General features: G+C 37.0%; 5 protein-coding genes across 5 annotated transcripts in view; 1 reads left to right on the top strand and 4 right to left on the bottom strand.

The window, feature by feature from the left end:
- The first annotated feature begins 2510 nt into the window (after window positions 1-2510).
- Window positions 2511-15893, top strand: LOC306844272 (beta-1,4-galactosyltransferase 6-like). Its single transcript, XM_079376273.1, has 9 exons — window positions 2511-3228; window positions 5978-6094; window positions 6984-7097; window positions 8512-8633; window positions 8727-8843; window positions 9003-9190; window positions 10757-10879; window positions 11070-11171; window positions 12410-15893. The coding sequence occupies exons 1-9, from the start codon at window positions 3114-3116 to the stop codon at window positions 12555-12557; spliced, it is 1146 nt and encodes a 381-aa protein (XP_079232399.1). The 5' UTR covers window positions 2511-3113; the 3' UTR covers window positions 12558-15893.
- Window positions 15894-16508: 615 nt separating this feature from the next.
- On the bottom strand, window positions 16509-20430 carry LOC306844273 (transthyretin-like). Its single transcript, XM_079376274.1, has 4 exons — window positions 20342-20430; window positions 19215-19354; window positions 17373-17508; window positions 16509-16902 (listed from the first exon to the last, which is right to left on the bottom strand). Exons 1-4 carry the CDS (start codon window positions 20423-20425, stop codon window positions 16795-16797), a joined length of 468 nt encoding a protein of 155 aa, XP_079232400.1. The 5' UTR covers window positions 20426-20430; the 3' UTR covers window positions 16509-16794.
- A 14620-nt stretch (window positions 20431-35050) lies between these two features.
- Window positions 35051-44574, bottom strand: LOC306844204 (desmoglein-2.1-like; the record flags this gene model as incomplete). Its single annotated transcript, XM_079376164.1, has 14 exons — window positions 35051-35881; window positions 37565-37891; window positions 37995-38107; window positions 38193-38432; window positions 38529-38750; window positions 39174-39316; window positions 39534-40156; window positions 40947-41132; window positions 41245-41379; window positions 41473-41642; window positions 41873-42011; window positions 42113-42271; window positions 43109-43216; window positions 44518-44574. The coding sequence occupies 14 exons, from the start codon at window positions 44572-44574 to the stop codon at window positions 35051-35053; spliced, it is 3453 nt and encodes a 1150-aa protein (XP_079232290.1).
- A 1862-nt stretch (window positions 44575-46436) lies between these two features.
- On the bottom strand, window positions 46437-51753 carry dsg2.2 (desmoglein 2, tandem duplicate 2). The gene is made up of 7 exons (XM_079376214.1): window positions 51383-51753; window positions 50983-51125; window positions 50495-50716; window positions 50034-50273; window positions 49794-49918; window positions 49392-49679; window positions 46437-48263 (listed from the first exon to the last, which is right to left on the bottom strand). The coding sequence occupies exons 1-7, from the start codon at window positions 51736-51738 to the stop codon at window positions 46896-46898; spliced, it is 2742 nt and encodes a 913-aa protein (XP_079232340.1). The 5' UTR covers window positions 51739-51753; the 3' UTR covers window positions 46437-46895.
- Window positions 51754-66812: 15059 nt separating this feature from the next.
- LOC306843875 (desmoglein-2.1-like) overlaps window positions 66813-72089 on the bottom strand; it is an 11463-nt gene continuing 6186 nt past the window's right edge. The window contains exons 10-14 of the mRNA XM_079375572.1: window positions 71459-71680; window positions 70634-70885; window positions 69727-69854; window positions 69320-69616; window positions 66813-68804 (exon numbers count right to left, since the gene is read on the bottom strand). Coding sequence (XP_079231698.1) covers window positions 67800-68804; window positions 69320-69616; window positions 69727-69854; window positions 70634-70885; window positions 71459-71680 — 1904 coding nt within the window. The 3' untranslated portion in view covers window positions 66813-67799. The remainder of the gene's footprint in view (window positions 68805-69319; window positions 69617-69726; window positions 69855-70633; window positions 70886-71458; window positions 71681-72089) is intronic.

Genomic DNA, 72089 nt, shown 5'->3' on the forward strand with positions numbered 1-72089 from the left:
GAAATAAGTGACTATTATTAATTAGAGATCGTACTAGGATCTAATAAGTGATCTCTGATGGCAAACCTGTGACTGACACTTTAATATATATTATTATACATCATCTTGATTGCTGCTTTTTTCAGAGCTCATCTTTCAGAGTGTGAATTTAATTATGCACCTGTGGAATCACAGTTCTTGAGGAGTTATTAAGCTAATGACTTTATTGTGTGCGGTAGCCTATAATATGAAGTTGTTATTTGAAATTCAAAGCAGGCTGTGGACAAACAGCTTAATTTGATGAAAGTTAGACCATTGTGTCTTCAGTTTCAAAAGGCTTAGAAGAGCTGGTCCAAAAGGAACCATATCAAAAGATAACAGACAATCAATATTGTTTATTGCATATCAGTACTGATTTACCCTTTAGAGATTTGCTAGTTAAATGCACATTTATCTGTATGTTTACTCACTTTTTCTCCTGTGAGATTTATAAAGGAAATGACAGCATTGAATATTTGATTGAAGTTGTGACTGTGCAGCAAAAGATGACTTCATGGAGGTTAATACAGCATTAGTGTGCAGTGTCTCCATCTAAAGGTAAGAAATAGGCTTTGCAGTGTTCAGTTTACCAAAAGCAACTAAATTTCCTACAGATTTTTTGCAAACAAAGAACGTTTAGCTTATCGCTATATGTAAAGACTTTTAGTTACAAGTGATTGTGTTCACTGTGTTTTTAGAGACTATAGGCTAATCAAAATTTGTTTTCAAAAAAAAAATTGCATAGACTAAAATGGTATAGACCAGATTATATAGTAAAATAGTACACATTTATAATAATAAAACACCTGGAGAAAAAAGTACACCTGTGTTTTATAGTTGAGGTGAACTTGCAACATTTATTAATCAGTTGTTTTTATCTATTTACTGCATACATACCAATATGAAGTTATTATGCAGTCCAATTCTGTTCATTTTAGAAACAATCTTTTCTGAAACTGCAGAAAATAGTAAATCACTAGTGATATCTTGACTGTGTTGTGACCTGACTAATGCTGTAGTGAACTAGGACCATTTCAGAGGCTGATAGCAGTCCTATCATGTTCTCCCCGGTAACATAAACCTCAATTACTCTGGAGGGACAGTTTGGTTAGTCTGTAAATAGATTTAGATAAAAGCTTCCAACACATTGTTATAACCACAGTTCAGTTATTTGTTTCTTTTCTATCTGTCCTGGGCAATTCATACATTAAAAGTCATATCCCCCCCCCAAAAAAAGAGAGAAAAAAAGCTAATTTCCCAGGTGTCCTTTGGTTTCCATTTTCACCTTGATCTCCAGTGGTGTATCAGCTGTTAAAGGCACTTTGCCAGCTGGCATTCATCCAGCAGCCCTAAAAGCCTGGTTTCAGAAATATGAAATCTAGAACATTTTGTTTGTAGGACCTTGGAATGACCTTGGATGAAAATGGGATGACAATTTCCTTGAGCTGAGGTCTTGCGCCTAATGATTAGCCGGAAGAAAGTCAGAATTTACTGTTGGAAAGTCTAATTTTACCTTAATTTTGCTAATTTTATTTGATCATTGTAGCTTTCTCAAGCTCATATTATTCAGTCAGAATGTGTTCCACAGAAATATTATCTGGAAGCCTGGTGTTAGTTTAATAATATGTAGATGATGGTTGATGTGTGATTCTATTTTATGTGTGAAGGGTGTTGAGATTGAAGAACAAAGAGCTGTCTAATAAGGTATTTAAAAAGTACTGAATGTGAACTCAAAGTGAATATTTTAAATGATCATAATAGTAAAATTAAAAAGAAAATAAATTCCTGAAGCGTCAGATACAGTTTATTGTGCCGTTCAATAGTAATATGCTTTGCAAAATAGTTTATGTTTTGCTAAATTTGTTTTGTAGCTATAGGTTTATAGCAGGTGTGAACAGTGATTAACAGTAATGAATCTGAAGGGCGGGGTCGGGTGGGGTTGCTATAAACCCTGTAGCTCATTTGATGAGAGGGACTAATATTTATGACATTAATAATTTAATGTCAGAAATAATCACAAACAGTTTTCACAAATGTCCTGTTACTTCACTTTGTTATTCTTCTAGTTATTTTGCACTGTGGCTAATGAATCAGAAGGCTGGCACATTAAAGTACTACTTACTTCCACATTGCAAAATAAGGAGGATGGATTAAAAAAAGAAAACATAAATATTCTAATCATAATGATGCCCCCCCCCCCAGGGTTATGGTAGGTGGATGCTGTTCAGTGGGTGTGGTGTGTTGTGTGTGGTGGGGGGTGTGACACAGTGATTAACAAATCATTAATCTCAGTCTCAACAATCAAATTAGCTTTACTGGTATATAGCAACCCCGTCCTTCACATTACTGTTAATCACTGTTTTGGATTGTAAATCAGTTAGGATATATATGCATGTATTTCTATCAACTTTTGCACAACTTCAGTGGCTCGTCGAGACTTTTATTTTGAAAACCTTCCTTTAGCTTGGACCATCATGACGCCACTCACCGGCAGTCATTTTGTAGGTCACGCCTACCGGAAACGGTGTCTGCACCTGCACCGATAACAGACCCGAAATCGAAGGAATCCCGGTCGAGCCCCGTCAGTTTCGCTCGTCTCTCCCACTCCCATCCCAGTCTCCGCGGCTCGAGCGCTTTTTCACGCCGCTGTGTCGGAGGACTGACCGCTGGAGCGTGGATTTTCCAGACAGACAGAGAGAGAGAGAGAGAGCGGTCCCTCATCACCATCACCACTTTCACTCCCTTCATCATTTCCAATCATCATCATCAACAACGCGAGGCGTGTCTGCGCTTACTAGAAACACACCGGTACACTGAACCAGCAGCAGCACCGAACAAAATGCATCGCGTTGACCGCGCGCCGAGCCCGGACGCCGTTTAATGTAGCACGTTTAATTTTTTATTTATTTTTTGATCTGGAAATTTCTTGACTTTGTTGAGAGCACTGCGGCCTTGCATCGAGCTGAATGAACGATGCGGACTTTACCAGCATCCTGATTTAACACGGATGACCGTTTCACCGCGCCAAACTGCGTCTCTTTTCTCCGATCTGCGTGTTTTTATGGGAGTGACGGATAGCTAGTTGACGAGATAAAATGTGGAAGTGGAGGCGGCTGATGCGGTTGTCCAACCGCTCCTTAATGGCCTTCATTTTTTTCTTCTCCATGTCCACGACCTGCCTCTACTTCATCTATGTGGCTCCCGGAATAGGTAAGTGCGTCTGATAACTAGCGTCGCTCATTTAGAGTGATGCGATTAAACGTGTTTCATTCATCACTGACTCCAGATACTGATCATCACCTCCCATACAGGCACCAGTGACAGGCTGTGTTTAAAAGCCCAGTGAGCTGCCAAACTAAACAGCCATTATACTGTGATGCTGTAATAACAAACAATGCTGTGTGGTTAGGCGGCTCACTAGGTTTTGGGACGCAGCCAATGTGTTTGGAGCCCACAATTAAATCAGATTTGGCCTCTGAATCCACCATTAAATGGTTTATTGGTAGGTTTACGCCCTCCTTAGCAACAACTGTTCTGTCAAAGTTTGTGTATTTGAGGTATATTGAATTATGGGCCGTTATTGTGTTCATGTAAAGCTGTTGTTGGATCTGGGCCTATCATACACTTCATTACTAAGGTACGCTTATTTCCCTCTCAGCCTATTTTACCATAGTTTTAAAAATAACAGAAATTTACCAGTGAAGTATACAGTTTAAACAGCTATAACCGTGTTCCACCCTAAATGCATTTATATATCGTAACTGGTGTCCTAATTCTAATAAAAATTAAGTACAACAACTGCAATATTTTCATTACAAATACTGTGTTTACTGTAGTAGTATAATAGCTGTGTGTATATATATATATATATATATATATATATATATATATCCTTCTGAAAAAAGCTTTCTACTTAAGAACTGAATGTTATGTTCTGGGGCACATAAGTCCATGCTATTTACAATTAACTAAATATGATTACAGTTCAACTTTATATTAAATGCAGTTAGTTTAACTTTGGTTGGACTTAAGTAGCCTACAGCTTTGTATGTAGTTTCATATTTACATTTGTTTTTGCTTTTCATATCTGTCTTAAATATACTTAAATTGTTCTACTTAATACACCAAGGATTTATGGTAAAGTAAAATATACTTAAGTGTCATTTAAAACTTTTGTCATGTATTCAGATATACTCATAATTACACATTTGTAAGAATGAAGTTGCTATTTAGTTAATTTAAAATATATTAACTTAATGTAATATCAAATAACACAGTACAGGCGAAATTAAACCCTATGTCTTGTTGACTAACATGCTAAAGCACAAATGTTGACAAAAAACGAAGACGTGATGTTAAATGTACTTTAAAGTAATATGTTTATTTTGGCATTAGTACAAAGTGTTGAACAGTCATGAAAGTGTTCTCTCTTGTATTGGATGCTCTCAGAACTGAAGTGTATCTTGAAGTTTGTCTTGATTTACTTAACTGAATGTCTGCACAAATGTTAAGTTGCTTGTAACAAGCCGTAATTAGTAACTTTCAACCTGACTGTTGTTGTCCCTATAGACGTTTGAAAAAAAAAAAATGAGGCGGCTTGACAATCACAGTTTTGTGTTGATTTGTGGACATGAAACGGATCTCTCTTTCGGTGTCTGTGTTAAAATCTTTATCTAGAAATCCAGGCAACCTTCCAACACACAGCCAAATCATGTTTAATAGCTCTTACTGTGTTTGTGTAATCAGTGCCCAAGAAAGGAAATGTTTTTTCCTCACTGTTGTTTGACCGGCCTTCACTGGACTGTGTCTAATGTATGAACAGCTCTTGGCGGTTAGGAAGAGCCAACGTGTTTGTTTTTTTTTGTCCCTAGGCTTGGAGTTAATATTTTCTACCATTTAATGGCTGCTGTTTATATTCTGGCTTTAAGATTTGTATCCGCATTGGGAATCTACTTGCTGTGGTGCAGTTTCCACACAGCAAAGCTAATGTTTTTTATAGAAATGACCGCCAAATAAACCTTTTTTCTTCATTTCTAGATTGCATTACAATTATTTTTGTTTTAGAATTGCTGTTATTGCAGCAAAAAGGGGTTAAACTACTTATTAATGCTCATGGGTTTGAAATGAAATGGTAAATAATCAAAAATGTCCATATACTTTTGGCCGCTTTTGACACATACATCTGTTTAATTTTATTTAAAACCAAAATACAATTTATGAGATGGATGTAGAACATTGATACGAATGTTTTAATTTTACACTATTTCTGAAAAATTCACTGCAAAATATTAGAGGGCAGGACATTTACACTTGCATTGGTTATTGGCCACTGCTGATAATGTTAAAATATATCAGTGTCACCTAATTTATGGCCTATCACTAGAATTTACAGGCAAGAACAACTGATTATTGCTGTTATACCCTGTAAACCATGTATATTATATATGTGCAAAACTTGTCCTTTATATGCAGTAACCAACAGATTTTCTCATTTAAATTGGTCTACACAAATGCCATGAGTTTACACTTATGTGCGTATAGTTTTCCCATCAGAGGATGTGAAACTCTGTACAGACTTCCCTCCATACCTATAGTTGAAATTCAGCAGTAGACATTTTGCTGATCTCTGTTCATTTCTCCTCATATATGGATTCAGAAATGTTGGTCTCAGGAATGCTGACATAACCTTTGTGTAGTGGTTAAAACCGCATTACACAGACATCCATTGATGCTTACAATTATAGGAGCTTGTAGTTTCAACATTTACCATTTTCTCCCAATGCTGCTCTTGAGAGCTTTTCTTTGAGAGGACAACAAAAGCCTTCAATTTGGCTGTCGCATACAGTTGTTTTAAAGTGTGGACATTTGCATATTTCTGTTATGGTTACATATTTGATACTCTTTTGTTTCCTCTTTTGGGAAATTCATTACACCTCCTCTCTCTATCTTTCTCTTTCAGTCAACACGTATTTCTTCATGGTACAGGCTCAGGGTATCATGTTACGAGACAATGTGCGGACCATTGGTCACATGATCAGACTATACACCAATAAGAACAGTACTCTCAATGGCACAGGTAAGAGTGAACATCCTTTCATAGTAACATCAGCCAGACTGATCCTTAAACTGAACACTTTTGTGTTCAGTTTGGTATACTTAATTGTTTTATGTAGTGCACAGTTGAGTGTGTAAGTCTTTCAATGTGTACACTATATGTGTGGATGAACACGCTTACCTAGTGGACTTTTGTTTTTGAGTGCTCAAATTACTAGCACATGCACTGCTGTCCTCATGAATACATAAATCAATGAAAATCATGACAGAAATGACACCGCAGACTGTCCACGAGTCGGGAAGGGAAGTATTTCGACTTAATAGATCCTGTTTCTTGGCTTCAAAGGCAACATGAAGTCAATTTGACCTTATTTTCCTCACTTAATGAATGTCCCTGGTCTCACAATATTCATCAGTGTTGTTCCACAGCACAAAAAAAACAATAATAATAAAATAAATGTGATAACTTTTCTGAAACACAAATGATCTGGTGTCTAGACTCTACAGGCTGTTAATGATCTTAACCAATATTGACACTCTCATTCAAATTCTTCACTGTCCAGTCAATTCCCAGTGGATAAAATCAAGTGCCATCCCACCTTCTATCTCATCGAATATCATTTTACTGATAAGTCATGTTTTATCAGATTGTGCTGGTTTTAACCCTGTGAGAGAACTTTATTAATTTAACTCTTAAAGAGATTTTCAATAGCGTTAAGCCAAGTTGGAGTTTTTAGCAAAAAAAAACCTTGTGTAATTCAGCCAAAAAAAATTCTCACCATGAAAATAGCCATAGAAGCTGGCATGGCATTGGACAAACAAACTGATAAATAAGTCACACTATGGAAATAAACTGGGAATAGCAAGTCACATTGAATCTAATGTGCATCTATCTGTCTTAATTTTAACAGATTATCCAGATGGAAGTAACTCGAGCGAGTATATTGCTCAGCCAACCACATACCTCCCTGAGAACTTCACATATGCTCAGAACCTGCCCTGTCCCGAACGGTTACCTTCTATGAGTAAGTGTCTTGAGTTAAACAATGACTTTGTTTATTTGACTCAGAAATGATTTGAATATTGTTTAGTTTTGCTATGCTAATGATGCAATATTTAAATAAGCATGCAAATGCACAAAAGGGAACAAATATTGGGTAAATTAGTTTGCTTAAACTGGCTTTGTTTGGCCCTGAAATTGCATGCTTTCATACTATATAGTAGATACAAACAATATGTGAAAAGACTACTCTGTATGAATTCACAGTATTCATAAAATAGTTTGTAAAAAGTGCTTAAATGATTATTACTTCTGGTTCAGCAGAGAAGTTGTGAATGGCAGTGAAACAAAGCAACTGACATTAGTAGGACATGTTTCCATCCTCCTATTTTTATGCACATTTGTAATATCGCATAAAAAAAAGGCTGGATGGAAACGCCAAGATGTGCATAAATTCTAAAAATGCACACATTTGAGTAGTATAAACTTTTTATCCAATAAGATAAAATGCGCACAAACTACGATGGAAACACATTTACAGAATAAATTCCTCCATGCTTACCAAAAAAGACGTGACTTTGCGTTATGAGACAGCGGACCGATCTCATTCACAGCGTCTGAAATGTTGTTTTGGTCGTTCTGAAATGCCTGAGCAAAATCTGTCATCAAAGTATCTCTCTTTAATGGTTTTACACGAACAGCAGGCATCCACCTCCAAAAGCAATGATCATTTATTTTGTTTCGTCTGTTCGCTCTGAGGCACAAGTAATTTATGATATATTAAAATTATTATATTCAGTGGGTTCTCCTAGTTTTCTTCGTGATATTTACTACCAGTTTACTAGGAAGTGATGATTTTGTTCTCTTTGATTCGAAACGCTGCTTTATTCGCAAATGTTTTATGCAATGTTACAGTTTTGCGTACAAGTTTAATTCGAATCTTTGGATGGAAACATAGCTAATGACAGCACGATGAATTTAGTATGTCTAGATTACATTCATACTATATAGAACATACTTTTAAAAAACAGTTTTAAATTAATTATTTAAAAGTAGTACCTATTCAGAGGCATTTTTCCTATATAACTCGCCATTAGTTTTTTGCTAAACTTGGTGCAGTTCATTATGGTATTGCCTTTCATGTGAAGGATAAATCTGTTAGCTGTTGGTCAAAAGAAGGCATTATAAACCGTCTTAGAAGGCAGCATAAAACAGCCTTTGTTTGGGGAGTGTGCCTGTGGTGCCTTTTTAAAATCTCTCTGTCCACTTAGCTTTTTAATCTAGACTTCTCAAGTTTAATATGCTTTATTTTTTATCTCGTTCGTCTCTGTGTGAGGCACACCCATCACATTGGGTGTGAATTTTTTTGGCTAGTCCTCACACACTTTTTCAGGTTTGCAGGTTTGCATTTCTTAGTTTCTTGCTGTTTTTCCTTGCAGAGGGTCAGATGGAAGTGAACATGACCGAGGTTCCTATGGAGGAGATTGAACTGAAGCTCAAACATCTGGACATTCAATTTGGAGGCCACTGGAAGCCCAAAGATTGCAAACCACGCTGGAAGGTGTGACATTGTTATAGTTACATTATCAAAAAAGGTCATTCAGCACATCAGCATGACTGGCTTTGTGGTTTTCTCTCTTACTCTCTCTCTCAGGTGGCCATTTTAATCCCCTTTAGAAATCGCCATGAGCATCTTCCCATTCTCTTTCAGCACCTCGCCCCTATGTTCCAACGCCAACGCTTGCAGTTTGCCTTTTATGTCATTGAACAGGTGCGCACATTCACTGTTTTGATGCTGTACCGCCATCCACCGATGGTCTACTTTAGTAGTTTGTATTTGACCTCAGCGTGCCAGTGTCATGTACCAATGATTTAGAAAAATCAATCAACAATCATATACATATTTTTTTTTTCAATCCTTTGCTTTTAGACGGGTACTCAGCCGTTTAACCGTGCCATGCTGTTTAACGTGGGCTTTAAAGAGGCCATGAAAGATCTGGACTGGGACTGTGTGGTGTTTCACGATGTTGATCATATCCCAGAAAACAACCGTAATTATTATGGCTGTGGTCAGATGCCTCGACACTTCGCTGCCAAGCTTGACAAGTACATGTACATGTAAGTTAGTCATCACTGATGCAGTTTTACTTTATTCTCTTTTAATTTCATTACTTTTACCCTTCTTTTTGTCACTTTTCTGATTTCTTAACATTTATTTTCCTTATTGCCCAGCTCTTGATGTTCCAGGTTTTGAATGCAGCTAAGTTGAGTTCAGTTTGTTTTCAAAGTGTGTATTTCAAAGAATTCGAGGCTTGTGTTTTCAACAATTCTAGTGGTGCTATAGAGGGTTTTTTAGGTCGTGTTTGTGAGTGTGTAAACTCATATGATGTTATCCATCACCTGTAGATCCTTGCAGATCCTAATGCATATAGCCAGTGTTCGTTTAGTTGGTTGGAGTGTTTGTGAGATTTTATCTTCCTAATTAATGTAAAATTAGCCTATTCACTGAACCAAAGATGAGAACAATCTGTAATGTTCAAATTCATTCAACCAAAAACTGATACATTTCAAAAACCTGTTGAAAATGTAGTCAATAATGTTTAAGGCTTAACAAAATGTGTTAAGTTTCACACTACAGTATGACATCTACAGTGTTTTTCCTCTTAGTGCTCTTTAGATTTGCTCTTATGTTGCTGTCACTTCCTTTATCACAAGATGTGAACTTGCAAAAACAAATTGACAGTTAAGACAAAACTAACAACATGCTACACTTGTGCTGTTGAATATTCAGGGTATTTTCGCATTGATTTGAATGTGCTTTTTTATTGAACTGTTATGGTTCCTAAAGAAAATAATGTGGCATTAAGCTTGTTTGGTCATCATTGTCTCCATACGTTCATGCTATAGTTCAAACTCTTTTTCTACTTTACATTTCAAAGAAATGTTGAAACATTACCCCTTTCCTCATTCATCCAATCCATAATGTCTGTCCAAAACATTTTGATGGGCCTCAGGAAACCTAATTTGTCTTTTTGTAGACGTTAAGGACCTGCAGAACCCTACAGTTGCTTAAGTTCACATCCTGCTTTATTGTATCTGTAAACACTAAACAGCAAATGCAAGTGTGCGGTTCATCGTTTTTTTTTTTTTTTTTTGGTTATTCACAGCAGTTCATAGAACTTTGATGCTAGGTAGGACTGAAAAGGTTTAGGGACATGCAGATTTTAGGACTATTTGCTATGCAGATTATGTTATTTGTGTAATGGGGTGTAAACGCAGCTCCAATTGCCTCTCAAAAGTGTTTGACATAGTTGGAGAATTTACCCTTGTTTTGCATGTGACCGAGGACTGATTAAAGACCCTGTGGTGCAGCTTTGCTTTGGTTTAGATTGAAAGGATGGTTGTTCCTCTGAACATATTCTGGTTGAAACCAAAACTGCTTTGCGGAATCTGCAAGGAAGTAAATGTGTGCTGTATCACCTTATCACCTTGTGACGTAGTCTGACAGTCTGTGCTATTAAAGGACTTTTTTTGTTGCCTATTGCTTTCAAGTGATTTCTGATGGTAAGGTTTATGTTTCTTCTTTGTTATTTTTCTCTTTTCTTTGTTTCTTTTAAGAATGTTTTACAAATGATGGCATATTTGTAATTTAGTTTGCTGAGTGTTGAGTGTTTGTGTTTTCAGTCTTCCCTACAATGAGTTTTTCGGTGGAGTCAGTGGACTTACTGTTGAACAATTCCTCAAGATCAATGGTTTTCCCAATGCATTCTGGGGCTGGGGCGGAGAGGACGATGACCTCTGGAACAGGTCAGTTGGGTTTAATTAGTGGTATGTGTTTATTCGTAAGACCAGCATAAGTCTTTTTTTTTTACTTTACTTTTGTGCAACAAGCAATTGTTGCTTCTCCATGATGTTGATGCATGATGCTGTCTAAAGTAATATCATAAACAAATATGTATATGTAACACAAATCTGTGTGTGGGTTTTTTGTTCTCAGGGTACATTACGCAGGTTTCAACGTGACCAGGCCAGAAGGTGATATTGGGAAATACAAATCTATCCCTCATCACCACAGAGGAGAGGTGCAGTTTCTGGGGAGGTCAGTGCGCACACGCATACGTAAACACTAGGGGTGGGTTGTACGTGCAGAAATGTGTACTAATATATTAACTAAAACTACCATTCAAAAGGTTGATGAGTGTTATATTTTTAAGAACTTGATACTTTTAATCAGCAACGATGCATTAAATTGACCAAAAGTGACAGTAAAGGCTTTTGCGTTGATGCAAAAAACTGAATTTCAAATAAATGCTGTCCCTTTCAACTTTGTTCGTCAAAGAATACTGAAAAGTATATCATGATTTCAACAAAATAGTAAGTGTTTAGTTAACTGTTTATTGCTTGCAACATTGAAAGTAATAAGCAAATCAGCATATTAGAATGATTTCTGAAGGATTCCCAAGGACAAGTTACCTTTTTAAATTTATTTTTAATCAAATAAATGCTGCTTTTGTTAAAAATATATAAAAAAATCTTACTAACCCCAAACGTTTGAATGGTTATGTTATATAATATAATTATCCCAAACAATGTCCAAAGTAGAGGCCTAACACATTCAAATAAGTTTTTAACAGTCATGGAAATAACAAAACAGACTTATTATAAATAAGTCTTAATTAAAAAATAACTAAGCAGTATTATTACTATTTATTGTTTATTTCATTTTATTTTTGAAAATTTGTCTTTTCCATTGTTTCTGAAGCAAACCTTTCTATTATACTACTTTTATGACATACTGAAAAGGTTTCTAGATTTTATTACGAAGTCTAGCTGCATTGTTAATCTAAATGTCATTTATTAGTTCTCAAGGTAATTCACTCAGTGCGATTGCTTCTCTGTATGTGTTTGCCGGTGGCAGAACCAGCACTAGTAGGAAAGCCTGACGTGAATAAAAAAAACAGGAACTACGTGGGTCAGGGCTGGCAAAACTGAGGAAGCACATTTTTTGTTCTGACAAGCACTGTGAAGGAAAATTTCCTTCCTCATTCTCCCTTTTGTTTTTCCCTAATTTTGGAGGCGAGTACTTCAAGAACTAAGATTTGGAAGGAGGAAAATGTCTTTCTTGTCACTGTTCTGTTCAGTCTTTACCTCTGACCTGCTTACACTTGACCTGACCTTAAACAAAAGTTGTATTCATCTGTTTCTGTGCAACCCAGAGTAGATTGACCTATGTGTGACAAAAACATATTTGCTGTCATACATGCATAGATCTTTGCATATTGTAGCAGATTATCTCAAGGACACACTAACCCACGATTTATCTCGCCCTCCCCTCAGGTACAAGTTGCTGAGGTACTCTAAAGAACGACAGCATCTGGACGGCTTGAATAATCTGCAGTACTCTCCGGAGATCTCTCTGAGCAGCATGTATAAGAACATCACGGTCAATCTGAATCCCGAGCTGGCCCCCATAGCAGAGTACTGACAGGCTGTGACCCCCCGAGTCAAAAAATGTGATGTATCGATGCCAAATGCCCTTAAAAAACAGGAACGAGTAGGGCAGAGGCCTGTCTAATGCACAGTTAGTTGCGTGAAGTGAGTGTGCGTGTATGTGTGCGATTGCTGGATCATATCTGTGAACGTGTATTAGCGTGACTGCGTGCGTTTAATTGCATGTTCCTATGTCCATGCTGGCTTTAGCGAATCAGATCACAACACATTTAAAAAAAGGTGGGGAGTGCCAGTGTCAACAAATCAGATGTTTACTGCAAAGCCTTAATTGAATTTTATAGGCTATCAAACTCTGTAGATCCAGTCATCTGTGCTTACATTGTAGAAAGCTTGGTTTTACATTGCAACAGCACTCTTGACGCCAATAGACGTTTTGTCATGTTCTGTTAGTATAATTTTATACATATCTATCGTTTTTTTTAAAGAGAAAATTATTTAGAAGACGTCAATGCAGTTTAAATGGATGTATTTTAAACCTGTCCTTCACTTCAGATCGTTTTGTTCTTGTATTACGAAATACATTTCACCTTCCATTCCATGGCTATACAGAAGGCTGTGACAAGTTGCATGCATGACCCAGACTCCCCTGTAAATATCTGGCCTTTTAAATGATGCTTTAGCTTTGTCCCCCAAAAGACGCCTGTGATTCCAGTGGAAACACACTTCTTTTTTGGCAGCTATTTGTTGATTTTGATTTCTGTTAATTTTATGAATGTTTTTTTTTTTTTATATATCTATCTTCAATGGTTTGGGACACATTACAGATGGACAAAAAATATCAGCGATGACCATAGAATGCAGGAAACCGAATTAAATATGACATACAGATATCATTACTTGCTACATGCCTTAATTTATTTTTTGTTACGTGATTATTTTGTCTTAAACTTTTATTTTTAGTCATATTGAATGTTTTTTTTGTCTTCGCTTTTGTTAATAGCATAATCATTCTCACGTCTCGCTTTTGAAGTGCACTCCACAGTAGTGAAAAAGATGGGATTGAAATGATAGCGAGGTGTTTACGAGACCGGTTGTTCGCAGGAAGACCTGGTGGTCAGTCGGGTTCGCAGCTGCTAAAGCCAAGATGCCCTTCGCAGGGTTTGGCGTGTCTCAACCTGTGTGTTTTTGTCTGTTTGTGTGTGTAGCTCTCGATGTGAAGTACTGGGTGACGTTGCGCTCCGGTAGGGCCGAGATGAGAGAGCGATGTCGCCATTGCTCTTGAATGGCATTCGGAGTACACTTGGGCCATGACGACTTTATGCTGTTAAAGTTTCGAGCATTACAAGCGGTTGGAAAAATTTTGTTGGTACATGTTTGCCTTTTGTATATAATTTTAATTGGTTGGTGTTGTCGATATAACATGTTGCATTAATTTTTTGTATATATTTTAAGTTATCATATATTTGTCCTAAAATGTTTCATATCCTCTCATGCTGTATGTGTGTGTCCACTCAGAGAATTACACATCGAGGGCGAGATTTTGTCAGTGGCGTAGTTTGCGACACTAACTGGACTTACTGTCTCAAAGTTGAGCCACACTCACACCTCACAAAAATGCTTTATTACGCCTGCTTTTGAGGCTTTTTGTTGGTTCTTTCCATCTACGTGTCTCTGAGGTGTAGATGAGCCATGGCTTCTCTTTGGTCGTCTGATTGCATTGTATTTTTCTGAGTGGATGTCTTCTTAACACTGGTATGGTCTCCTTGCATTGATGGTGTCCCTGACGTGATATCCAGTGCCCAGTCTGTTGTTTACAGTCTTCTTAAACCATCAGACTTACAGTTGGGTCTAATCAGACCTGTTTACTGTGGTTACAGGTTACAAAAAACCGTTTGACCAACTCAGACAAGGATTTGGAGAATACTGTCATATAATGAATATGAAATGGAGGTTACTGGTGCCAAAGTCCGCTTTTCCTTGTCCCTTTTGCTCTCCCATTTTTTTCAGCATTGGATAGGGAAATGTAGCTCTAGGACATCAGCTCAGTCTAAACTTTTCGATCCAGTCACTGAGTGTTTTTCGACATGCGTGAGTTTGTGTATGTGTGGTGTCACATTCTTGTGCAGTCAAGTGTGAGAGGACTGCTGTAGGCTGTAGAATGACATTAAACGTGGCTGAAAAACCCCTTGCCTCGCTTTTCCACCGCATAGGGCCAACAAATTTACATAAGCAAAGTTTATGAAAGTTGGCATCAAATGTGCTATTGTTTTACGCCCTGTGTTTGTGTTGAAGCAGCCGGTGAGATATAACCACTTAATAGGTGTTGTTTAATGTAAAAAATAGGCATTTTAGACTGCGTTTTGGCTTTCGAAGAGGGAAGTGTGGCTTATGAACACTAGTTTCCAGAATGATCAAATAAACGAGTATCATTCCATCTTCACAGTGCACAGTGTTTTTTGTTTTGCAGGCACTTTAACAGAGTAATGATTAGTCTTCTGCTGCAATACGAAGTCAGATAGGCCAGTTACAATTTAATCATTAGCTTTTGCACCACCACAGCAAGATGGTTTTATTTGGATACATAGATTGGGACTGAAAATTACACATTATTCTTAAAGTAAGGTGGGTTGCAATATGAATACTGAATGTTAAGTTTATTCTTATTTTCTTTTGTGGTAGTGTAATGCCCTGTTCCCCTGATATTAAAGAGGGTTTTTTTTTTTTACCGGTGAGACTGCTCTGGTGTGTTTGGATCTGGTGGTTAGTCAGTCGTAGCTTTCGAGGAAGCTTTGTTCAGAGCTGTCTGCTAATTTAGATTCATCTCATCTCATTTTTCACCCCAAACCCACCCTTCTCATAGCTGCCCCATCCTGTTCAGCTGTCTGAAAAATATCCAGAAGAAATAATAGATAAAGAATTTTAAAAGATGATTTATTCACCATTACAGATCTGTAATGTGTAGAGTGTTACATTTTTGCAGTATTCATATTTGTGCCTTATTTTTTCTTTTTTTTTTTTCGCATTGTTTGTTGAGATGTGCAGTGGGGTGTGTGTGGATGGTGTTTAAAACTGGGTGCACATTTACGTTTTCTTTTACTCAAAAGTTTTTATTTCAATCTGGAGCTGTCTTTAGAACTGAAATGTCTGCTGGTCACTGAATGGGAACTGAAAAACACGTTGTTGAGGGTCCACTTTTAACTGTAACCCCAGTATGAGAAACAGAATGTCTTGATGCCAGCTGCTTTGACTGACATGTACAATCCTAGCTCCAGATTTCTTTCTTTTTTTTTTTTTTTTTTTTTGTTGTACCGGTCTCTTCACTGCGTTTCGCTCTGTAATGATCATTAAAAGACTTTATAGTTGAAAACTTATTCAGAGTCTGATCTCTTTCATTGGTTTGAGGGAAAGTGGGTTCAATGAAGGTCCAAAATTAACACTTGCCAATCTCCCAAATGCAAGTAAAAACTGGCTTTGGTGAATTAAGTGATTCAGTATTAGGAAACTGCAAAATAATTCATGGTTTAAATCAAAGCGAATAACTATCAGGTTCTTGATGATGTGATTGATGTGTGTGATTTAAATGTCTTATATATATATATATATATATATATATATATATATATATATATATATATATATATATATATATATATACTGTACAAATGATTTAGTAACACTTGATTTAAAGCCTTTATGTATAATGCAGGTTGTAATGCATTATATCAGTTCATAAATAAAAGCAAACTGCATTGTAATGTTTAAAGATTTGTTTGTCGTGTTTAAATCCATTATACTTTCTAAATGTGTAACAATAAATGGATAAGTGTATTTGTATACACAATTATAATGTATTTATGAGATTATACAATGCATTATATGGTGCATCACAATGCATAATTAATGCATTAATACTATTATTATAATGCATGGCATTTAAAGGCTGTAAGTAAAGTGTTACCAATTATTTTAAAACAGATTTTTAGAATACAAGAAAACTACCTTTATTAAAAAACAATGCAAAAATGTCATGGCTAGTGAGAGATATAAGATTCACAATATTAGTGTTTTTAATGTATTTTGAACACATAAATGCAGCTTTGGTGAGCAAAAGAGACTTTTTTTCAAAAAACATTTAAAAATCGTAATGTTTCCAAACTTTTGACCGGACATTGTGAATTTTATCAAGCAAACTGGCATTGCAAGGTGTGGCAAATACTTAATGTTGGACCCTGGATGTAAAGTAATTTCTCTCTGTAGGTTGTTGTGTGCTGTCACTCATGTGCTTTGATGACCACAGCTGTTGTGGTGTACGAGAAGGGGCTCAGAAGAAGAGCCAGAGTGTAATGACGGTGCCCCTCGGCATGAGCCTCAAACACCACCTGCAAAAAAAACACCAAAGAGCCACTGAGAAACACAAAGCTTATTGGGAAGATAAAAGTGTCTTTACATACATGTGTATCTGTTGCCTGTGCCTGTGTGCTCAGTATGTTTGTGCATGTATGCATGTGTTGTCCTTGAATGCTCTGTTCTCTTATCTAAAACTGTCCGTTACTGTGTGTCTATAGAAAACAAGATATAGGATCTTAAATATTTACCTCCCCACAGTTAATATAGCTCTTGGTTCACATCCAAGACAATCATTCGGGGTATTAATATACACATATTTGCTGCAAAACACCCTTATGCAAATCTAGTAGGTTGGTGTTATAAATAATATAAAAAGTAGTTCTAATAATGAGGGGGCTATGTGCATTCTTGTGATTTAGGTGCCTTGATGACAACAGTAACCCATCACTTAGCAACCATTAAATGTTCATGAATATAGAAGTGCCATCAAAGCATTACTTACATCGGCCACATGGTGAAAAGGTGTACGACCCTCCGCTTTCCAGTAGGCTTTAGTGTTAAACTCCACCCGATACATGCCAGGAGTGAACTCCTCCTCGCTGATCAAGTTATGCACCTCTCCAGTCATGTCCACTTTCCTGTGTGAGAGGAAGAGCTCATTAATGATAATGACAGTGACAGGAGAGAGGTAAAATGACAATATGTAGAGAACAGAGCTGTAAAAGAAACTGTGTGTGTGTGTATGTATATATATATATATATATATATATATATATATATATATATATATATAGAGTTGAAGTCAAAACTTTATATACCCCTTTCAGAATCTGCATGTTAATTATTTTACCAAAATAAGAGGGATCATACAAAATGCATGTTATTGTTTATTTAGTACTGACCTGAATAAGATATTTCACATAAAATATGTTTACATATAGTCCACAAGAGAAAATAATAGTTGAATTTATAAAAATGACCCTGTTCAAAAGTTTACATACACTTGATTCTTAATACTGTGTTGTTACCTGAACGATCCAAAGCGGTGTTTATTTTGTTTGTTTAGTGATAGTTGTTCATGAGTCCCTTGTTTGTCCTGAACAGTTAAACTGCCTGCTGTTCATCTGAAAAATCCCTCAGGTCCCAAAAATTCTTTGGTTTTCCAGCATTTGTGTGTATTTGAACCCTTTCCAACAATGACTGTATGATTTTGAGATTCATCTTTCCACACTAAGGACAACCGAGGGACTCATATGCAACTATTAAAGAAAGTTCAAACACTCACTGATGCTCCAGAAGGAAAAACCATGCATTAAGAGCTGGGGCGTGAAAACTTTTCGAATTTGAAGGTAAATTGAACTTAATTTGTCTTCTGGAAAACATGTATCTTCTGTAGCTTCTGAAGGGCAGTACTAAATGAAAAAAAATATTATATTTAGGCAAAACAAGAAAAATGTATTCACCTTCATTCTGTTCAAAAGTTTTCACGCTCCAACTCTTAATGCATGGCTTTTCCTTCTGGAGCATCAGTGTGAAAAGATGGATCTCAAAATCATACAGTCATTGTTGGAAAGGGTTCAAATACACAAGAAAGCTTTTTTTAACTGTTCAGGACTCATGAACAGCTATTTATAAATTCAACTATTATTTTCTCTTGTGGACTATATGTAAACATATTTTATGTGAAAAATCTTATTCAGGTCAGTACTAAATAAACAATAACATGCATTTTGAGCCGTCTTATTTTGGTAAATAATTAACATGCAGATTCTGAAAGGTGTATATAATGTTTTGACTTCAACTGTATATATATATATATATATATAAACAAAAATGGGTAATTTATTATTACTATTATTGTTATTATTTATTTATTTATTTGTAGTTTTTATGGTTTAGGATTTTGGATAACAATACTAACCCCACTATCAATTTTACTTATTTTTTATTTTTTTGGATAGAGACCATTATCCCCTTTTAACAGTTCAGTATATATTGTCATTGAAGCATCAGGTTAATATTTGACATCATTGACGTAGAATACTTATCCATACAAATGATTAACGAGTTGATTCTTTATAACATTTATTAGAAAATATTTCATGAACTGTTTTTAACAGTATTGTCCCAAAGACCCTTGGTAGCATGAATAAATAAATAAAATTGTCATTACTGAGGTCAAATTGAGCCCAAACAGAATGAACATTAATACAGAATTACTATGGATCATCCACTGGGTTCTAATTAGGTCGGATGAAAAACCTGAAATGTAATTAATGTTTTTAATATAATTATTTATTGCATCAAAAGTCTTTATAGAGCTTGACGGCTAATGTGATCTTACCCACTGGCAATCTTTTCCCATGTCCCACCTTGATCTTGGCGATAGACATCCAGAGGTATATTTCCAGCGGGAGTCCCTTTCACAGCATCCAGGATCTTTACTGTCAGAGGGCAGAGAACATCTGAACCACCATGAAAAGCCTGGAACACAGCCAATGTGCATAGAAATGCTCCTAAGTTTTGTTCAGGCCAAACATGGTGCTTAGTCTTTCTGTATCTCATTTAGGTCTGATAATAGAACCTTGTGCTTGAGATGATCTTATCTTTAGATGAATGGCTTTGTTTTATTCCTTATTAGTAAGTTTCTTTTGGAGAAAAGCATCTACTGTATCAGCTCTGAGTCGTTTGTTAGGTCAGTGACCGCCTGGACGTACAGCTGTGTATATGTGTGTTTTCCCAGTACAGAGTTTACTGCAGGACTTTGTAGTATGGCAGAACGCAGATTACATTGCGACCCATATGTTAGCCTGTCCAACAACTGAAAGTACCTTGTCTCACCCAGAAGGGGCCAATTTAGGAGACATTTTATCTTTCATATACATTTCATAGATTTTGTGTCACTGCCAAGTTAAATATAACTAAAAGGTGCTGTAAGAGAAAAAATTCACTCCTCCAAAGACCTGAACAAGCAAAATCAAACAGAAAGCAATTCTGATTGGATAATTTTCGTATTATTGAGAAACTAAACCACCTTTTTACAGCCTTTTTTTGTTGTATGCACAGCCTACGGCTGATAGGAAGACAGGTGTGATCTCGCAGATAATTCATGTTTTTGTGATTCTCAGAAGTGGAAGCCGTCATTGGTTAACTTTCATAGTGGTGAATATATACTACAACAGATATATATATTTTGTGTTCCCATTTGCTTCAGTAGCAAAACAAAAAAATACATGATAGCATTTCTATACCAATGAGGGAAGAAAAATAGTGATTGGACAAATTTGCCATACATATAATGTAATATAATACTATAATATAAATATATATATATTATTCATGACATACAGAGGATTCAAACAATTGCACTTGCTCTTAGCCTCGAATAGGTTACTTTTGTCAAATTTATTGCCCTGGCAAACACGTTCCTCTTATATAGCTCTAGTCTATACAACAAGCAATTGAACTTACCACTGGTGCAGATCTACAGCAGGCAAAGAGAGATACAAGAAGCACACAAATACCTGCTTTAGCCATGTTAGAGCACAAGTGCATGAGATAAAAACCCAAAATGCCCTTTATACAGCTGCCGACCCTGTCATCAGGTGACTCAAGGGGGTAACTGCGGTGCCCTGTTGACACAGTAAATAAACAGGGGAATCAGTAACTTCATACAATTTGGTTTATCCAGTGGAAACAATCAAGGGCATTTTCCCGTATTTATTAAATAACGCTCCTGTCCTTGGAATTTGTGCATTTCATGATTGTTCATTCCCAAAGCTCCTCCACTCTGTGAGAGATCTGATTCATTGCTTGTTTACTTTCTGAGGAACTTAGTTCAGGCTCACTGGTGAAATGTTTCTGGGCAGCACAAATTTGAGGGTCTGAGCTATTATTCACAGTTCCAAGAAAGTGTACAGTTATCCCTTGAGAGGCAGGTACACGCTTGTTTTTCACATATTTTCATATGTTAGCTGTATTGCTAAAGGCAGCAGAATTATTTTTCCTGCGAATAGATTCTTATCAAATTCATAACAGGCCCATGGTTAGGTCATACAGAAGTCATTCAGTCTCATTTTGTTTCATTCTTTTAAGCAAAACTTCCATTATTTAGGCACAGTAACATGGAAAGGAAAAGTAATTTATGAGCAGTATTGGATTTGAAGATGTTAGAAACACACGTCATTGTTGTCATGTGGTGAATTTGGCTGAGTGAGCTGGCTGCTCTCGAAACGCTCTCGCGGTACTTTGATGCCACACGTGACAGTGACGTAGTGTCGGCGCCGGTTCAAGTTGGACAAATTTTCTAACTGGGAGCTCCAAGATGGCGCCGTGGAAAGTCGTGGTTCTCTAAGCTGAGAAACAAATCGGGTATTTCTCACAAATGGGCATACTAGTTCCATAAAGTTGCTAACTACTATTGATAGATTGCTTATAGTTGCCGAGTTGGAATAAATATTGACAACAAGATACTATTGAATTACGAAATCATCATCAGTCACTGTACAATTCAGAAAAATGGCTGAGGATCTTGGCGCAGAGATGGAGGTCGATACTATAAAAGAGAAGAGAAGTTTTAACGAAACTCACTCGTATGCATGTAAAGTAAAAAAGCGGAGGAAGTTGTGATTCTTGCCCAAACACACCAAGCAAAAATCAACCTCCCAATAGACAAAAAAAATGTTGTTGACTCCTCGGCCAAACAAAGTGAACTTTCTTTGAGTGATGTGCAGGAGAATATCATTCGAATTCTCTCGGAGAAAATCAATGAGCGATCCGACCAGCATGAAAGAATGGTTAAAGAGAATTCTTCCAACATTGAAGCTTTGGGCAAATCTCTTACCTCAGTGCATGATGATGTAATGGTTCTGCAGAAAGAAAACGAAGCGCTAAAAAATGCAAATGCTCTCCTGGAAAAAAAAGTCAAGGAAATGAACACAAAAATTCATGAACAGGAACAGATGGTGCCTGCGTTTGTATGGACTGTCCGAACAAACTAATGAAAACGTGAAAATGAGTCATGGAAGTATGCAAAGCGGTGGTTTCGGACGCGAACAAACAGGTGGTAGCAGACGGTCTGGATGTGGCACACCGACTGGGCAGGCTTAAAACTTCGGATGATGGCAGAAGAGTGAAACCAAGACTGGTGATCATGAGATTTGTTTCTCGTACAGCCAGAGATTTAATCTGGAAAAACTCTAAAAACAAGGGTTTATCTGACCACCAAGGGGCTGCAGTTTAAGGAGGACTTGACTGCTTTCGACATAGAAGCAAGGAATCGTCTTTGGCCGACTGTGGAGAAAGCAAGGAAAGAAGGCAAAAATGGATACTTCAGTGGAGCGAGGGCCTTCGTCGATTAAAGAGATTCGTCCTGAAGAAGGCAACGGAACTACATAGACTTGTGATCGTCTTGTTACAATCTGCAATTGGTGGTATCTTGTAAGATAGGTTGATCTTTATTCGGGAAAGAAAAGAAGAAATGTATGCTGTTGGATTCTAAATCTGGTGGTATAGGAACAAGATGCCCTTTAATCTTTGCTTTCCTTAATGTTTGCAACTGTGGAAAAGTTTTGCCTAATATTTGTGAGAATCCCATTATGTAAAGTTTAAAGTTTAGGATTATATTTACTCTTGTGGTTCTTTACGTAATCATTGAACATTATGTCTCTTTCTTTATTTTCTATCAATGCCAGAGGTATTCATGATCTCCTGAAGAGAAAAGCTTTATTTTTGTATTGCAAAGGGAAAAGTGTAGATTTTTGTTTAATTCAGGAAACGCACGCATGTTCTTCAGATGCTGTGTTTTGGAAAATCAGTGGGGAAAAGAGATTTGGTTGTCATTTGGCAGCAAACTAAACTACGGAAAAGATGATTGTGGTAGATAGATATTGCTTGTGTTAGATAAGGATAACGAACAATTTGTAGTAGTCAATTGTTATGCCACTAATAACAAAGTAAACAACAATATACTTTTTTCATGTATTGAATCTAAGATTCAGCATTTCATTTCCCTATATCATTCAGCTAAAGTTATTTGGGGAGGAGATTTCAATACTGTGTTTAATGAAACCATTGATAGATGGCCTCCTTAAACTAGACCGGGCCCTTCTAGTGAACTGGATAATGTATGTTTAAGATTGGATCTTATTGATATGTGGTGATGTAAGAATCCAGAAAGGGAAGAATATACATGGAGTAATAAGGACTCATCTCTTCATTCTCGTATCGACTATTGGTTAGTGTCTAATGATTTAACAAATAATGTAACCTCTTAATAGAACCTTGCATAATGACAGATCATAAAGGAGTATTTATAAAAATAAATATGGTACAAGAACAATCAGTCAAAAAACATAGCAGCTATTGGAAATTAAATAATAAATTGCTTGAAAATGAATGTTTAAAGGAAAAAAAAAAAAGATATTATTGAAAAATATAGAACAATTGCAGATTTAGAAAAATGATATGGAAAGAATTGGGAATTAATTAAGTTTTATATAAGTACTGCATTTATTAATCAAGGACAATTGGAAACAAAAAATCTAAATATTAAGGAAAAATCAATTATTGAAGAGATTTTTAATTTGTGTAAAAAGAGAAAGGAATCTTTGACTAATTGTGAGTTTGACAATTGGATTTATTGCAAATTGAATTAGATAAGATTTATTAGGATAAAGCAAGAGGAGCATTTATTAGAACTAGACTTAAATGGTTAGAAAAGGGGGAAGAAAATACAAAATATTTTTTTGGCCTCAAAAAAAGAAACTGTGATTTTGCCTCAATTTCAAAATTAATGATTAACAACAAATTAGTAGATAATTCCTCAGTTATTTCGAAATATGTTGCTCAGTTTTTTTAGTAACTTGTATTCTCCCATATCAGCTACTTCCAACATTGATACTTTTTTAAATAGCCTGGTGAGTGATACCAAAAAAATAGACCAGAACTTTTAGAATAGTTGTGATAAAGAAATAGACATTGAGAGAGTGCATACATTTATTAAACAATAACAAATCCCCAGGCAACAATGGGCTAACTGGCTATTTTTATAAGACTTTTTCCAAAGAACTGTCACCGTGTCAACAGTTATTAAATTGTTTGGTTTTGGAGATATGCTTTTGAAAGCAGTTAAAACATTGTATAGTGGATGTAATAGTTCTGTCAAACTTGCTCATGGTACCTCACAAAGATTTGATATTCATTGTGGCATTAGGCAAGGATGCCCTCTCTCTCCTTTTTTATTTGTGTTAGTAACTCAGGTTTTAGCATCGCATATAAAAAAGAAATCAATTTAATGGTATCACAGCTTTAGGTTTACAATTTAAACTTAGCCAGTTCGCTGATGACACTGCAGTATTTTTGAAAAACAAATTTGAAGTACCAAAAATAATTAGATATATCGAGGAATTCACTGGTGTTTCAGGCCTAAAATTGAATCTAGATAAATCTGTATTATTTCCCCTCAAAGATTGCTCCTCTTCAGAAATAGAGAACATTCCAGTTAAACATAGATTAACATATTTAGGTGTAATAATTTGTAAAAAATTAAAAACAAAAGAGTCAGTTAAATTTTGAACCAATTATTGAGAAAACTAAAAAGAAATTTCATTTGTGGTTAATGAGGGACATCTCAATATTTGGGAGGGTATTATTGTCAAAGGCGGAAGGTCTATCTAGATCTGTCTATACGTCATTATTGTTAGAGGTGCCTCCCAAGACACTTAAAAATCTAGATCAGATTCTTTATAACTTTATTTGGAGGAAAAAAAAACACATTATTTAAAAAAGGAGGTAATTTGTAATCCTAAAGAGCAAGGGGGACTGGAGGTCTTAGATTATAATACTCTCAATGACACTTTTAAAATTAAATGGTTGATAGAGTTTATGAAGAATAGAGAAAGTCCTTGGAATGCATTTCCTAATTATATATTTAATACTCTTGGAGGCATAGACTTTTTGTTGAAATGTAATTTTTCTGTGTACAAAATTCCTGTTAAATTGGCCGGTTTTCACAGACAAGCCCTGGAAATTGGTGTATAAGCATAATTCCCTTTTGAGGGAACTTCGAACTGCGTCCTCTAGGGGTCGCTATTGGGAACGCCTCGGCGTGACCAGTGTCTTGAAGCATATATCTAATCACAACAATAACATTGGCCGGTGACAGCCTATGACGTCACTACCGGCGTGGCCACAGTATAAAAAGGCGCTGGGAAAATAAGTCATTCTCTTCTTCATCTTCACTGACTGTTTGTTTATGTTAGCAGAAGCTAAGCACGACTAGGAGTGCATGTTCTCTCTCACGGAGGCTTTGTTCTGATACCCGCAGTTTCACACGGCTCGCGGGTTGTGTGTGTGTGTGGTGAAGAGCAAGTGCTTTCAGCTCTCGAGGGAGTTGAATGCGCTCGTTGCATTCATTGCTTATTTCTTGTGAGGGATAGGCATGAATTGTGCGTGCTTGACTCACGAGGAGACTACCTGTGCTCATCGTGATGAATTCGCGGGACTACTGAGAGGGAAGGTGTGTGCTTCACTTTTTACCCAAATTGTAATAACCGTGTCTGCATGAGTGCGTTTGCCTCTCGCTGGAATAGCGACACATTCGTGGCGGAGGCTCCGTTCTCGCTTGATTCCGGAGGTAATCTAGCGTGTGGGCGGAGCATGTTTAGCTCCCATGGGAATTGAATATATGCTGCGTGTTGAGAGTGCGGTGAGAATTATCTGCCCATTGCCCATGATTCACGGTTCATGGGCAGAACAGGGAAAGGACCTGATGGGAAATCTTCCCTATCAGTAATTTCCCTATCAGTAAGGAATTATGATGTGGGTATCTGTCTGCAGTTATTGGACAGATGATTTATAACATGTTCTAACCACATTATACTGCACTGCGGGAGCCCTCTCGATCCTGTGGTATGGTCTCACCTGTCGGTACTAAATCCAGCCTGGATGACGGCCTACATCTTCTGCCTCATGCTTGCTGGATCATGCAGCCAAGTCTCTAGGCTTCTGCGGGAGCGTCCTTGGCCTTCAGGTCCCAGTATAGCGCTGCAACCCAGGACTTCTTGCGGGTTCTCCATTCAGGCTGAGCCTTTTTCTGAGATTATTGCTTCGTGATGTGCTCCCTGAGCTCCTGGCTGGGTGTTTGCTTCGAGAAGCTGCCCCGGCCAGGATGCGCCTCTCATATCGAGAAGCTTCCTGAGATTTTAGTCACACTGTCCTTACAGTCGAACCAGTGAATCGCCCCTCCGTGGAGTGGGCTTGATTACACTGCTTTCCCGGAGGTACGAGTGTTTCTGCGGAAACCCTTCCTGAGTGCTTTAGCTCTGAGGAGCGATAGCTCTTCAGACATGTATGGTTATTGGCTAACCTGTTGGTCTATGCTCTCTATCAAGATGGAGAGCGTAGGACTACGTTCACCTACTAACAGATGACTGTCTCCCTTTGGGTGCTGCTGGACTGTCCTTTTATTCTGGCACTGCCTTCTGGTCGAGCTAGGGTGTGCTCCCCTCATTGCGAGAGCTAGCTATGCACCTCCTGTACCCAGTTTGTCGTAGGGACCGCCTCAGCCCGAGGGCTGAGAGCACCGCTCTGAACATGGCAGTGCTCCAAAACCTCACTGCGGGAGGTTCTTTATGAGCTCTGTGGCAGTGACACCAGGAAGTTTGGCCGCTTGCTGCCTCCCTGATGAGTTACCCTGTTGGTCAGGCCTGGCAATGCTCTCCTCACCTAGAGGTTACTTTTGAGCTTGCCACTCCCGATGGAGCGTCTGTGGACTCCTCTGACCGGGTCGTGCTCTCCCTGGAGCTCCGTTGAGCAGCAACTTCAGGTTGTTAGGCTCCTCTCTGCCTCCCTGTTAGGTTGCTGTCCTTGTTGGTTGAGCTCAGGAGTGCTCCCCTCACCCTAGAGGGTCACCTATGAGCACGTCGCTCCCAAAACTGAGTGTCTGAGTCCCTCTCCTATTTTGAGAGTTAGGCCTCCACTCTCTAGAGCTCCGGTTAGCAGTCATGCCAGGTTGTTGGGCCACCTTCTGCCTCCCTGGTAGGCTGTTTTTTGGTCGAGCTAGCATTGCTCCCCTCACCATCATGCTGAGAGTTAGGTTCTCCGCTCCCCGGAGTTCTGTGATTCAGCGGCCCCTCCTATTCAGGTTGTTAGGCCCCTCTTTGACTCCCTGTTAGGTTGCTCTTCTTGTTGGTCGAGCTAGGATTGGTCCCCTCACTATAGTGGGTCACCTATGAGCATGCTGCTCCCTTCTGAGCGCCTGAGTTCCCTCTCATGCTGAGATTTGTGTTCTCCGCTCTCCAGAGCTCTGTCATTCAGCAGCCTCAGGTTGTTAGGCCTCTCTATGCCTCCCTGTTAGGTTGCTCTCCTTATTGGTCGAGGTAGCATTGCTCCCCTCACTATAGAGGGTCACCTATGAGCATGCCGCTCCCTTCTGAGCGTCTGAGTTCCCTCTCATGCTGAGAGTTGGGTTCTCCACTCCCCAGAGCTCTGTGAGTTAGCAACTTCAGGTTGTTAGGCCTCTCTCTGCCTCCCTGTTAAGTTGCTCGCTTTGCTCCCTAGAATGGTGTTTACAAATCCATGTTATGGTAAGTGCGCATGCTAGTCTCTGTGCACTTTCTAAAAGCCACGTTGTGGTAAGATCGCACATCAAGTGTTTTGCGTTTTTTCTAAAATCCTGTACGGTATGGGTTACGCGCTGCGGCTTCGTACCCTTTCTTTGGGTTGGTTAGGCCCCGGTTTCACCTTGGGCCCCACTCTACCTATTTCTCCCAATGTTTCTGGGCTTGAACAGTGGGTTATTACCAAGGGTCTGTTGAGACAGTTCCCTCAGCGAGTACGTGCAGAGCAAGCGGTAGCCCCTGGGTGACAGGCCAGGACCTAGCTACTATCCTAGGCACTTGGCCATATCCCCTTAAAGGAATCTTTTATTATGATTCTAAGCCTTTGAGCTCTACCCTGGGTCCGGGAGTCCTGGCTCTTAACAGGTTATTTTTTTAGGGTATGCAGCTAGGGTCTTTGGCCATAGGGGATAATGTCACTGACAGCCGTCTAACCGTCCCAGGGGCAACTCCCTTAGCCCAGTAGAGTTGGTACTTAGGGCTCGCACTTGTGCTTGGCTTGCACTCCCCTCAGCATGGTGGCATGGGTATTCCGTTCCCCATAGCGACCCCTAGAGGAGGCAGTTCGAAGTTCCCTCGAAAGGGAACGTCTCAGGTTATGCATGTAACCATGATTCCCTGAGTAGGGAACGAGACACTGTGTCCTCTAGGCTCGGTGCCATGCTTCGGATGCAAGCTTCAGACGAAGAAGTGAATGACGTATTTTCCCGGCGCCCCTTTATACTGTGGCCACACCGGTAGTGATGTCATAGGCTGTTGCCGGCCAATGTTATTTTCGTGATTAGATATATGCTTCAAGACACCGGTCACGCCAAGGCGTTCTCCATAGCGACTCCTAGAGGACGCAGTGTCTCGTTCCCTACTCAGGGAACCATGGTTACACGTTTTTTACCCTACAACTATTTCATATGGAATAACAAGGACATATTATTTAAAAACAAATCTTTATTCTATCATAAGACAGTTAGTTAATTCTAGAGATCGACCGATATATCGATTTACCGATATTTTTCCCGATATTTAAGCATTTTTCCATAATCGAATATCGGTTTTGTAATATCGGATTCCCCGATAAACACCGCCATCTTGTGGACGTTTTCAGAATTGCGCGCAGGATCGCAATTGCAGCGCATCTGAGGGGAGACGAGACAGCAACGGCGTGCAGGTACTTGATTTGCTGTAGTTAGTAAACTATTTAATATTACAGGCATTAATGCACAAATCAGATGTATTACATAAATGCCTGATATATAGTTTAAATGCAACTTGGCTCTAAGAAATATGATAAATAAGATACTCTGTCAAGCCCTGTCCCTATAAAGATAGGCTATAACTTTGCCTGAAATAACACAGCCATGAATTAGTACATGGTGGAAATAAAAGTGCTGAATTTAATTCTCTCTGTGGTCTATTAGTCTCGTGAAGTCGGAGTCACATAGATAATCCGTCAAGTCCTCTCCCAATAAAGACGTAATTTTGCATGAATTAAATAATACAGCCATGAATGATTGCATGTTGGAAAGAAAAGCATTGAATGTAATTCTCTCTCTGTTGTCTATATGCTCATCATTAGTCTCGTGAAGCCGCTTTCATATTGCAGTTCACTCAGCGTGTTGATGTTCAAGAAATGCTCAGCACGGCCACCGCATGTAACTTTTAACAAGATTCACTTTTTTGAAGCACCCTAAATTGTATTAACACTTACTATATAACCATTATTTCGTTTATAAACATCTAAATTAATACAACTCTATGGAAATAAATTATTTATTATCTCCGCGATCGATCGCAGTTTGAGTAGCCTAGTTCTGTGTAAAGGCACAGATAAACCGCGCTGTCAGCAGCATAATTTAGAGCATGCCAGTTGAGAAATGCAATAAAATACAATGCTTGTTATATTCCAATATTCCAGAGAATATTATTCTGTGAATTAACATTATCCAGTGAATTATTCTTCACTCTTTATCCTATTAAACAGCTTATAAACCTACTAAAACTGTAGTTAAAAATGAAGTTGATATGACTCCTTTCCTTTATTTTCTCCATTTGAAAACATTAGACTTTCTATGTTCATTTTGCTTACTGCTAATATTAGTGTTGCTACTAAAGCTTTTTATAAATAAAATGTTTTTTATTGTTGTAATACGAAGATTAAATTGAACATGACAGGGCTCTAGACTGCGACCAAAATGGTAATTGTTTGCGAGTTAAAATTTGACGAGGTCGCATTTGTACGAGTGCCAGGTCTGCGCTGCTCCAAAGCGTCTGCTTCATACAGCGCGCGCTGCCAGCCGCAGCACATTATAGCAGGAGTCAGATTTCACTGATCACGTGAAGAGAGGTGCTTTCAGCGCGAGCGCTTAGTGGGTAGAGCCTGGTTTATACTTGCCGCGTCAGCTCGAGCGTGAAGGTGGGCGTCGCGGATGGAGCGCAACGGATGGATTTGTTTTCAAACTAAAGTAAAAGACCGCTTCTTAAACCAGAGAAGGTGAACGTGGTGGTATTCTTGTAGAAAAAACATGCAAGTCCTGTCAGCTACAGCCAGTTTAGTTTTACTTTTCTTTTTGTTTTCGTTTTGAGAAGCTTGTTATCTTTGCTGTTTACCTCAGGTTATGCTATGGAGGCTTTCCTTAATTAAAAAAATATATATATTAATATTTATTTGCTTCCTCAGAGTTTGCTAAACATTCTGTAATATACTAGGTATATAGTACAGCATGTGGTGTGTCCTATGCCATGCCTCGTCTTATTCGTTTTTGTTGATAAATGTTATGTAAGAGTTTGTCATTGTCAACGTACTGTTTTATTGTTGTTGCGCTTTTTAATTAAGAATAACAATGAATCCATCTTTTGTTTTAGTCTTAAAAAGTTAAAGGTGTATAGATATAAGCAAAACAGACAATGATCTTTTCTTGTAAAATGTGACACCAAGATCGCAAATTTGAAAGTAAAAAGCGCACGAAAAAAGGAATTCCTGTTCACAAAATTTAAATCACAAATAATACAGATGAAAAAGAACGAGTTGAATGTTGAAAACTTTCGTTACCATATAACTATAAACTATGATAAAAGTTCATCAGCATGCATTGATTAATCAAATGTTGTAGCAAAAACAAATTGCAACCAAATTATGTGCTCGTGCGCAACTGTGAGATCAGTGGGAAGAATGAGTCTAGAGCCCTGCATGAAAGACTGCTAATTCTCAAAACATTTTTTGTTAAGATGACTGAAAGGAGGAAAAACCAAAGTGAAGTATGGACTTACTTCATTTATTTACTTTATAACAGTAAATAAATATCGGTTCTGCATATCGGTTATCGGGCACATAGACATGCAAATAATTGGTATCGGTATCGGTTATAAAAAATCAATATCGGTCGATCACTAATTCCCATGGGTACTTGTTGTCGTATACTGAATTTCTTCAGAAATGTAAATGAGCAGTTAAACCAAGACAATTTGCTATTGTTTTTGACGCAATTCCAAAGAGTGTGTTACTTAAAAAAAAAAAAAAACTGTATCTCATAAGAAATCAACATGGTTAGTCCTTGTGGAAACATTTTCATAAAAAATGTTGATGTTTTAAAACAAAAGTGTAGCAATAAGATTATAAGGAATGCTCTTTGTTCTGTGTCCTTACCGGCAGCAATATTTTTTTGGTAATATCTCTTGGGTTAAAGCATGGAAACTGCCAAATAAGTTTTGTATCAATAACAAAATTAAGGCAGTGTCTTACAAAATACTTCATAGAATTCATCCTGCTAAGCATGTTTTGGAAAGATTTAAGACTAATATTTCGTATTCCTGTGAATTTTGTGGTCAAGAAAAAGAAACTATTTTGCATCTTTTTTTTCCCCATTGTATTTACTCAAGATTATTTTGGAAGGATTTGGAATTCTATATTACCAGAAAAATGGATTGTATGATAGAAATTTGTATATTTGATGTACTTTTTTTTTTATACAGAAAAGGAAAATTTGAATTGTAAAGAACAACATATACATTTGTTTATTTTGTTAGGAAAATTCCATGTACATAAGAAGAAGTGGGCTCAATGTAAACCAAATTTTGCACATTTCATAAGTGACTTTAAATTATATGTAAATCTCTTGGAACAAACAAAAAAACAAAAAAAGCATTGAAAACATGTAATGCCCTGAAAGCACTGAAATTTATGTAATTTTCTTTCGTTTTGTCCCTCTCTCTGGCAGCTAATGTTAATTTGATTATGTGAATATGTAATACCTCTTGTTCTTGTGGCATTGAATCAATAAAGCATAAAAAAAAATTCTAACCGGCATGCACTGCTTCAAGTCAGCCGCCGATCGGTCTGCGAAGTGCTGCATGAAGTGAACGCACCTAATCAGGAGCGGCGTTTCAGTGCCTGAATTTATATTTTAAATCAGAGAGTTTTAAAAATGTTTAAACAATGATAAGCATTAAAAAGAGCTTGTCAGTAAAACGCCATTGGATCTCTCAGCGAAACCTCGTAACTTCACCCCGCCTCCATTCAGATCTCCGCGTTTTCGCAATGAAAGGGTAAATAAATAATTGATGTTTGAATATTACAGCGTTTTCTTTACTCAAACACTATGTCTGTAAAGGCTAATGTTGTGTGCTTGAAGAGCGGAGAAGTAGGAGGTCTAGCCAATACAGCCTACTTTTGTACGTTTTAAATATCCTTTGCAAATATCCTCTCTTAATTTGAGATTTTGAGCAAGTGTATTAAACAACAAGAAAAACTAATTGCCCATATAGCTACAATAAACGTTATATAACCTGTAAAAGTTGATGAATGCACTTGCTGCCTCAGATAACAGTGACAGCAGTTCAGACGAAACACTCCATCTCCAGCATTCTCTGGTCAAAAACCTTGTTCACTCCATTTGAGCTTGAATTTTGTAAAATAGAGAAAATGGTTTAGGACGAATCGATTCACTAGAATGAGATGGAGAGACAAAAGGTGAACCCAACAACTGTGTGTGACCTAATTTCTAAGATGCATAGACATATGAGAATGTGCCAATTTATAATAAGACCTTGATGCTTGTTTATAGACTCAGTCATTTCTGATAAACAGTCAGGTCTGATAAGTTTGAATATGACTAAAGGAAACGGTCAAAATAGCTCTTATTATAGTGATTCTCATCATCCATTTTGAATTGGGCAAAGCGTGGGAATTGGACTCCTGGTAATAGTTATAAATCACATTAGTGACAAAGTTTTATGTTTGCTGAAAAATTTCAGTGAAGTTGTCATTCTCATTCTTCTGCTCATACGCTGTGGCGTGAGGACTCTTGCTGAAAGCTAGTTGCAAATTTATTACTGCATTAGAAAACGGCTGGTAAGGCAGGTTTCAGCAAGTAGCGTGAAAGGAGAAAATGTGATTTTTCTTTTTGGAAACTGCTCCTCAGGGTTAACAAGAAAACAGTCAAGCTGACAGCACAACTCACAACAGTAACAAATTAAAAACAAGACTCTGCAGAAATGGAGTGTTAAAGGACTTTATTATTACTTGTCAAAAATCCCCATGATTAAAGATTTTCATTAAGGCTGAATAAATCACCACTGGATAATCCCCAAAATTATCGGTATGTAATTAAACAAGAAAACAGATTAGTCAGTTTGTACAAAAATACATTTTGGAAAAAAGAAATGGATTATTTTTTGACAAATGTTATATAGCGTTTTTTTCTTTAATTTTACAATGAGTTTAAGCCTCGTTATTTTATTGATCATTGAAATAGAGAAATAATAAGAAAGGATTGTGAGAACGGCAAGAGGGTGGGATCAAGTCAGATTTACACTCTCATATCCTGGGTGAGCACCTGGCGCACAAATTCTACTTGGATTTCTTACTTTTCCTATGCTTTGACAGTTTCATCCCACAGGCCATCTCCATCTGTAACACATAGTGTTCTTTACTGATCACTGTCCCTCAAACGATTCCTCCATCAGCTGTCAGAACATCTGGCCACATGCACGTCTGTCAATGTGAACGCAGATGAACCTCAAGGCCAAACGGTCCAGATGGTATTTGCATAGACACATACTTCTCTCTGACTGAATGAAGAGTGCAAGAAATAATTTTTTAACAAGGACATTATTGATGAAAAGTAACTTCAGCTGAAGAAAAAGCAGCTGCATTTCCAGGTTGTGCTTCACAAGCTTGTTCTTTTTCTTGACATTCTTTGAGCGAGAAGCAGCCTTTTGCTTCAGGGTTAAACGTCTTTTGATCTAAGTCTGTGATCTTATCTGTTCAGAAATTAAAAAAAAAGATTATTTGCTTTTGAGTCACTTTGTTCTTGTCACGCATTGATTTCTTTTGACTGACAGACACTGGCTGTCAGTGGCGGCTCCAGGATTTTTTTGTTGGGGGTGGGGGGGGGGGGGGGGGGGGGGGGGTTAACAGTTCAGAGGGGGAGCTAAAAAAACAAGTTTTTATATACAGCAGCTTAGAAAAAGGCACATTTTACTTTTTTTGTGGTATTAAACTTCTCACTTATTATACTAATGCCAACTGCCAAATATGACACTTACAAAGTAATATAATTTATGAACAAATATAGAAAAGTTTTTTTCCCCCAATTCAACAAAAACTATAATTAAAAAAAAAATATATATATATTTAAAAAAATTTTTTTTTTTTTTTTTTTTACAATTCATAAAACTATTTCCACACGGGCACACATTGCAGGTGATAACCTCCCCGTGCTGAAATTATTGGCCCGCGATAATTTGAGGATAATAAAATAGGCTATAGCTTACTCCTCATTGAAAACTCCTCATTGGTCCATTAATTTATACAATGAATTATAGGCCTATAATTAAAATTTTTTAACACTGCAGTCTTTAACACTGATTTTTAAAAATAACCTGTTTTATGCGAACTACGTTTATTTCTCATGTTTTTCACTGTATGAGCCAATAGAGAAATATTAAGGGAATAATTTTAGACGGTTATATACCGTTATCAGCATATGTTAGAGTAGAGTCGTCTCTCGTTGTCTCAGAGAGAATATGCGCCGTAAGCAAGTTTCTGATGGGGCTACAGCCCCGTCAACCCCGCCCTAGCACAAAATATGTACTACGTATAATAAATATTTTCATCTAAAAAATATTGGATGAAAATTAGAGGAATTATTCCATCAACTATATGATCTAATATGTTATCTATGTTCAAAAGGGTCGGTACGTTTTTTTGTAAGATTTTTTTTCTTCAACAACAATGCATTAAATTTATTAAATGTATAGTAAATACTTTTTCATTGTTTTTTTTTTGTTTTTTTAATCTCTCTCAAATAATTCTGTTCTTTTGAACTTTCTGTTCATCAAAGAATCCTGAAAAAATATCACACTCTCCACAAAAATATTAAGCAACTGCTTTCAACATTAATAATAATGGTTCTTGAGTATCAAATCTATCTGTCTCTCCGTCCTATCTATAATTTTTTTCCCTTCTCAAATGGGATTTAATTTTGTACCCTGTCTTTGGGGCTTGACTTCTTGGATCTTCTCATATCTGTTTAGATGGTGCGGTGTCTTTTGCTTTAGGATCCACTTATTTAGTGCCCAGTTGCTCAGATGGTGTCTTTTTCTTTTGTTTGCCCAGTGTTGGAACATCAGCAAGCAAGATTGGTGGTCTGCTGGTTGCCCCTTGTAATGGGTTCTCCTGAAAGTGGGTCTGCATTAGCAGTACTCCACCAGGTGATCCGATGGGAGATGAGACGGGGCTAAATCCCAGCACAGTCTCTTGTTCCTGTCCTTCCATTTGCAGCTGTATCGGCTGATTAGCAGCTACAGGGGCTCCATTAATCACATACATTGCTTGTTGTCCTTGGCTCAGAGTCGCCTGTGAAATGTTTCCGCTTTGGAGGATCAAACCTTCCGTCCCAGGGTTCCCATTTATTACATACAAACCCTGAGTGGGACTCTCAACAAAAACTGTGTTTGGTATTTGCTGCTCCATCAGGTAGAATAGAGGTTGCTGTTGCACAAAAAGCATCTCGCTTGCTTTGGCTCTTGGAAGCGTGGCTGATTTATTAACCGTCTCAACTTTGGTGACAGAGCTTTGTTGTACTTCTGGTGGAGGTTGGATGGTTTTGGTAACCTGGATGGTGCTAGTACTGATGGAGCTCTCGGTTTTGAAGCTGGTTTCAACCGATTTGTCTACTTGCTCAGTTTTGGGAGGGGGTACAGGAGGCTTTGGAGGGTGGCATAGTTCCGCTAATGTAAGGAACTTTGACCCTAGGTTGTTGAGGAACTCCAGGTCATCGTCAGACTCAAGGAGGCTGCAACGACCAACAGAGCCAGCCGGGGTGCCTTGACCCTCATACTCATACAACACAAGACCATCTGTCAGAGGAGGGTTCGCTGCAAGACATCTTGCTTTCTGCAAAAGAATCAAGTGAAAATTATGTCGTCATTTAATCAGCCTCATGCTATTCTAAACCTGTATACCCTTTTTTATTGAACACAAAATATGAATTTTTGAAGAATATCTTGCAGTCTCAAGAAAAGGAACAAAAGCTGTCACTGAGGAGATTTTCATCTTTGTACTCTTTTTACCCCTAAAAAGTGCATATTACGCTATGAAAGCATACATAAAGTGTATATAAATTTCGAAAACAAACATATTGCGAATTCATGGTGTTTCCATTAACCAATGTTATGTGACTAAACTGTAATTTTTTCCTCTCGCTACAAGTCATGGCAAAAGATGTTGATAGGTTTGTGTGTATTGCAGTCACCGCACAAGCCATTGTTTTTAATCTAAGGAGGTGCATGCATGTATCTTTAGTGAAGTAGCACGGGAAGCCACTTCTGGAAGGCTTCTGAAATGTGGCACAGCTGGTATAAACACAAACACTGATTAGAGTGGCCATGTCAGAGCCGTAATGCACCATGTACGTGTGCAGTGTAAATAATAAGTTTAATAAGAATTTATGGCAAGGAAAGCCCTTTATACTTGAGAGCAGCCACGTATGAGATGTTTCTTGGAGATTATAGTACATTAAAGAATGATAATATGATTTTTACATGGGAAAGGTGACCTGTTAATGTGAAAAAAAAACTCCATTGTAGTTTTGCGATATATTCCTTTTCGAATTGCCTGAAAAACCACCTCATGCGAGGATAAAAACGTTTTTGCAATACATGGGAGTTTTTGCCCAAATTGACATTTTTATTAGGGGTATTTTCAATTTCCAATTTCAATTTGCGCAATTTGAAGGGTATTGGAAACGTGGCTATTTAACGATAATCTTCCAGGCCAATGAGAGGCCAAAAAGGATAATTGATTCAGTGAGGTAAAATCAAGAACCATTTGTTACGTGTTGTTGTGTGAACTGGAAGTTTTGACCGTTTTTACTTCCGTATTGTGATGTACTTCCGAGAGAAACAGAAAAATAGAGGCATGGCTTGTTTTTTCTACTGCAAATTGATTGGATGAAGTAAAGTAGGCGTTTCATTCAGAAATTAACTGACCGTTGGAGGGGCATGGTTAAGGATGTCACGCTCATGCCCAAGCCGTAAAACTGACGTCATTAGAGAAGGCCCGTCATTTTAGAGGGGAGGAGCATTTTCAGATTTTGATTAAAGATTACCAAGACAACAATTTTATTCAGCGGTTTAACTTGCACGGATTAATTGTTAACATCAAGACCAGCAATGTGCAATAGTAAAGTAAATTAAGCCAATTTTGATTTCATGCCGACTTTAATAAATCATTCAGATTTGGTAAACTGAATCAGCTGATTCATTGAAAGGGGCTTGATCAATTTGTTAATTTGCTATTTTCATTTAAGTGCCAAAAAGAACTTGGACAGATGTTCATGAAAGAACAATCGAAAATTTTATTTGTTCCTCACGCAAAAGTTATTGTATTACTTCAGAAGACTTGGAATATGGTGCATAAGTTGCATATGGAATAATTTTATGATACTTTTATGCTTTTGCTTTGTCTTTTAGAGCTTGGCCAAGATCCCCTTTTGTGTTACTCTGAAGAAAAGTCATACAAATTCTTTGTATGAATTTAAATATAAATAAGTTCCTCAGAAAATGATTAATCTCATACCTGAGAGAAATATTCATTGAGAAAGGCATCTCCCACTGCCATATCCTCATAAATGTCTTGTTTTTCAAACGTGAGTGTTGTAGAGTAGAGAGCACTGTTGCGTTGGTTGGCTGTTGAAAAGGTGTTTTGCCGGGACCTAAATCTTTTGCTGTCAGTTTCTGTAAACCCTTCGTTTATTTCCTGGTTGAATGTTCTGCTTTCATTAGTGACACTTGCTTGAAAGGGCATTGAGGATACATTGTTGGATACATAGTTGGAAACTGTTCCATTCTTGAACAGTTGTTTTTGGTCTATTGCAGCAACAGGACTGCTGAGAAGAGGAACCTCCTACAGAACATACAAAATCTAATTCACATTATGTAAAACCAAAGTGTATTTTATGATATAAAACAAAGTTCTAATTTTAATTTTGCATCTGAATAAATTTTACCTTGTCCTCTCCTATGCCTTCAGTGTGATATGCAATTAGAGATTCTTTAGCATCAAAGGGTAAATCTGTGAATTCGGTCCCACGCTGGTAGAAGATCAGGAGGAAGGGTACCACTGAAAATGCAAGGAACAAAGAGTTTTTACAAGCACTATAAGGATGTCAAGCTGGATGAATGTGTTGCACACATGAATAACTTACACAGGAGCAAAGCTGCACCACTGAGGAACAAGCCAATGGCTGGTGTTCCTATTTTGAATGGTAAGCCACGCTGTGCAGCCAGTTTTGGCCCACACGAGCCTTTTTTCTCACAGCTGCAAACTTCTACCTCAAACTTTTGGTTGTCTGGACAGGCCAGACCCTGAGCATCCGAGACCTTCACTGTCACCTTGTACATGCCTGGCCACAAAGCCTCCAGTGCATGAAAGCTTACAGTTGTTCCTACAAATAAGAGAGACTTGTACTCTAGTAATTCATATACATTGCATTTGAGTGTTAGTTATACGTTTTAAGTGAAAAAAACCTGCTTCGTTTTACCGTTTATAGGCACCATATCCCATTTTCCCACACTTTCCTCTTCTATCAGAGCAAATTGATAAGGTGCTGCATTTGGATCAGCATCCTCATCGAAAGCTGTGACATTAACCACTTTATTATTATCACAAGTTTGATGGTAGTTGCTGGCCAGTGTGGGACAGTGATCATTCGAGTCCTCCACCTTTAATGCTATTGTCCCAGTCGCTGTCTTTGCTGGCACATCTACAATTTTAAGAAAAATATGGCAATATTTTAAGGGAAAATGTGTATCTATACCTATAAATAAATACATATTTAAATGACAATATTTAGATACTTATTAACATTTACATATTTACAGCATATTATTATTTAGTTTAGCTAGTAACCATTTCTATTTACATGAAAAGTACCCATCTGGAAAAAATAATATTTATTGTATTTACAAAATCCCTTGCAGGATTTTGTAAATAGTTGCAGGACTATTTGCAAAATAGGACTTGCAGTTCAAAATATTTTGAAAGATTTTCGAAAGAAGCTTAAAAGGTTTAAGTAGTTTCTTTCTGCTTTTTTGAACTAAATGTTTGGCATCCTGACAAATATTGGAGTTCATATTTAATTAATCATGTCATGGTCAGGAAACCTATAAAAAATGCTGATGCTTGCCTTGGGTCATGCAGATAATCTTTGCGAAGTAGGTTCCATTGACCAAAAACTTTGATTCTCGATCAGGAACCTTTGTCAGTTTAATCTCAGCAGTTTCCTCATCAATGGTTAGCCAGTTATCAGGATCATGACCTTTAGCATACCTGGATGTTCAATTAATGATGAAAACAATGACACAAAAATAACTGATCAAAGATTATTAGGCCTCTGTATAAACAAGAATAATGAAATCAATAAACTCAACAGTATCATTATTTACAAATAAAACCAATTAATATAAGTATCTCTCTCTATACATGTATATACAAGCATTAATACATACAGTATATACATTACCTTGAAAAACTGATCAAAGCTCACCTCACATTTTCAGCTGGTTCTCCAGTGTCACCATCCAAAGCAGCATACGTTCCAAGCACTATTGGGAACTCTTCATCATCTGGATCTTCTGACACTGGGAAGTCTTTCACCGAAGGTGAGAAGCTAGGACCATCAGGTAGGTTGTTTACACTGATCTTAACTGGGTAACCTTTCCCAGCTGGTTTTTTATCAGGCTCAGATCCAGGTTTACCAGATGGTTTAGAGCCAGGTTTTGTTCCAGGCTTGACACCAGGTGAGGGGCCGGGCTTGGCTCCGGGCTTAACTCCAGGCTTACCATCAGGTTTAAACCCAACATCACCACCTGCATCCACTCCCACATCCACTCCAGCACCGAGATCCAATCCAGCATCTACACCCAATCCAGCATCCAAATCCAGTCCTGCGTCTAGTCCCGCGTCCAGTCCTACTCCCAAACCTAAGCCTATTCCTAACCCTGCTCCTAAACCTGCTCCCGCCCCGGCCCCTGCTCCTAGGCCTGCACCAGCCCCTAAATCCTTGTCTACATTAACGTCCAGCTCTAAAGCACTTCCATTTATGAAAGGAGCTACATTGGAAATAACCAAACTGAGGTCTAATTCTTTTACCTTTTCAAAATCAACAGGCTTCAGAGAGGCAGATAGGCATGGAAAAGGAAAAAAGACAATTATATAAATAAGATTACATAATGTAGGCTATTTTAATATATCAAAGAAGTGTCTCTGAGTCAAAGACACATGACAAAAAAAAACTTTTTAATGTATATTTGACAAGTTCTTAAAAGAGCTTAACTTTTATACCATTTACAAGTTTCAATCTAATGACTTCAGTGGAAATATAATGTGGTGTAACTATCAAGTAATATTAATAACATTTTCTTACACCTTGATTACATATGAGAGTGTACGTTTCAATCATGTTTAAGTTTTAAAAAGTTTTTAAATATATTTGTTCTATTTATATTTAGTTATTTTCTCTGTGCTCATATTTTACAAAGTAAATAATTTTTTAATACATCATGAATTATTAATTCATAAACAATTATATGTTTGGGAAGTTATGCTACATGACAAAAGCATAATAGGCATGTTTAAATAATTCAGTCAGATTTTTTTTTTCATTATTTATTTAAGGAATAATAAATTATTCCAAACTACTAAAGATTTTCTTGTTCAAGAATTGCATCCCGAATAATTTTTTTCTTCTTTTTTTTTTTTTTTTTTTTTTTTTTTTTTTCATGATATCAGGACATTTTTACCATACTGACATTTTGTATGAATTGCAATTGTCTTTTTTTTTTCTTTTTTCTTTTTTATAAATTAACAGATAGGACAAATGTGTGTCATTGATCCCTCAACAAATAATATATGAAATTGTTATTATTTCCATAGTAAAGAAAAAATCATTTGCAGGTACCTTGACAAGTTTTAGAATTCCCTCATTCGTTTTAGGATCCGTTTCAATAGAGAAGAGATTGTCTTCATTTCCTTTATGGATATCAAACACTGCCAGCCAGTTATCAGTGAATTCCAGATCCTTGTCCAGTGCTTTAATTCTCATGACAACCACATCAATCACACCTTCATCAACACTGCCTGAATACTTACAGAGAAAAAGACACCAACTGATAAATACAATCCCTAATATAGTGCAAAAAAAAAAATAAAAATCCTGCAATTCACAGCTTGCAGGCAAATATATTTTAAGATCTTACCTCTTCTTTCTCAAGAGTGGGAACATTGTCATTAATATCCAAAATATGAATTTGCACTGTGCCTGTTCCTGTGTTGCCAGACGGAGCTCCGTTCATATCAACTCCCTGAACTATTAAAGTATATGTGTTGTGTCTCTGTAAAAGACAGTTGGTTATAAATCTAGATTTAAATGATCATGTTGCATTTTTCATAAACTTCTGAATGCCATGCATTCCCACATCAGTTACCTCTCGATCCAGGGTTTTCTCCTTCACATAGACTATCCCAGTTGTTTTATCGATGGAGAACATATGCCCGGATTCGGCTGGGGTTTGTCTTAATATACTGTATGCTATTTTGGAATTAAGAGTGTCTGGTTCATCCGCATCAGTAGCTTTTATTTGCACGACAGGTGCTCCTGTAGTTTCAGATGCACGATGACAGAAAAATGTGACATTACAATTTTTACCCTTATCTTACAGTATATACTTGATTGAAAAGTCTTATTTGAGCAGTAACTAACTAGTAAATAGTGTTGTATTATTAATTTGTAAACATTTAACCTGTAGAACAGAGAATTCTGTGAGTGCTTAAAGAATTTGGCAAACAGAAGAAAAAAAAAACAATATGGTAATAATTGCAACCCACCAATCTTGCTGCTTTCCCTCACAGATCCCCTTTGTTTTATGAATATTGGTGGGTTATCATTCTGGTCCTCAACTTTAATTTTCAGCTCAATGTTTTCCTCTGCTCTTGATCCGTTACGAAATTTTGCTATGCCAGTCAGCTACAGAAGAACAACAATGATGTGTGGATCAAGGTCTCTTAATTCAGTCATTATATCAACCATCTTCTAATTGAATTACCCGAGTGTGGAGCACAACTCACGTTGTAGAAGGATGTTTTCTCTCTGTCTAGCAGGCTGGTGACCCTAACATAGCCATTTTCAGGATTGATAACAAACAAGTTATAGGGTGCCTTGTCAGCGCCGTGACCTTTTAGTCCATATTCCACAATCTGCCAGTTAATATCTTTATCAGACCGGATCTAAAAAAAAAAAGCAAGACAATATTGAGAATGCCTGTGAATATTTAAATAAATTTAAATATGCAAATGAAAGGCATGGTCACATTATGCAAATATCAAGCGAAAAACATAGGCGGCAACCAGTTGGTTCAGATAGTGATGACTATCTTGAGCATTTAAAAATATGCAGATTGTGCTGGAATTTCTTTTGGATTTAGGTGTAAATCACATTTTTTTTATACATTGGACATTTTGCAGTTGCTGTATAGATGTTAAATAATGCAGTGGTCATAATTCAGTGGCCACGTATAAACCAAGCAGGCATATATTGATAAACGCACAAATCTGCATGTTGCATGTACCCCTGTCGCTTTATCATAAAGTCTCAATATTTGTGTCAATAACAGGCCATTATCCTGGTATGTCTTGATGAGGACCTTCTTGTCTTTTCTGAGGTATGAAAATGTTTTTTGTTTTTTTTACCTTTTAAAAAAATGTAATGCACTTAAACATACATTTTAAAATACTATGTAGGTAAGTGATACTATATGCACTTTTAATTTAAGCAAATTGAATTACAAGATATAAAGATTGTAGAATAATACCAGGTTTAACTAAAATACATTTTAAAAACTCTTATCATCTTTTATTTTGCTGAGTCTCAGGAGGACATATTGAGCAGTATGTAGGGCAGCTTATGAAACAGGTGAAAAGGTGAAGCTTCAAGAACCAGTAGATCCAGATCTCAAGTTTTTCAGATGATAGCACAAACAAGAGAAGATTGACATTAGGACCACCCAGTGCTAGCATGTTGTTGGGTTACCGTTATGTGCAGGGGGGGAGCTGTAAAATGCTTACTTTTGCCACAAAATCCTCTTTTGTGTAGTCAACATTCTCATAAAGTCTTGTTGGTGGAAGAATCCACTCTCGTTTTCTTCGATTAGATCTGCTGTTGGCTCTCGATGCCTAAAGAATAAGATTTTTTTAAAGTTAGACATTAAGTATATCCAATTCGTTGACATTACTTATTTACCATATATACAGTATTCTTATAATCCGTCTTTATGAAAAATGGTATTGTTATCAAAGGAAAGATAACATACACTTTCAGAAAAAAAGGTACAAAGCTGTCACTGACGAAAGTACTTATTAGTACCTTCAATAGACATCTTAGAACTTTAAAGTGTAGTCTATGTATTAGTACCTTTTGAGTGGGTGCCACCTTAGTGTAGGAAGAATATGCATCTAAATGCATATTCATGTGAAGATCTTTGAGATTTGTTCTTCCTACATTTTTTACCTTTTCATCCCTAGTCATGGGAATTTCATCTAGTCAAGTCAAGTCACCTTTACTTATATAGCGCTTTTTACAATGCAAATTGTGTCAAAGCACTGCACAATATCAAAACAAAAAAGGAAAATAATCTACAGTGTCAACTGTTGATGGCTGATGAAAATAGATAATAAATGCTGTTTTTCAAGTGTGTAAATGCTAACATGCATTACTGTAGCACTGGTGTACACCATGTGAAAGCAGTTTTCATGTGTCATTTTACATACTTTCTCTCTATGCTTGTAAAGGCTTTTGGGAATTATTTATGGCCTGCCATCACAGCACTCCAGGGATGTACGCATGAATGAACAGAATTGAAAAAGTCAGTTAAAATTGATCTGCTTGCTTAAAAACAACAGGTAATGCAGCCAATTTACCAAATTTATGCATTTTATATATACATACTGTAAACTGAACTAGGACACATCGTTCCAAGTATGTGCTGAGCTGACAGTAATGCTGTCTACTGTAGCATAGAGTGCAGGTTTAAACTTGAGACTATGCTGCCCGCAGGCATCTTTCATATTAACAAATACTACATGCTTCTGTCCTCCGGTGGTAAAATAACAAAAGGCCACAACAATTAGTGACTATAATGATACTCATTTTACTATTACAATGTAGTGGCTTGCTTTATAATATGCAAGGATATAACAATGTAAACACAAAATAATCTGGTCAAACTGAATTAATCAGACCAAACATATCAATTCAACACTCTCACGTTCAAAAGCTTGAAAAAATGAAATTGTTTCTGGTGAAAACAAAATAGTTTTAGGAGCAAATGTGACCAGAAACAGCAAGTGTGCAGAGTATGCATAGTATACTATCTGTACCTGCAATTATTACATTTTCTTAAATATGTGTGAAAGAAACACAATTGAGCTGAATATTCAATTTATTTCATGCCAAAACACAGTTTGGTGTCACTTACCACAATTCTGCACAGCACCAGGACCAAACATATTCGTCCAAGCCAAACGGGAGCCATGAGAGCTGTAGGTCAGATGTAAGCAGTCAGTCCTTGTTTCTCGTATCTTCTCTTGTCTCAGTCGTGACCTGTTGATCAGAGCTGTGCTTGTGTAGAGGGGTGGAAATGGGGGGCAGGTTACTGATCACTTTTTGGGTGGGGCATCTGAAAGAGCACTTTCTCTTGTACACACCCAGGCGTGAGACTCTTCTGCTGTGGAGGAGCCCCCTACCACCTCTCTTTCCACCCTTCGCTTTTATTCCTTCTTTGAATAAAGTAAGCACTAAATTCACATATCCCAATTTCATTTTATATCAAGGAAGGTAATGCAAAAGATTTAAATTGTAAACTCAAGATATAGTGACTGTGACAGCTGTATGTGAGATTGTGTAAGTGTGCGTGAACATGAAAACTATTGTGTACGTCCCCAGTAAGTATTTAGACACTTAAACTTAAAATGTAGGAATTTTATTGCGTACATCGGAAAAAAATCAACCAAACGTATACATTTTTGGAGTCATTTTTGCTATGACTTTTAAGCAAGGTGATATTTAAAGGGTGCATGAAGTCAGTTCTCCTCAAGTTCACAAGATGTCCTATTAGAGGCACCAGAGGTGTATAGAATCACATTACCTATCAACATGTTCACAAAATACACAAAGTGTCACAGTACTTTGTATTGAGCAGTTTTATCATTAGAATGCGGACAAACCTCTTTTTGTAAGTTGTTTTGACTGAAAAGCAATATTTCATTCAGTCATTTGGCTTGAAATGTTGATACATTATGCAAAAACATGTATACAATTTTTAGTGTACCTTATGTGTTCAAATACTTTTCAGATCCATTAAATAGACTGGCAACACTTTAAAGAACTTTGACAATTCATCTGTGCTACAAGTTCATGTGCTACACCTCTCACCGAAATGCAATCCGCCCCAAGCAAAACATAAACAATAAGCAAACACCTGACCAGGGGTGCGGTTTCAAAAAGCATCGTTAGTTCCATTGAACTTTGTTGGTAACGATGGAACTTGCGACCATAGTTGCTTTTGGGAAACACACCCCAGTGTGGTAAAAACATTAAATACAGTTTCATACCACTACATGGTGTGAATCACAAAACATCACTCTAGCCATAATATGTGTAATATTATTTTTAATATTTAGAATTGTTTTTGTATTTACTGCTTTTATAGTGGTGCAGCAGTAACAATAGAGGTAAAAGCTTCTGAATGTACAGCTATGCAATGCACAACACACATCATTAGTGCACATTAAACCTTGAGTAATTATTTGAATAAATGAATAAGATTTTTGCCTAATTAAGCATAAAAATCTAATTATTTATCCTTATCTAGGTTACATAAGAATTTCATGGACTGCTCTTTAGTCATTATAACTTTATTCTTGCTCACCCCAACATTCTGTTCTTGAAATGGCTTAAAGAGTAAAACACCACATGTATTTAGTCTTTGTAACTACTGAAAAAATATTACCACACACGACAACATTGTTTCAAAAACACAGAATGACCATTTTACAAACAACTTAACATTAACTTAACTGTTTTTAACTACAGAGTATTAAACCACAGTCGTACCTTCACTAATGACAAAAATCCCAAGAGAAACCACATTTTAAAATACTGAAAGAAATATTAAATACAGTAGTATGAATTCCACAGGACATAACAGACTCCTTCCTACTGTTCACAGTAATGCAAATACAATGGAACACTAATTTTGAACCAATCACACTGATTATGTAGCATTTAAATTAATTATAAAGATTTTATTCCTGTAAATCCTGTAATAAAATTGTATTATATTTAATATAAACAGAGTATACCATATCAAATTTTTTTTTTTTTTTTTTTTTTTTTCAGTTGTTGTTAAATTATGTAATGTTAATCAAGTTATTCATTGCCCTATAAAATGTCTAATTTGTTAACTTTTTCTTTGAAATCGTATCTGTACATTTAAGATGTAAAACATAAAGTGCAACGTGTTTAACAATATTGGCCTTGAAATAGGTTCAGACCTCCCAGGCCAAGTAAATATTGAAAATTTTACAATTTTTAAAAATGCTCATGCTCACTTATTCTTGTCATTTTAATATGGAATACTTTTAATTCATAATGCTTAAAATAGTTTCTGTGCTTCTCTGCGAACAATCCGACCCTGAGAATTAATGAGATATTAATGGCACTAGACCAAAATTAGATCACTGCTCAACGTTCAGCTGTCCTTTAGATTTTGGCATCATAACCAATGAAGTCAGAACTCTGGATGGTGTAGAATGGAATAACTGTCTGTTTGCTGCCTGAGGAAGTTCCATTGGACTAAGTACTCCTGGACTCATAGCAAGTGGAAGCTGACTTGAACCCTCTAGAATTGTGACCACTAACCAATGGTCTACTCTGTCCATCTTTCCCTGATTCAATGTTCTGAACACTTGGCAAGAGACCGTTTACCAATACCTGTCCAGTTGCAACGTGAGGCAGTCTCACTAGGTTTGGAGTTCCTGCGCTCATAGACACAGGATACTGATCTGGGCCTGCAACCAGTAAATTACCTCCACCAATAGGAGCCTCTAAAATAGAATGACCACTAACCAGTAGTCTACTCTCTCCACCTTCTTTTGAAACACTCTGGTAAGGAGCACTTATTAATAGCTGGTTGTTTACCTGACCATTTGCCATTTGAGGCACTGTCACTAAGTTTGGAGTTCCTGGGCCTCCAATCAATACATTGCTTCCATTGACAGGGCTTTCTACAGTTGTTACTGTCCCTTCATTTTGTGCACTGGAAAGGGTGCCATCAACCACTGTTTGGTTCATAAGTACCATTCCCCTCAACTCTTGAGAACTTACTGGGTAAAGTAGCTGAGGGCTCATGGGACGATGACTTAGACATAGACCTCCAGCGAATACTTTACCTTCGTTTGCTGAACCATCTATAAAAGTTACTCTACCCTGCCCGCTCTCTCCTGATACAACCGATTCCACGGGTACTCTTAACATTTGTAGCGAACCAATTCCATCTAGTTGTTGCTGTGGCATCATTACAAGGTTTGGAGTTGGTGAAAAGCTCTGAATTTCAGCAGGATTAACTTCACCTAAACCTTCAGTAATCATGACTGGACTTTGAAGTCCACTTTGTGAGTACAAGACTGAATCACCAAAGATGTTGTTTGCTAGAACAGCCTGTTGTCCACTACCTAAATATGCAAGTGTATGGCTGTTACCTTGAGTCAGAATTCTCTCAGCTTCTAGAGTTCCATTAATTATGTACATTCTTTGCCCAAGCCCATCCTCTGACAGCAAAACATTGCTTGGCATTGGCTGGTTGAATCCATAGAGCATAGGCTCCTGTATGACAATCTCCTGATTAGGTGCAGGTTGGACAAGTGGTGATTTAACGGTTATCTCCTCAGGACTGGGCTGGATGATGTTGGTCACGTGACTTGAAGATGCAGCTGTGTTTGGTGTTGTCTCGACAGGATTAGCAATAACTTTTGGGTCAGTCTGTCTGAATCCACACACCTCAGCCAAGGTGTTGAACTTCGAACCCAGGTTGTTCAAGAACTCCAGATCATCATTAGACTCGATGAAGCTCCCAACTGAACTGGTAACGGATCCTTCACCCTCATAATCATAGTTTTTCAGTCCTTGCTTTGGAGAATCATTCTCCGATATATACCTGGATTTCTGGAAAAGAATGGGGAGAAGTGTCATTTCAAGTGTCATACTTGTAATTTCATTGTGTTACACCCAAAAATGAAAGTTCTTTTATCATTGACTCATGTTGCTCCAAATCTGTGTCTTGCTTTCTTCTGTGGTTATCCGAGATGTAGATGAGTTTGTTTATTGTTCTGAACAGACTTGGAGAAATTTAGCGATACGTCATCACTTGCACACCAATTGATCCTCTGCAGTGAATGGGTGCCGTCAGAATGAGTCCAAACAGCTGATAAAAACTTCATAATAATCCACAAGTAATCCACACAGCAGCAGCCAATCAATTAACATTTTCTAAAGCAAAAAGCTGTGTTTGTATAATAATCAAATCCATCAAGGCATTTTAACTTTAAACCATCACTTCTGGCCAAAATACATAATCCATAGAGCTCATAAATCCATAATAATACTTCCTCCAGTAAAAAAGTCCATCCCATGTTGTCCTCTCATATTAAAATCCACCTACATATTTAGAACTGTGTTGGCCTGCTTGATCTGTGCATATTTCTCTCCTGTTGCCAGTTGCATAAAAGATTTAGACTAGTCTTAAAAGTAAATCATGTTATTCTTTTCTTTAAGATGGTCAATTTTTGAAATTCAGTTACATAAAAACTTGACTTAAAAAAGTTGACTCAAAAATACCAGACTGATTACCCCTTGGTTAACTGCTAGTTGGTCAAACTAGTTTTTAAGACACTGTCTTAACTTTATAATAATAGAGGCTAATATTTTTTATATTATTAAAATAATATTTTTAATATAATTAATAGAGGCTAAGTTTATGCAACTGGCCCCTGATTCAGGTGAGATGAGTTTGATGACTCATAGTTTAGCTGGAAGCAATGGTATAAAGAATAGTTTTTATTAGAAACACGTAGCTTGGATTTTTGTATGTCTTTATGAGCTGTTTGAACTCTCATTCTGATGGCACCCATTTACTGCAGAGGATCTATTGGTGAGCAAGTAATGTAATGCTAAATTTCTCCAAACCTGTTTGGATGAAGAAACAAACTCTTCTAAATCTTGGGTGACCTGAGTGAGCGTACATTTTCTGCAAATGTTTTTTTTTTTTTTTCAAATGTAAAAAAAATCACATACTTGTTCAAAGTGTTTTTTTAGGAATGCGTCAAACAAGACTTCTTCTTTTTGCCACCTTGCACAGTTTTCCATGTTCACGTCATAGTACAACCCTTCAAATGTACTTTCCTGCATCATTCCTGCCATTTTAGAACTGTTATTTACAGCCTGGTTTGACCAGGGGAACTGAAATTCATCCAGTAGGATATTAGAATTAGCTTCTTCCATTCTTAATTTTTCTTTGGGAAATTTTATTTCATTACTGCCTTTATTATAGAGTGTTGGTGGGATGCTCATCGCAAGAACATCCTGCAAGAGAAACAGAATCAGTTATCACATTATAGAAGTGTTTTGGGCTTTCACTTGTCCCCTCAGAATATAATCAGAAGCTGTGCAAGATCATGAAGGGATTTTTTTTTTTACCCCTTCTATTCCTTTTCCTTCTCCTTCTGTGTGATAGGAGATAAGATGTTGCTTGGTTTCAAATGGCAAATCAATAAAATGTCCAGGATTCCCACAATCACATTTTATTACGGCCACGAGCGCCACTAAAAATGAGAAACAGACAAACAAATACACATTAGATGTATGTCTGTTTTACAATGTTGCCACTAATAATAAGTTTACAGTGATAGACCACAGCAAAGTAAACATCATGCTCACAGATTAGGCAGAAGAATCCGAGAATCAATAAACTTATTCCTGCTGCTCCAAAATTGGCTGATATAGTGCGTACTGCAGCCACTTTTGAAGCACAAAACGTTCCATCAGAGCAAGTGCAAACCACTAAACGGAGGACTTGCTCATCAGGGCAGGCCAGTCCTTGCTTGTCTCTGATTTCCATAGTAACTTCATAAAAACCAGGCCATAAGTCACCTTCAGCAAGCAGTGAAGCACTTGTATCTGAAGAGGTGACAAACAGTAAGAGACTTGACTATTATGTCACTTTCTACTCAAAAGTGAACAAGAATGGTTATTATCTACTGTATATGTGGCGTGATTGTTTCATTTTATAGTAAATAACAAAAACATGCTTAGATCAAGACGACAGTGTACATTTGTTGAACTTTTTTCATCATTCAGACCCTTGCAAATAAATAATATTATTATCTGTATGGTATTACCATTTATTCTCTGCAGGCTCCATTTGTCCTTTGTCTTCTCTTGTATCAAACTGAACTCTAGTGGAGCTCCGTTGGGATCTGAATCTTCATCTTCTGCTGTGACATTGACTACTTTGGTATCACTGCAGACAGTCTGCACATTATTAAGGAGTTTGGGGCAGTTATCATTCAGGTCCTCCACCTGCAAAGCTATAGTCCCTGTAGACGTCTGAGAGGGCAGTTCTAAAATGTATAACAAACACAAAACATGTTACAGTTAACCTTCTTAAATCATCTTTTACTTTTTGACATGTACACTCCTTCACTACTGTTTAAAAAGCATCCCAGGTTGCACATCATGAAGTTGAACAAATCATACAGTGTGCAAAGCGTGGTGACGGTACTATTTCTCTAAATTGTCAATAATGCTAATGAAAGGTGTGTCCAAACATTTGACTAGCAGTGTAAATGTTCCCAACATAATGCTCCGACTTGTTGTTCATACTAACCATCTGTAATGCAGAGAATCTTGGCATAGTAGGTTCCATTAACCAGAAATGGAGACTCACGATCTGGTACCTTGTTCAATTTTATCTCAGCCGTGTCCGTGTCAATCGAAATCCAGTTGTCAGGGTCATATCCCTTTGCATATCTAAACAAACATGGACCATTACATCATTGCCATTTTAAACTCTACATTTGGTTTAGCAATTTGAAGGTTTGAAGATTGTGAATAGTTATAAACCTCAAATATAATAATCAATCAAATATAGTAAAACAGCATAATGTCAATGTGTATTAATGCTTCTAAACTCATTATATGCATGGCTTGAATTATGTACTGCATATTTGAAATTTGTAAAGTCTTGAAACTGACTTTTTTTCAACAAATGATTGGATAACACTTACTTGACTTTTTCTGCTGTTTTGCCTGTGTCTTCTTCTGTAGCAGTGTAGGTGTCTATTACCCTTGGAAAATTATTTTTGGTGTCTTCAGATACAGATATAGGCTTGATCTTTGGCCTGAACTTTGGGCCTTCTGGTTTGTTTTTGACATCGATCTTCACCAAGTATGTCTTTTGCTTGCTTGCTCCAGAAGATCCAGCTCCACCGCCTGCTCCAGAAGATCCAGCTCCACCGCCTGCTCCAGAAGCTCCAGCTCCACCGCCTGCTCCAGAAGATCCAGCTCCACCACCTGCTCCTGCTCCACTCACTAGAGGTGCTCCTTGAGGAGCTTTGTTTGCAACAACTAGGTTCAGTTTCATATCAGATGCTGACTCAAAGTCAACAGGCTAGAGGAGAGAACAAGGTGCAATTGGTTATTCCAAAAAACCTTGAAACAAATATGTAAACAGCACACCCTTATTACATTTCAGCCCTGATCTCCTTGCTTCCATAACATGAACTTCTTAGAACTGTGTACAAAATAAGCACTGACCTTGTTCAGGTACAAAACACCCATATTTGTCTTTGGATCAGTTACAATAGAGAAACGTCCATCCTCGTTCCCTGAGATTATTGTAAATTCGGCCAACCAATTGTCTGTCCTCTCTTCATCGCTATCCAGTGCCTGGATCGTCAAAACCTCAACAGGTGCCTCATTCTCATCAATACTTGCTGAAAACTGTGAACCCAGAAAAAAAAAAAAAAGGATTTTTTCCTTGAGCATGTATTATTGAACTTTTTCGCATACTGCAGCATTTAATTGAGAGGAATACCCTTGAGAAAAAGAAGTCCACATACTTTTAAGCATACTTAAAAAGTACTTAAATATAGCTAAAATAAAATAGTAAAGAATACACTTAAAGGGATAGTTCACCAAAATGAAATGAAATGAAAATTCTGTCATTAATTACTCACCCTCATGTCATTCCAAACCTGTAAGACCTTTGTTCATCTTCAGATTAAGATATTTTAAGATAATTAAGATATTTATGATGAATTGATGAATTTCGAGAGCTTGTACTTTACAGCAAAGCTTTTAATTTGACATAAGTACAATGTTCAAAGTTTTTTAATTGTGTGAAAGTATACGTTCTTTAAATACACTTTTATTTCATTAATATTACGTTAACTGCAGCTTAAAAATATATATCTTTTAAAAAAATAAAGAAGATTGAAGGACACTACAAGTACACAATGAATACAGTTAATTCTTTTTCACAAGGGTATTTAAAAAAAAGACTATTAATGTCAAAATTGTGACCTCCTCACTATTTAGGATACATTATCCAATGTATATAGTCACCTCATCCTTCTCCAAAGTAGGAATGTTGTCATTGACATCCAGGATATCTATCAACACAGTAGCTGTAGCAGAATTTCCTCCAGGACTTCCATACATGTCAGCAGCTTGCACCGTAAGAACAAAAGACCTGTGTTCCTGTTCAAGAGAATAGGAACATGAAAATCCAAACTGTTTGGTGGTAACTTTTGAAGCTACCGAGTCCGACACACAAACACACAATCAAATATCAGTATAAATGGTAACAAATACCTCTCTGTTAAGTGCTGGGTTGTTCACAGAGATTGTTCCACTGTCTTTTTGAACAGCAAAGAAAAGCGTCCCATCATTTGGCTCTTGCTTGATCAAGCTGTATGCTATCTTAGTGTGAGGAGTGTTTGGCTCATCTGCATCTTTGGCCACAACTTGTGTTACAAAGGTACCTAGAAAGGAGAGAGCTATTACAAAAACAAATCTTTCACACAAGATCTTTGAGGTGAATGATTGGTCATCCCTAATTTCAAAAAATCTAACAATTTTTGACAACAGCAATGCAGTGGCAGGCTGACCAACTGGGCTCCCCTCATAAACGCTGCTTCGTTCTGGCTTGATGAAAACTGGTGGATTATCATTCTGGTCCTCCACAACAAAGTTGATTTTAACATTATCTTCAGCTATGGTGTTGTTAGCATACCATGCAGTGCCAATAAGCTACAAGACAAAAAAAAATTTTTTTTTGTTATAAAAATACTATAACGTCCATATTAACTCTGGAGTTTGTGGATAGTAAACAATTTATTAGAAATGTATTGATATGGGATAATTAATTGTAGTCAACATATTTATCCAAGTTGTTACTTAGTACAACATTTCAAGATGACTAAATTAACATTTTTAGGCAGCACACACACTTATTTAATTTTTTTATAACAGTGCTGCGTAATTGGGTTTTTACTCAGAACCTTAAAATTTAGACATATAGCCCTTGTGACAGTCTATATAGTCTACAGTATGTCACATGACCTATAATTTGTATCTTAAATCTATATGTTTGTAATCCTCACGGTGTAGTTTTGTCTCTCCTCGCGATCCAGGGGCCGTGTAATGCTAACCAGTCCTTTGTATGTGTCTACTACAAAGTAACCAACAGGTGGCTGGTTGGCTCCTGGTCCCCTTAGAGAGTAGTGCAGCCTCATGTTCTCATCATTGTCTGATCGGATCTGAGAAATTTCACATTGCATGGTTAGACTTATGTCACTCAGGAGGAGTGTACAAGTCAATAAAAAAAAAAAAAAAAGTTTAAAATCACAATTAGTATCATGAATAATTAATATAATTAGGAGTCTTACTGACGTGTTAAAATGACTTTCAGTTCATATTACTAGCATTAACTGATTTTAATGACCAAAAATATGATATTTATCTCCATCTTACAAATTCTGCACAGTCCTGTTACCACATAATTTTTATAATTAAAAAAAATGTAAAATCCTTCTACACTGATAATAATGATTCTGTGGTGAAGTAAATACTGCAGAAAAACAAATATAATTTCATGAAAAAATTAGTTCAGGCAAAAAATTCAAGAAATTGTAGAGATTAAAGTGTAAATATCAGCGTCATAAAAATAAGTAAAACCTACTCAACTTTTTCCCTATTATGCACTGGAACATGAAAAATTAAGGTTGATCCCATATATATATATATACACATTTTTTATTTTTTTTTTGCTGTTTTTCAGCTGTATTTACACTGTTTAATCATTGCTTTTGTTAGGTTTAGTAACTTGCAATTTTGCTACATCTGGAGTTAATTTTCTACTTATTCATACTCAAAAATGATCCACAGAATGTTACCGTAATTATGTACTGTGTACCAAGTATTGAAGTCTCTTTGTTCGGGTGAGTGCCGCATTACTAATTATGTAGATATGGTGTCACATGATATCTATTGTATTATTGAGTAACACATAAACTTTAAAACTTTGTATTACTCAAACTTTTACTGGCCAAGGTAAAGTCACATTTTCTTTGCTAAATTCACTTAACTTAGGTAAGTAGATTTTTCTCAGCAATAACAGGTAACTTGTACAGAGCAATAGCAGTAAAATTGAATTAAAATATGTTGTGCAAATTGTTAACAAAGATTGTTATCAAGTAAATCATACTTTGTCATAGTAATGTTTTTTATACATAATCTCCTTCCTTTTGCCTCAACTCCAGTGAATGAAAAAGATCAAACAAAAAATAATATTTTCATTAATTTGTGGATAAGTTAAATTTGATCTTAAACCTAATTCCTCCTGAGTGATACCTTAATTCAGATACATTTTCAACCCTGTAATCCTCTTACCTATATTCTAGTAGTAATAGTTTGTACTCTGTTTGTGAAAAGTGCTGACAGCTGGCACATTTATCTTTTAATGCATAGCTTTCAGTCACGTGACCGGCTCGAAGACCTGGAGGGCAAAACATCTATAGAACTGCAGCACAAGCGTGTCAATTCTCCATCTGTTTCACAGCCGAACATTTTTAGATCCCCTCTCAAAGAATAAAACAAAGGTATGTGAAGTTTTGGCCATTTGCAATCCATATTAAGCACCCGCGGCAATATTTCAATCATTAAGTGGAAGTGTTGTGACATGTGGCCCATACTCAGAATTTGTCCTCTGCATTTAACCCATCCTAAGTGAACACACACACCATGAACACACACCCGCAGCAGTGGGCAGCCAGCGGTGCCCGGGGAGCAGTTGGGGGTTCGGTGCCTTGCTCAAGGGCACCTCAGTCGTGGTACTGAAGGTGGAAGAAGCGCTATACATTCACTTCCCCCACCTACAATTCCTGCCAGGCCTGAGACTCGAACTCGCAACCATTAGGCCACAACTTCCCTAGTTAAACAGTGCCACAAACATTAAACAGTGCGACAAAACGTTGTAAAAACACTTAAAGTGGAGTAATATCAGTAATCTCTATATTAATGATGCATAGTTTACATAAGCAAGCATATGAGGCTGGGATATGAACACAATCCACTTAAGGGGGAAGTCGTGGCCTAATGGTTAGAGAGTCGGACTTGTAATCCAAAGGTTGCGGGTTCGTGTCTCGGGCCGGCAGGGATTGTAGGTGGGGGGAGTGAATGTCCAGTGCTCTCTCCACCCTCAATACCACGACTGAGGTGCCCTTGAGCAAGGCACCGAACCCCCAACTGCTCCCCGGGCGCCGCAGCATAAATGGCTGTCCACTGCTCCGGGTGTGTGTTCACGGTGTGTGTGTGTTCACTGCTGTGTGTGTGCACGTTGGATGGGTTAAATGCAGAGCACGAATTCCGAGTATGGGTCACCATACTTGGCAGTATGTCACTTCACTTCACTTCACGGCTCAGTGTTTTCCTTCTAATGGTTTTCTATGGGAAGCCATTTAATGTGAAACTTTGCACATTGCGTTTATATTCTGGCTTCATGTGCTTGCCTGTACAAAATATACATCATCAATAAGGTGTTTACTGAATTTCACTTTTCAGTATCTGCGTTTTACTACATTACTGCTTGATGCAAACTGCATAAAAATAACTGGCGGTCAGTGGAGCAAAGCTCCCTTTTGCCCTCCAGGTGGGCGTTCCTAAGGGTGTGACGTCATGTGAAAACTATCAATAAAGAAAGTGATTTATTAAGTGAATTATTATTGAAGCTAGACTTGTAATGTGCTGTGCATGCACTGAGCAGAGAGAATCGCTGTATGGTGTTATCTATTACCTTGCCGACAAAGGGTAGATGACTGTAGTCTACATTTTCTGTAAACTGTTTAGCAGGAACGACCCATTCCCTTTTATGACGCTGCTTCTGTGAACGTGTCCAGCAGTCTCCAGTGCTCAGGATCTGTTTAAAAAAAAAAATTTAATTAAAAAATTAAAAAAATAAATATCTAAATAATTAAAATATAATTCAGTGCAAATTTGTATTATTTGGTTAGGTTTTGCTATGTTTTTAATTGTGATAGGTAGTGGTGCATATTTTGGTAACTTTGTGCATTCAAAAGACACAAATATTTAATACCCAAATGATCTGAAAGCCAATTTTTTTATGCATATTTTCACATTACAAAGTATTTTTAATGATATATATATATATATATATATATATATATATATATAATATTTTATTTTTTTATTATTATTATTTTAAAAACTGCATTTAACATAATGAAATAAAAGTGTATTTAAAGAAAGTACACTTTCACACAATTAAAAAACTTGAACATTGTACTCGTCAAATTAAAAGCTTTGCTGTAAAGTGCATTTTAAATTGTTCAATTGTTAAAAATTGTTTTAATTGTTTGTTATGCTTTAAAGCAGAATTATTTTAATTATGTAGGAAAAGTTGCTTCTCTGAAACCTGAAATTCAGTACCGTCTGTTTGGCATAAACTGATTGCTGCCCATGTTCACACTTGAGTCAAGTTTGTCCATCTTTTATTTAAAAAAAAAAATTGGCCATAGACCATATGATCATATTGATTGAGTTGTTACAAGCTAAGACAGAAAAAAATAAATAAAAAAAAAAACATGGAATTTACGGGACACCCTCAGAAAGGTACAAAAAGGGTACCTTTTCAAAAGACACATTTTTGTACAAAATATTTTAAGTCAATTTTTATTATTATTATCATATATATATATATATACTGTATATATGACCTTTCCCAATCCCATTCACTTCTGTCTGTCCTACTGCAATAACAGCAAAATTGCCCAAATATAAATATTATATATATATTTTTCTATTTTCATTATAAAAAATTCTCCATTTTAATAACTTGCACTTTCCCATTAGCTAGGATGCTCTATATTAGTGTTTAGAAGGTTGTTGAATGAGTGTAAAAATTTACTGTAGCACATTATTATCTGGACTTGTAAGGGCTTGTCAAATTGTAGTTGAGGAGGACAGATATTGTACGGAGCCCGGAGATGTCATTCTCTGTATGATATTGTGTGTATTTGTGTTCGGCTGCTCTATCACAAACCTTTGCTCAGTTCGCTTAACTTTCAGGCAGGAGTTGCTCAATGTAAGGACAGTACTGTACGCTAATAACACAGTTAACAAGTCCGCATTCGTTGCTACAGTATATTGACATTTTGAGTACAAGATTTTGTTAATCAGCAGTTTTGTTTTCCAGTGAAAATATCATTAACACTTCACAATGAGGTTTCATTTGTCGACAGTTAATAACATTAGTTGACATTAATTAACAAACAATACTTCTGCAGCATTAAAACAGAAAAACAAAACCTGTGCTAACCGAAAGAAATCAGGTTAATAAAAAGACTGAATCCAATATTTGGTAATTATTTAAAAAGAAAATTAGTTTTAGTCAAATGCGATAAGATTATCTAGGATTTTCTGGAAAAAGAAAATCTGCTCTGGGTCAAAATGATTAGAATACAATATACAGTATTTATACGGTGTGTATGTGTGTATATATATATATATATATATATATATATATATATATGTGTGTGTGTGCTTCATCAGTCATATATAATCAAAATACATATATTGATTTTTAATGAGAAGTTGCTGATCAGATATATGTAGTATCTAAGATACTAAGATACAAATAGTTGTCGAAAATTTATTTTTTAAATCAACGAATCTTCGGAATACAAAAATTCTATGCAGATTTGAAAGCATTAGAGCAGGCTGTTCCTGGCGAACAGCTAAACTTTGCAGGACAGTCGATCGCCAGGAGCAGGGTTGGGAACCCCTGCATTAGAGGGTTAACTAAATGATCAATTATTATTATGAAAATGGTCAAGATTTTAAAAATGTATTGTAAAGATGTGATGTAAAGATGAATAAAAGTTTTAGACTGAGTTTTTCATTGTTAGTTCACCTTAACTAATTTTAACATATAGAACCTTATTGTAGATATTGTCTTTGACACCCTTCCTCAGTATACTCTATTAGCCTGATTTTTCCGAAACAGCATTTACGTGCTACATCCACATCTCTTTCTACTCACCTGCACAGCGAGAAACAGCAAAAAGGTCAGAGCCAGAGGAGAGCAGGGGAACATCTTCTAGGAGTGATGAAAACAATCTGTGAGTGAGAGAGTAGTCAGTGGCAGAGCTTATCAAACTGAAACTGCTTTTGGCACCACAAAATATAAGACTCTAACATCTTTTGGTCCGCCCTGAAAAAAGAAAAAGAAAAAAGCCTCATCACGTCCCTCCACCCTGCATTTATGTGTGTGTGTTGGAGAATGACACATTACCTAAGATCAGTTAATCAAAGACAGCACAAATCCCTTTGAAAAATAAACTAAAATACCTTTTTAAATTAATTAATAATTAATTATTGAATAATTAAACCTGAATTAAATAATAATAATAATATATATATATATATATATATATATATATATATATATATATATATATATATATATATATATATATATATATTTATTTATATATAAAATTTACTATGGGTTACTACACAAGCAACACATTACTAAGTAATAGTTCTTTAGAAGTTTGCTTTGAAAGTTAATTATGAGTTATTAATAGTACAGTTCTAAGGAATTCCTCTTGTTAACATGCAACCACCCACTATTTCCTGCGACTTGGCCATAATAGCTTCAGGGAAATGTTGCAAAGAAACCATCTGAAAAACTTGATCAAATTGTTTTTCGTTAACTGAATGTGAGGAATGCATCACATATATGTAATTGATTTCTGAAGAAGAAACCCTAGATACTTTCTTTTTCCAAGGTAAAAGTCTTTAGATGTCATAAGAGCCATGGCACATTTTCTTTAGCAGATGTCTTTGATTTGAATAGCTTTCATAACTAATAGGTTCAAACCTGCAAAGCAGCTTCTTATGAAGTTACCTGACGCTTGAAATGTATTTGATTTCATTTAAACATTTGTTTAACCACCACAGCCATTTTTTTTCAATCACTTAACTTGCTAAAATTATGAAGGCCACCCTTAAAGGGGCCTTTTAACATCTCCACTGTTCATTATTAAAACAACACATGGTATGCAAGTCTATACAGTATGTCAAAATTGAGATTTTTTTTAAGAATTCATTTACATCTTTACATTTAAAAAAACAATTCGTCGTGAACTAAAAATTAAAATAGCAACTTTTTATCTCACAATTTAACTTTTCCTTGCAATTGCAAGTTTGTATCTCACAATTCAGACTTTTTTTCAGACTTCTAAGTTTATTATTTAGCAATTCTGACTGTAGAATTGTGAGAAAAAAAAAACAACAACTTCTAGTTCCATTGCAGAAACTGTTTCAACCCAGGATATTATCACATTAAAATATCAAGCATTACACAATTTTTCCAACGATAAAAATAGAGCATAAAGTGTTCAGCTCATTCCGTCACACTGATATCAAAATTATTTTATAAGATTTATTTGAGCTCTTTTGAATGGCAGTTCCTAAAAGTATTTTAAAATGCAGTAGGCTTATTTGGAAAAAAATAGGCTATTCAAGTGGAATACTAGTGTTTGGGGACAGGTTCAGTGACCAAAATGTTAAAAAATCTCCCAAATAATAGCTTTGATTCAGCGTCCTGCAAGTCATAAGCAGTGTCCCACATTTCAGATTGTCTATATTATTTTTAACGACTAGTCAGGTTATCAGTGATGGGGAAAGTTACTTTCAAAAGTAATGCATTACAATATTGCGTTACTCCCTAAAAAAGTAATTACGTTACTTAGTTATGTTTTATGGAAAGTAATGCGTTACGTTACTTTTTTTTTGCAGTTTAAACATTTGGTTATTATTTTTATTATGGTTTTTGAAGACATGAAGAACAAAGACAAACAGACCCTTCATATAACAACAATCTGTGCAATGTGTAAAATGAAGCACAAAAATCTGACAAAAAAGGAGAATGACGGTATACAAGACCAACATATCCTACCAAAAAATAATTACAATAGTAAAAAAAAAAAAAAAAGGGGTTGCTGCCAATCTAAAATAAATGAATACATCACTGGTCCTTGTAGCTCAACAGAAAAGTAAAAACTGGTGCACATTTTGTCAAATTTTTCAGAGTTCCCAGAGATGGTATATCTGATTCTTTCAAGATGTAAAGTAGAAGTAAGTCCAGTTAACCAGTCAGAAAAGAGAGGCCTAACATTTTTCTTCCACAAAAGCAACATAACTTTCTTAGCTACAATCATACCATATTGGATAGGTAACCGTACCTTCGGGCTGAGAGACTCAAGCAAATCTGACCAACCAAGAATTACTATCATTGGGTCGGGGAGTAAAACACAGTTATAGACCTTGGCAAAGAACTGGAACATCTCCATCCAAAAACTCTGAATTTGTACACAGAACCAGAAAAGATGTGCCAGGGTACCCTCAGCAACTTTACACTTGTCACACATGGGGGAGACAGAAGGATAGAATTTGCTGAGCTTTGTTTTAGAATCGTGAAGTCTGTGTAAAACCTTATATTGAATAAGTTGATGTCTTGAATTTATAGAACATGAATAAACAGATGAAAGACATTTATCCCAGTCAGTCTCGGTAATCTGAATTCCTAGGTCTTCTTCCCAAGCAGCTTTCAAATGAAGGGAGGAAAAGTTTATTTCATCTTTAAAAGCATTAACGAATAAAGAGGTTAAACTAGCATCTGGGAGAATTTGAAAATAAATCAAACATTTTGCTTTCTAAAGAGAAAACTGCAAAATCTGAGATATTCAAACGAACATAGTTCCGGACCTGAAGATATCGGAAAAAAATTAGAAGGAAGGTTGAATCTCTCACTGAGCTGTGAAAAAGAGGCAAAAAGAGGCAAAACACTTATTAATGTATAAATCTTTAACAATGAAAATTCCTTTGTCTTTCCATTCCTTAAAAACTACCTGTAAGAGAGGGTTTAAATGCATGATTGTAACAGATAGGAGTAAATGAGGAAGTATTTGGTAACTTAATTACCCTTCTAATTTAGTACCATATTTGAAGGATTAAATTATTTTTGGGAACCTCTTCAGTTGGCAGGGGAGCTGAAAATAGCAAAGCAGAAAGAGAAGAATGGAAGGCACTTTGTTCTATTGCTAACCAGGAGGGAGTGTCTGCTTGAACAATGCCTGGAAAAGAATCCCGCCAATACATTAAAACTCTGCAATTCGCTGCCCAGTAATACTGGCGAAAGTTAGGCAGACCCAGACCCCCCAAATGCTTAAGTTTATGCAAATGAGTCTTGGATATACGAGCATTTTAAAACCCCATATGAAAGTCATAATAATGGAGTCAAGAGATTTAAAGAATGATTTGGGTAGGAAAATAGGTACATTTTGAAAAAGATATAAGAATCTCGGAAGGCTCACCATTTTAACTGCATTGATGCGGCCGATCATTGATATGGGGAGTGATCTTCCTGCTTCAGGTTGTCTATTAGCGTGAGAAAATTTAGGATTCTTAGGGACAACCACGCCAAGATATTTTATCATATCCGGAGCCAATTTAAATGGTATACTCTGCATGAAGACTGAATTTATATTGTTGCCAATGGGTATGAATTCACTTTTTTGCCAATTAACAGAATAACCTGAAAAGTTACTAAATGAATTTAATAAATCCAACAAGGGTGGAACAGAGTGCTCTGGATCTGAAAGGTATAAAAGAACGTCATCGGCATAAAGAGATATGATATGATCTACCTGACCTATGCTTAAGGGCAGAATCTGCGGATGGTGTCTAATAGCAATTGCCAAAGGTTCTATGGCAATGGCAAACAACAGGGGTGAAAGTGGACACCCCTGTCGTGTGCCCCTATGCAACTCAAATTGTGGCGATCTATCAAGATTAGTTCAAACAGATGCACATGGATGATGATACAACATGCTGACCAAAGATGAAAATCTATCTCCTAGATTAAATTCTTTAATAGTAGTTCAAATTTATTTCCATTCCACTTGATCAAAAGTTTTTTTCTGCACCTAATGCAATAATTGCTAATTTAGAGTGAGATTTTTTTATTTGGAATAGATTATGTTTAGAAAACGTCTGACATTGAAAAATGAGAATCTATTAGGGACAAAGCCGACCTGGTCAGGGTGAATAGTTTAAATACATTTGTTTAATCTAGTTGCCAAAATTTTGGTGAACACTTTTAAGTCAGTATTAAGAAGAGCAATTGGACGATAAGTCTCGTCCTTGCCTTTCTTAAGAAGTAAAGAAATATTGGCGAAGTAGAGAGAAGGAGGACATTTCTGCTTACAAAAAGAATGATTGAACATCCGCAACATAAGGGGTGCAATTTTACCAGCATATTGCTTATAAAATTCGATACAAAAGCCGTCAGGGCCAGGGGCCTTCCTGTTGGGGAAGGCATTAAACGCATCCAGTATCTCTTGAATAGTAATGTCTGCATTTAACATTTCCTGGTCAGCCTCACTTAGTTTTGGAAGGGGAAGCGAATGAAGAAAGTCTACAATAGCTTCTGAAGATACAGATGTCTTGGATTTGTACAAATCTGCATAAAATTCCATAAAGCGATTATTAATGTCCTTTGGATTAGTTAAAATTGTACCATCTTTATCAGCAATATGATGAATTGATCTACTAGCATACGAACCCCTTAACTGCTGAGCTAATAGTTTATCTGGTTTATCCCCAATCTCGAAATGCCTTTGTTTAATTTTTAACGTCTTGTTCATCTGATCTAAAGAAATCTTCTTGTATTCATATTTAAGTGACATAATATCATTTAAGACACACGAGTCTGCAGTATCCCTATATAATTTTTCCAGTTGGGTAAGACAGGCATCTATCTCCACTAAGCGTTTTTGTTTATTTGCGGATGACTCATAAGAAATTATATGTCCCCTCATTACTACTTTAAATGTTTCCCATAACACAGAGTCAGAAACATCACCTTTATTATTGATCTCAATAAATTCTGTCAAAGAATCTGAAATATGCTGGCAAAATTTCACATCTGAAAGGAGTTAAGTATTAAATCTAACTTGGCTTTGCCCAACCAAAGTCAAAAGATACTGTAACAGCGGAATGATCAGAGACCAGTATGTTGTGGTATTTAGATGCAGAGATGTTAGGTAATAATTTAGAGTCTATAAAGAAATAATCTATTCTTGAATATGATTTATGGACATGAGAAAGGAAAGAGTACTCCTTTGTTTAATGATGTTTAATGACTGATGTACAGTTAAGGGAAGGATCTGAACAACAGGAAATTTATCCAAAACCGGATCCAAGATGCAGTCGCCACCGACTATAAAGTGAGTATCGGTAAGATACGGTAGAAAACTGAAAACCTTACGAAAAAAAGCTGGATCGTCGTAATTAGGGGCATAGAGATTTAAAAAAGTAAAATGTTTGGAGGCAATTAAACCAGTGACAAGAACATAACGACCGTTAGGGTCTGTTAACGTGGCTATATGTTTAAACAGAACTGTATTATGAAACAATATTGCAACACCTCTGGCCCTACGTGAAAAAGTGGACTGAAAAACCTGGGAAATCCAATTACATTTGAAATGATTCTGTTCACCATGTTTAAATGGGTCTCTTGTAGGAAAATTATGTCAAATATGAAGACACTTTAGCTGGCTTCACCTGACTATTCAAGCCGAGCACATTCCAGCTTGCTAAAGCCGAGAACACACTACACGATTGTGAGGCTGATTATGAATGGAATTTATTACTGGCAGCTGATCGTGCCCAGTCGGACCTGCAGTCGTTAAGTGGGTTGTGTAGCAGACTGACTCAGTCATTAGGTTTGTGCTCCTCTCTGACTCTCAAAGACTAGAATCTGCTCCGGTCGATGGTAACGGTCTTTAAGTGTGTTGAGGTCAGTCTTAGGATGTTTCCGCTATTTGTATAGTGTGTCCCCAGCTTAAAGTAATACCTCCACCTTGTGATGAAGTTATATTATGTGCCAATTTACAAGATACACACATTTAACTGCAGTAACGGAGTCGCACAGATAAAAAGAAGCGTAAACAGAGATAAACGACATTAAACACAAACTACGTCCCCCCACCCCATCCCAGTCGCCTTCCCGAACCAAGCGGTATAAAAAACCCATATATACAGTGAAGCCAAGAAGTGACAAAGAGCAGCAGTTTTACAAATACAAAACGAAACAAATGGCACGAAAATGCCTAAGGCTGAACTGCACCTCAAATGCCTTTAAACATGTCAATTGAAACGAAAAAAGACAAGTCGATCATCAAATAAAAATACAATGAATGCTCGGTGTCACACCTTAAGCTCAGAACTAGATCAGGTTAAACTGGTCAGCATCGACAATGGAAAAATACTCACATAGGACCCGCAGGTGATAAAGAACAAAACACTTAAGTCATCAAGTTTTGCCCAACCTTTTACCTGCTGACACCATAGTTGTCCTCAACTGTGATAGACTCAACAAAAGCTTGGGCCTTCTCAGCGGAGTCAAAAACATGATTAGATGAAGTTGTAAGTCACAAGAAGGCGGGCAGGGAAGAGCAACCCATGACGAACATTTGAGCCTTTTCCTCATGTCGTTGAAAGCTTGGTGCTGCTTCAGGACCTCAGGGGTGAAGTCGGGGAAGACGAGAATGCGCGCTCGGTTGTACATCAGGGGCGAAGACAGCCAGGATAGTCATGCAGTCTGGCCACCATCGTCCGAGGGTGGGATCGTGCGTTACCAACCGGGCCCGTACGATGGGCTCGGTCAATCTTCAGAGGTTTTGAAAAGTTACTGGCGCCAAGGATCTGCACAAGGAAGTCAGCAACAAACTAAGTCGGACGGCCCTCCTCCACTTTTTCGGACAGACCGATGATCTTAATATTTTGCCGCTGAGCCTGCGAGCACCCTTCAAGATCATCCAATTTAGATGTCTGAGATTTGCATGTTTCGAACCAGTCACGGCAATGAGCGTCAAGTTCAGAAATACGGCCCTCGTAATCTGCACTAGCCTTTTCGAGTTCCGTAACTTATGAAGTAACTTCCGACAGCGAATGGAAATGTTCATTGATTTGATAGCCTCCATAATATACGCGAGATTAACGGTCTGTGGAGTTTGCCTGACAGGCGCCCTGTTCACCTGCATCCTCAGCTGATTTTTCTCCTTTCTTTGATTTGGGCTTAGTCATGCCGTTTGCGATGGTAATGAAAATTATTGGTGAAAATAAGGTATTATCAAGGGAAATGAAGAGCACAAAAAACATGTGTACTCCATGTGGAACTCACTGCGCGTGTTACGTTACGTTACTTTTGAGTTACTTTTAAAAATCTGGGCAGGGCTTGCTTGTTTGTTTTAATATAAAAAAAGTTCTTCTTTTACAAATGTAAAAGCCCTTTCACACCAAAAGTGAAATGAATATGCACCAGGCTAAAGGAAATGTAAATTCACCAGAAGAGGGCGGAGCTCAAACAATTTGCATGAAGAATATGACGCATGAGAAGAAAGTTCAACACTATTCAGCAATAACAAAAATGAAACACAAATGTGCCATTTATGCTTATTAGTCGAAGGTCCGTAGCAAAGACATTGGTTAATAAAATGGGATTAAATACATAAGTGATATTTGTCTTATTTAACATATTTAAATATCGCAGGTAATGTAGGCTATAATATTCTGAATTAGCATTTGACTGGTTTTATTCATTTTGAGGAATACTGAATCTGTTTTTGTGCTGGTGTGATGAGTAAATACATGTTCATATTTATTCTAGAACCACAGTAACATTTTGTTCACAGCGCACATACCGCCTCGGCACTTACTGCCGATTTTTCTCAACATGGCAACACGAGCGCTGTCAATTAAGACACTGGAAACAAAGTAACTGGAATTACTTATTTGAAAAAGTAATGCGTTACTTTTCTAGTTACTTAAAATTAATCTGATTATGTAACTCGTGTTACTTGTAAAGTGTTTCCCCAACACTGCTGGTTATGTTCAGTTCATTATAGAATGTATTCCAGTGCACCGTGGGTTGTTCTTGCCAATTTCTTTGTCTGAAACTGAACTTGTGACATTGCTAGAGGAATGACTGGCCTCCCTTGAATTACTACTTTACAGATTCCAGTTTTTGTTGACACTTGCCCACAGACACAGTTTTACACAACGGATGACATTAAATTGACTTTTTATTGTCTTTTGGAATTCTGTTGCACAGTGAAACATATGAAACATTTATAAAATCAGCATTAAAAAAGTAGTTATAAACAGCCTTATGTTGCTTTACAATATTGACCCCTGAAAAAAATTTCTCTGTGAAAACTAGTAACACACTTTCCCACCATGCAGCTATAATGAGTACATTTCTGGGAAAGTTGGAAACCATTGCCCACCCCTTCAAAAAACTTCTTAAAAATAAAAAATTTTTTGTACCAAACCAGAGCTGTGAATAGAAAAATCCCAGCACCACGGTTTTTTTTTTTTTAGTATTTAGCATTAAATTCCAATGACTAAACAAAAGAAATGTGCTTTAGCTACTGCATTCTTAAATACAAGCATTTTGAGAGAGAGAGAAAAAAAATAAAAAAATTTACATAACATTTCATACATATGATCACTATTGTATCGAATGTGGGTTTGGTCTTTTTATTTAACCACACTGCAAAGAGAAACCACAAGCTTCTAAACACAGACTTACTAATTAGACTTCCTACTTGTTTACAAACAGTAAGTAAGAAGAGGAATGGAAAATACTGTAAAAATGCAAACCATACCAGTGCTGGTTAATGAAACACACTGATCATTTTCATAAACAGCTACCCAAAATATACCCAATAATACAGGGCAACTTGTGCATATTTTCCGCAAACAAAAGTCTTTACAGAGCACACAATGAACGCACTAACATATAATCTATAGGCAAGGGAAAATTGAAAGGACAAGAAAATCATGTATAGTGCACTACACATACAGAGAAGTAAACCTCAAGGGCATTAAAACCAGGTTTTCAAGCATTATTTGCATATTCTATGTGACCTAACATGGTAAGACCATGAAACTCTAATGATTTGCATGCATGAGCTCTGAAGACTTGACTTATGGCTTTCTAAACCCTCTAACACTTTATGAATGTACATGTACTGAATGAGTGTTGCATTATTACTTGACATTTTGTGTTGTCACAACCTTTCTCTCCTGGACGACTTTATGTGACGATGGATTTTGGTTAATCTGGACAGATGACCCACCTAATCCGATGCTACCGAATGACCCTTGGGTGGACGTCATCCCCTTTTGAACTCCCACACCTGATCCCCCTTTGCTCTCCATATAAAAGACATTTTGAGATCCACCGTGAGTGGAAACACCTTTTTTGAGTGACCCCTGAATCACGTGACCCCCTTGTCCTTCCATGAGCATCAGGCCCTGAGATCCAGCAACCCCTCTCTGAAGCGTCCCCTGAAGGACTTGACTGCTCGTGGCTCCCCCATCCACCAGGAGCACTTGTGATCCAGACAGATTACCTGTGCGCAGCATCCCAGCCTGAGCAGTAGCCCCATTGTCCACAAGCACCATTCTCCCGCCGTGGGTCATGGTATTCGTCGCTATGTTGGCTACCGGGCTGCTGTTCATCATGTACATGCTCGGTCCCATGGTGGGCATTTCGGTGACCAGTACCGTGCTGGGCTGCGGCTCCACCATGTAGTACACAGGCTGCGGTTGCATCAGGATCGTTGGAGCCGGTTGGACATTTGTACTCACTGTGGACCAGTCACCCATGACGTTGTCCACACGAGTAGATGATGTCGTAGCCGTGTTGGAAGCTAGATTCAATGCATTTGAAGATGTAGCTCTGTTAGTGGTAATATTTCCAGGATTGATAATGTTGGTTGATGAAGACACCACCTCGGTACGGTCCACAATGGGTCTGGGAGGGGGAGGAAGAGGAGCGGGAGGAAGAGGAGCGGGGACCTCGGTCTTTTTACCTCCACATATTTCAGCGAGAGTAGTGAACTTGGGCCCGAGGTCATTGAGAAACTCTAGGTCATTGTTATCTTCGAGGAGGCTGCAGCAGCCCACAGAGCCCACAGGAGAGCCCTTCCCTTCATAATCATACACCAAAGGCTCATTCTTAGCAAATCCATCCTCCATTCCACGGCTTTTCTGTAACACAAATAGAGCAATACATATATATATATATAAATGTGATCCACATAGATAATACAATACAGCAATATAATAATAGTATGATAATGATAGAGTAATAGATTGAACAATGAAACGATAGATAGAATGATGAAATGATAGAACAGTAGATACAAAGATAAAATGAAAAAATTATTTAATGATAAATAGAACAATATCTATTAAAATAATAAATAGATAGAATGATAGAGTAATAGAATGACAGAACATTAAATAGAACAATAGATAGATAGAACAGTAGATAAAACAATAAAACAATTGATCATTAGATATATAGAACGCTAGATCGATAGAATGCTAGATAGAACGACAGACAGACAGACAGACAGACAGACAGATAGATAGATAGATAGATAGATAGATAGATAGATAGATAGATAGATAGATAGATAGATAGATAGATATTCACACTAAATAAACATAATAAATTTACTTTATATACACTGCCCTGTAGGTATATACTACATACTAACCTGTGAGTAGTATTCGCCCAGGAACATATCAGATACGGCCATTCCATCAAAATCTCCACCCATTCCTCTACTCCTAAGAGTCTCACTTCTTCTGATCGAGTCCATATAGGACATTTCCATTTCATTGTAGCCACGGCCACCCATTGTGGAAGTGGAGTCCATGAAGCCTGCTCCTATTGCTCCTCCTGATCCTCCTGCAAATCCTGCTCCTCCTGCACCTCCTGCTCCACTGATACGCATGCCACCCACTTCTCTTGATGCATAACCCCTTCTATTATCTACATCATTTGGAATATCCTATCAGAAACAAAAGCGTTTGATTTATCTTTGAGATATAAATAACATCTTAATCAGATTGTGTTCCTGATAACATACACTGCAAATCAATCAGAAGTTCAAGATCTTACCCTGTCCTCTCCTTGGCCCTCAGTATGGTAAGAGATGAGATGCTCTTTAGTGTCATAGGGCATGTCTGTGAAATCTCCCATAAGCCCAGAATTTCCACACTGACACAGCAGCAACAGGAGTGGGATGACTGTAATACAGCAATTATTTTCAATTCATAAGTAACAATCATATCTTTTTTTGTGTTATCCAGAATAACAATGACAGAATAAAGTTGTTTGGAGAGCACGATCAGGCAAAAGAAAGTAAAGTGAAGTTTGTCAATTTTTATGTCAAAATACATTCTCTAAACTCTGTTCTTTGTACTATTAGTATGCCATCCGTGGGGTTCTCTCTTATTTTACAGAAGTGTAAAGACTGAACCTCCCAAGCACCAAAAAAACATGAAGAGCAGTTTGCTCAGATCTGTAAATCTCCAGCACAACCTATAGTGAGAGTTTGGGGTGTGGCTACTGTCATTAAGCCAGTGTAGGATTCTGTGGCACATGGAAAAAGGAATTCATATTTGGTTTCAGAAGTGTATACCAAAATTCGAAGAGACAGACAAAGCTAAACATTGGCAGTGCTTTTATAAGATGAAGGAATTAATTGGTGGAATGTTTGGATTTCAGTCGAGATGCCAAACTTGTGGAGTTTCTTCTCGACAGGTAAACTAAACTTAAGCTTTTGCCACACGTTAGCTCTTTACTGTCAATCTTTACACCTGCTAGTCAAAGGTTGTTTGGAAATATGCTTTATTAATATGCTTTAATTTTGTAATTCCACTAAGTGATGGTAGTTCTGCAGAAACTGCATACTTCAGCTTTAAACGAGGCATAAATAGAAACCAGGCCATTAACTAAATGTTTAGGGAACGTTATGAAGTCAGATTTACATGGTAGACTTTGTTAAGATACTAAACAAACTTACGCAATAATGAAAGGGCTCCAAGGAAGAGCAGGCCAATTCCAGCTGGTCCAAACCTGGATCCCTTCTTAAATGCTCCTGATGTTCCACTTGCTCCTGCTCGGGCACAAGCTCCCTGGTCGTTACAGGTGCACACATCCACCTGAAATTTCTGAGGCTCTGGACATGACAATCCCTGCTGGTCCTTGACGTCCACTGTCAGCTCGTATTCTCCTGGCCACAGCTTATCCTGGGTTCTGAAGATGGCAGTGGTATCTGATAAGAAGAAAAACAGAAGATGTCAACCACAAAGTCAGTAGTGGCAGAATGCCAGCTCGTGCATGCGTTGCGTTGTGGTAGTCTTGTGTATGTGCGACGAAAACTGATACGGAAGAGAAAAACTCTATGAATAAAGAGGTATTTTTGTTTTCTTTGTGCACAAAAAGTATTCACGTAGCTTCACAACACACTATTTTAACGATGTTCTTACTACCTTTCTGGGCCTTGAATGTTTCAGTTGCATCGCTGTCTATGCAGGGTCAGAAAGCTGTCGGATTTCATCAAAAATATTTGAATTTGTGTTCCGAAGATGAACTAAGGTCTTGCAGGTTTGGAACGACAACAGATCTCTGACTATTATTTCATATTTTTGATTTCTTACAACAGACAGTTTTAATATGTGGGCCAAGGCCCCCCAATGACACACGGAGGTACTGCGGCAGTATTTTGTTATAAATATTCATGGAAATACTGTTTTTTAAATTTAATTTAATTTCAATGTAATTTTTAAATGTTACATCAGTGAAGTATTGTTGTGGGTCAAAAATAACCTGGCAACATCTGGCATACCGTTTAAATACTCGACTGTCCATTTCCCTTTAGTTCCTTCTGGGACAACATTGAAGGTGAATGGAGCTCCATTGGGCGTCACATCCTCATCCATTGCAGTGACTAAGACGGCATCCTTCTCAGTACAGAGTGTCTTGACTTTGCTTGTCAAAGTTGGGCAGTGGTCATTAAAATCCTCTACCTGGATGGCAATGGTGCCTGTTGCTGTCTTTGAAGGCAAGTCTATAAGAGAAAAGGAAAAACGTATTTAAAAAAACCCACTATTTTTTATTTGCTTTCAATACATTAATATAAATGAGACAAATGTTATAATACTGTAATATTTAATAAAAATTAACGTGTACAAAGTTTTTTAAAAAGTACTAAAAAAAAATTAAAAGAAAGAACAATATATAAAAAGAGAATGCAATGTAAATGAATCGATTAAATCAAATCAAATAATTTTTTACAACATAACTTCGAGATAGTTAAACATCCAAATATTGACCCAGTTTTCAGTAACTATTGTTGATCAATGTGAAGATGGCGCCATCTTCAGGACAGGTTATGTCTCTGCAATATCCATTATATTACACTATATGGCACACTGGAAGTATGATTGGTCTATAAGTTAATTAAGTATATTATCATA

Source organism: Barbus barbus, assembly GCF_936440315.1.
Source record: "Barbus barbus genome assembly, chromosome: 24".
NCBI classification, from domain to species: Eukaryota; Metazoa; Chordata; class Actinopteri; order Cypriniformes; family Cyprinidae; genus Barbus; species Barbus barbus.

What these genes read in the sequence shown, in the direction of transcription:
- dsg2.2 (XM_079376214.1), bottom strand. Translation starts at nt 51,738, where the DNA reads ATGAAACTGAACCTAGTTGTTGCAAACAAAGCTCCTCAAGGAGCACCT. An exon ending in CGGATTCTTCTGCCTAATCT is followed by an intron (nt 49,919 to 50,033) that starts GTGAGCATGATG and finishes TCTCATTTTTAG; the next exon opens with TGGCGCTCGTGGCCGTAATA. An exon ending in AAGGAAAAGGAATAGAAGGG is followed by an intron (nt 49,680 to 49,793) that starts GTAAAAAAAAAA and finishes TTTCTCTTGCAG; the next exon opens with GATGTTCTTGCGATGAGCAT.
- LOC306844273 (XM_079376274.1), bottom strand. Translation starts at nt 20,425, where the DNA reads ATGCACTTGTGCTCTAACATGGCTAAAGCAGGTATTTGTGTGCTTCTT. An exon ending in GCTGTAGATCTGCACCAGTG is followed by an intron (nt 19,355 to 20,341) that starts GTAAGTTCAATT and finishes GCTGTGTTCCAG; the next exon opens with GCTTTTCATGGTGGTTCAGA. An exon ending in TGGGAAAAGATTGCCAGTGG is followed by an intron (nt 17,509 to 19,214) that starts GTAAGATCACAT and finishes CCTCTCACACAG; the next exon opens with GAAAGTGGACATGACTGGAG.
- LOC306844272 (XM_079376273.1), top strand. Translation starts at nt 3,114, where the DNA reads ATGTGGAAGTGGAGGCGGCTGATGCGGTTGTCCAACCGCTCCTTAATG. An exon ending in CTATGTGGCTCCCGGAATAG is followed by an intron (nt 3,229 to 5,977) that starts GTAAGTGCGTCT and finishes TTTCTCTTTCAG; the next exon opens with TCAACACGTATTTCTTCATG. An exon ending in CCTTTTATGTCATTGAACAG is followed by an intron (nt 8,844 to 9,002) that starts GTGCGCACATTC and finishes CTTTGCTTTTAG; the next exon opens with ACGGGTACTCAGCCGTTTAA.